The sequence below is a fragment of the Catharus ustulatus genome, chromosome 6, assembly GCF_009819885.2.
Source record: "Catharus ustulatus isolate bCatUst1 chromosome 6, bCatUst1.pri.v2, whole genome shotgun sequence".
Taxonomy (NCBI): domain Eukaryota; kingdom Metazoa; phylum Chordata; class Aves; order Passeriformes; family Turdidae; genus Catharus; species Catharus ustulatus.
In genome coordinates this window covers 31,709,109-31,781,197 of record NC_046226.1, presented here as the reverse complement: position 1 = coordinate 31,781,197, position 72,089 = coordinate 31,709,109, and the positions used below count along the sequence as shown (strand labels likewise).

General features: G+C 37.6%; 2 protein-coding genes across 2 annotated transcripts; one reads left to right on the top strand and one right to left on the bottom strand.

The window, feature by feature from the left end:
• Positions 1–16,926: 16,926 nt before the first annotated feature.
• On the top strand, positions 16,927–53,827 carry RASGRP1 (RAS guanyl releasing protein 1). Its single transcript, XM_033062453.2, has 17 exons — positions 16,927–17,008; positions 19,209–19,378; positions 32,342–32,447; positions 34,530–34,592; positions 35,633–35,764; positions 36,825–36,978; positions 39,741–39,914; positions 40,326–40,442; positions 42,045–42,320; positions 43,519–43,599; positions 44,247–44,351; positions 45,355–45,464; positions 46,095–46,239; positions 46,950–46,986; positions 47,563–47,709; positions 48,909–49,282; positions 50,670–53,827. Exons 1-17 carry the CDS (start codon positions 16,977–16,979, stop codon positions 50,802–50,804), a joined length of 2,358 nt encoding a protein of 785 aa, XP_032918344.1. The 5' UTR covers positions 16,927–16,976; the 3' UTR covers positions 50,805–53,827.
• An 849-nt stretch (positions 53,828–54,676) lies between these two features.
• FAM98B (family with sequence similarity 98 member B) lies at positions 54,677–71,711 on the bottom strand. The gene is made up of 8 exons (XM_033062454.2): positions 71,601–71,711; positions 70,722–70,870; positions 69,808–69,942; positions 68,932–69,110; positions 62,255–62,335; positions 61,757–61,873; positions 59,247–59,414; positions 54,677–57,813 (listed from the first exon to the last, which is right to left on the bottom strand). Exons 1-8 carry the CDS (start codon positions 71,663–71,665, stop codon positions 57,454–57,456), a joined length of 1,254 nt encoding a protein of 417 aa, XP_032918345.1. The 5' UTR covers positions 71,666–71,711; the 3' UTR covers positions 54,677–57,453.
• Between the last annotated feature and the right edge of the window lie 378 nt (positions 71,712–72,089).

Below are 72,089 nucleotides of genomic sequence, written 5' to 3'. Positions count from 1 at the left end.
CTGATGTGATCAACCACTGTGTCCCCACCACAGCTGTTTCCAGTCAGCAAGCTCACAACGTAACAGAAACTCTCAGTATTAGTCCTGAAGAATACTTGTACTTGATGCTAATTAATGTTGTCCCTGGTATATGAATCCAGTTTTTACAGTCGTGCAGGTCTGCCTGGACATTGCAGCCGCCTCCTGTGTCAGCGAGGGACACTGAGAGACTGAGAGAGTCCTGTAACTCCCAACTAAGCTTTTATTGAAATGACAAAACATGTATGGTTTGAAGACTGGGCTCTAAGAGCTCCAGTAATAACAGCACGTAACAGCACTTTCCCTTCCAGTGCCACTTTCCCCCCTCAATATTGTCCTCTCAATAATGAGTGAGCACTGATTATCATGTGCACTGAAGGCACAAGCATCAGGCAGGAGCCCTGCAGAAATAATATATTCTTATTTAGATACACACTGTCTATTGTCAGGTTTAATTTACCTACAGACCAAAATAAGCATTTATATGAGTCTTCATTTAATTAATAAAAAACCCCTTTTTCTACTGTACTAGCACTAGTTGAATATGAAAATGCTAAGAGGCAGAAGAATTAAAATCTCTTTTTTTGCTATTCTTTGGGTAAAATATTTAGTTTCATAAATGGTGAAATATTTTTTGAAGTTTCATTTTGAAAAATCGAGCCTGAACTAAATTTAAAAAAAAATTGAAAAGACCAAATGTTTTCAATACTACATGGAATAAATGAATAAAATCATGGAATAAATGAAGTATTTTTTGTGAATCCATAATAAGAAAAATGTTTGCCTAGAAGGAAAAAGTATTTTGGATTGACATAAAGGAATATACTTTCTGATTGTTTTTATTTTGCAACAGAACTGAAAAATGTAATTCACTTAACCAACCTCTGGTTTTAGAGAAAACCTGAGCTCTGGTGTTCTCGTATAACAACGTCATAACTTTGCAGGTTACTGCTCTTTTACCACAGGTTTTTCGGGACACAAATTAAAATTAAATAGTAGTGTGGCAGAGATAGCTCTGATCCCAAAGCTCAGATGTTGTCACAAGCACAAATTGTGGAGAAGATTGGACTAATGGAGGAGTGGTAGCACCAGGAAATCTCCCCAGTCTCTGCCAGAATCACTTAGTGCAGGGACAACCTCAGTGCCATGTGCATAAACAAGCCTGCATTTCTATGATGAGGACATAGAAGCATATATCAAAACCCATATGCATATTTGAGGTGATTTTTCTTTACAGGTCCTCAGAAAAAGCTCGGAGGAGCTTGAAGCAAAGATAAAATAATGAGTAGAGACAAGTAATAATGTTTGCAGACATGGACAGTGGGTGAAAACAAGCCAAGGAGAATCACCCAGGGAACCACTCTTTCACATGCATATGTCAGAAATAAAAAGTTGTTTACTGAAATGGAAAAAAAAAGTCATATGCGTCTGTTGGACATTGTGCGCAATACAACTAAATATTTATTTAAAGGCATAAGTTGTCATGCTGTTTTGCATAATTACTGGCAGAAATACTTCTTAAATAAACAATTTCTACAAATTTGATCCTTATATACTTAAAAATCCATTTCTAAGAGATACTTCATATGTCAGAGTGATCACATGTAGCCTAGCAACCAGGATGTTATTGAAATTCTACATACGAGTGCATGAGTCATTTTTAGGTATGAAGTAAGTATAATGATGAATGTTTAATCAATGGCAGAATCAGTAAGATACGAGCTAGAATTTATAAATGTGCAAAGCTTAGTAAATTGCATTTTTTCATAAATTTGCTGATAAGAAAGGATAAATATCTGTGCTTTTTTCGCCCACATTAGAATGTTAAATAATATTTTATGTGTTTTCAGGTTATTTCCCATATTTATAGTCTGGAGATTTTTACACATCAACTTCACTTATCTCAGGTGTAAAGATTTGTCCTAAAAACATACATCATATCACTCTTATCCTGCCCAAGATGTGAAAAAGAGTCTTCTCTGCTTCATGTTGAGATTTGTGGGTACAAGTGTCATGCATCTAACTGACAGAAAACATCTGTCTAGAGTATTTTTTATGCTGTTCCTGACACCAGTTTCCTTATACTTCAGCTCTTTGGTGAGGCTTTATCCATTTTCTAAGAACAGACTGTTCTGTAGTTAGTGCACCAAACTTGCTCAATGTGCTGCTTCAAAGATCACATGACACCTGAAAAGAAAAAAAAAAAAAAGTGGAAATAGAATTAATACCCATATTGATTTTTTTTTTTCCATTTAGGGGATCTGAAGAGGTCCTGTTTCATGCAGGACTGTTGCATTCATCACAAGCTTGGTCTCCAGCTCCTTGGGATTCTTTCCTAAGCAGCAGTCTAAGTACAAGGTAGCCTATAACAAAGTGTACAAGTACACATGATGAAAATGCAAGATTCCAGGTTGAACGGAAGGAGCTTTGATGCACTCTAGAATGACAGTTCTCACATTCCTAACACAGACAGCACATTTGCTTCTCATTATTCCAGGCTTTAATCTTCAGTTTAACTGCACCCATTGCTGCTCTGTTCCGTGCTAATTTGAATGCATCATCAATTAATGCCAGCTTAGCAGAATTGTTTAGTAATTGGCTGTTAATTGACATTGTATATTCTAGTCTATCTCGTTGTCAAAGCTTTTTTCTTTAATTCCAATAATGCATCAGCAACAAATTTTGATTAGTTATCAATCAGATAAGAAAAATTACCAGAAGTTTTTGAACATTGGAAATTCCTAAAAATAGTGCATGAAATAGAAATAGGCCTTTGCAAAAACTGTATGGAAGAAAGAGACCTTAAAGTAATTGGAGGGAGAGGGTGACTCTGTCAATATAAAACTTATTGCTGGTTTAACATAAACTGAGAATGATGGAAATCTAATCCAAACTAAGCTAAAGTTTCACTGATTGTCCCTCACAACTTGCACAGGCTTTGTAGGATCACTGCTGTATTAGTCCAAAGCACAGCACACATTTCTTATGCAAAGTGAGACTACAGCAGTTATGGTGAAACCAAGAACAGCTTTTAAACAGTTCAGAGCCCTTATTTATAGATGTTAAACCTGAGGCACAAATCCATAGTTTTGGTTTGTGCTGGAGGAAAAGCAGAGGTAAGGAACATCTCAGAGAAGCAATGTGAATGAAAACCTGTCCCATTTTCTGATATATTTGGTGTAGGGGGAGGTGTGCCTGTACTGCTTTATCATAGAACCCATCCCTTGATCTGTTTGCAGTAAGGTACTGAGTAAACTAGGCTTGTGTAGCTCTTTTGAACTTAAAAAATTTTACTTCAGTTATCAGCACTCGTTGCACCACCAGTAACATCAAAACCAGACAGAATTTTTCAATGAAGTTTCTAATCGTGATTTAGGGAAAAAAAAAAAAAAAAAGAAAAAAACAGTAATCCTTTCTTCCTAGGATCCTGGCATATCCTAAATAGTCAAATAAATGAGTGCTTAGAAAAAAGAATCCTTAGGAAGGTTTGCTTAAGAGCACAAGAAATTACTAAGTTCGATAAATTCTTCATAAGGAGAAGCTTATTTGAATTTTTTTTTTTTTTAATTATCAGAAAAAGTTGTACCAGTTTAAATTTGGCCAGCCAATAAACAAATCCCCTCTAATCTGAAGGAAGATTTCAAAACATTAGCTGTGAACTCTATTTTTTGGTGTTTTGGTGACTGAATGTTGTTTCTGTTTTGGTTAATTATACGATAATGAACAAAAGGAATGTTGCTCTATGAATTAATTTTTGGAGTCTTTCATGGGCATCAGCATGCTAAGCACTGTAAATACATGGACAAAGTGCTTCTTCCTCCTTGACCATACTGTTTCTAAACAGGCAAAAAGGGAAATGAGATGAGGGAGATGGAAATTTGACCAAAATTACACAACTGACTAATAGCAAACAAAGGATTTCCTGCATTTAAGCCTGACAAACAGGGAACAAAGCTGCTTTTTACACATACACTTACAGGGGAAACTAAATACTCTGTTTTTGTTGCTTGCTAGAATGTGGATATTATACTGGATTAGGAGAAAATTTTGAGTTCTCTGGCTTTGTGTCTTGTTTTCAGCCTGGTTTGCTAAGGAAATGAAACTTGTGCAATCACGGTGGGTGGGTATGGGTGGCTGCGCACAGGTCCTGGTAGTAACTTTTGAACCTGTTGGCAAACTGTAGCAAACTGGTCACAAAGTATTGGTCTCACACATAATGTAATTGAAAACTGTTGGCCTCCAAGGTAAGGTTATACAAATGTTGTGAAAACGAGGGGACAGTCGTGTCAGGTGCCAGGCTGTAGCCTGATAGTATGAAAATCCACGTGACAGAAATCATACTACTTTAGTTTGGTTATTCATAGAACCATGCACTTTCTTCAGTTATGTTTTAGAGTTATCCTCTGTATTAAAAAATTAATTCATTAAAAACACAACAACAAAAGTGGAACCTCATAAAACAATGCAACATTATGAACTGAGGCTGAAAGGAAGATGTCAAAATTCAGTATTATTCATAATAAAATACTGAGCTAGAATAACTGCTCATGGATGGATGGTATCAGATTTTCCTTCAGAGGGTAGAACTGGTGTCAGCATAAAGCTTCACTGCTGTACTTAAAGGAAGAAAGAGGAAACGGATGAAAACAGGCATGATGGAGAATATTTATGTTAGTGATCTCAGATGCCATAATGAGGCAAGATCTAATTAAAAATATCAGCATAGACAAGGCCTCACTGGGGCTCAAAGAAGGCCATGATTTAAGTTCTAACATTAGAATGTTTGGTTTCAGCATGTGTCTCATGCTGGAACTTGCTGCTTTGCAAGCTGGTGGATGCCAGGAGGATGTGATGGCTGCTGGAGTGCAGGTACATATGCTTCATTTGAGTATGCTGGAGCAGGTCAGAAATTTTATTTCCCCTTTTAAAACAAGGGTTCCAGGATAATTCAGTTCCCTATGCCTCTGCCTTCAATCAAACCAAAGCGCACAATTTCCATTGTGTCATACACATTCATTCAGCATGAGAATAAAATGCAGCGAGCGACCTTTTTACATGGGATGGACTAGGGAACATTTTTATTCTTGTTGCTATAGTAATGAATACAGCTAATTGTGCAATCACTGTGATTGTGAAAAGGGTGGTACTTTCAAACAGTAGCAATACAACTGCCATGTGAAAAAGTGATGTAATCAAGGAAAGAAGGAAGCATAAGTCAACAGAATGCTTAAGAGGTGTTCATTGGATTATGATGAAATATTTTAAAGAGGAAGTCTGGCTTAGTTATTTGCATCAGCTTCTTACATTAAAATCAGCATTTTGCTCTTCCACAGCTTTCTTTTGTGACCTTAACCATGAAACACAGAGTTGACTAACAGTTGTGAGCAGTAACAAGCCACTTTGGGTGCTTGGCCATGGAACAGAATCCAGAACCTAAAGTTATTTAGATTGACCACAGACTGCATTCTGAGCTGGGAGCAGATGAACACAGTGATCATTCTTTCTGATAGATTATATCCTAAAGCATCATTTGAGGTTCAGAAGAAATTCTTGCTGGAAGAAGGCATTTCTTTTAATTTGAGGTTATGGAATTTGTTCTGAAGACAGATACCCTTCAAAGAGAAAGGAAGTTAATAGTCTGGTTTTGTAATGTATTTAAATTCAAGGGCGCAGATACTGGGAGCCCTAATAGAGATGCTCTCGCAGAGAATGCTCTGACACTCATGATATCATTCCATGAGATGCCTAAGTTCAATTCCTTCCACTACTTGTAAAAATTCAAATCTTATCTTAATGTCTTAAATGCCAGGCTATGGGGTAGGATGCTCTCATTGTCCTATTCAATAACTAAAAAACCTTGTGTGCAGAGGGAATGCACACAACAAACACGAACACTGCCAACTACCACAACACTTCCATGGGAAGGGGAGATCCAAGCAACATATCCAGAAGAACAAATAGCCAATGGATTTTGATTGTTGGGGGCTTCTTAGCCTGACCAGAAAGAGATGCCACCAGGTTGAGGAAGCAGCTATGTCAGGACATTAAGAATTTTAACTTGGGTCTAAAGATTTTGAAAGACAAAATACTCTACGGAATAATATATCAATCCTGCTGAACAGTTCTTCATTAGCAAAATGACCATGTTGGTAGTTCCTTAATTACCCCATGTTCTGAGTGATTGACTATACTTCAATGTAAAAGACTCCTTTAAGCAATTTTTCAAAGTATGAAAAATATTGAAAGAATTAAGCTTGCAAAAAGCATGGTGTTTCATCACTCAAAAGGTAGCACAAGGACTTTGTATACTGGGAATATTTTGCTGTTTTTAAAAACGTATTCCGTAAACCAACTGTAAAGAGCTTTAAATCATTGCTTTTTAAAATAATTTGTCTTTTGAGATCCAAAGACAGAAGAGATATAAAGAAATAAAAAAGGAAAAGGAGATATTTGCACAAAAGATAAACAAAATTTTTAAAAACCCAAAACAACACATTCTGATTCATACATAAATGGCACAAAAATGAGAAACAGAAGGCTCATGATTGAGATAAGCTTGTTAAATAGCTGGAGTGACTTCCTGAATTTCCTCTTATTCCTAATGTTTCCAAAACCACTGAGATTAGAGTTCAAGGAACAGGAAAATAAGGTAAATGAAGAAAGTAGTTGAGGGCTACAAACAATGCCTGCAGAGGTGGCTGCAATGTAATTCATACTGTATATAAGTAAATACAGGTAATTAAAATACAAAAACAAAAGAAAGAAATCAATTAAATAACTCTTCAGTTCCATATGGTATACCTAAGCATGTTCTGCAACCTACACAGCTCCAAAGGAACGACTTCCTATGGAAGCATGTCAAATTTTAAAAATATGTCTCCTTCTCTGAACAACATTGGTACAGCATAATCTTGGGAATTTGCATGAGAATGAGATGGTTTGGCACATCTACGTAGTTGCCTGACTTCTGGTGGTGATGAGCAAAGCTATAAAGTCAGTATGGCATGTGCCTGCTTCACACTGGGTGCCTGAGAAATCATCAAAGCTAGGTTAAAGAGGTATGAGGTTGTGAAAACCAAACAGCAATTACTCCTGAGCTGTGCTGTTATCTATTTTTTGCCACTTATCCTGCAAAAAAAGCCAAGGAGTCTACAGAGCTATTCTGTTAAAAAGTTTGAATTATTTTTTCTTTGTCACAACCACAGATTGAGACAAAAGCACTTAAACAACTTTCCTATCTGAATGCAAATACTTTGCACCATTTAAAACAGTGATTTGAATATTGATAGAATCTGACATGTCCGTCTAAGCACAATTTCTCTATTGTCATTGTTCTACTAGGGAACTATGAATTACATTTTATTTTTGTCTACAGTCTTAAGTAATATTCTGTAACTAATGCTGAGAATAATAATGTGTGACATGCTCTTAAAAGCAACATAAAGCAATCTGTATTATGAACAGAGGTTCGTTGACAGTCATTCACTGACTCATTAGTCACACAGTTTACTGCCAATGTTTTTCCCTCTTCTTTGTTTTCTGAACTTTTAAAGATAATACTAAGTTTAAATACAAATTTTAAAATATGCTTTTATTTGACAAAGAAACAGCACACTTTTTTTAACCTGTGAGTCATCCTGAGCAAACCTTAACAGATCTTTCTTTCAAAATTCCAAGGTGATGAAATAGGACAGGTAGATAGGTAGAGAGAACACACAGAGTCACTCTTCAGACAGAAACAGAAACTCTAAGTTTCACTATTGTATTATTTTCAGGTTGTCAAAAGGCTTCACTGTTCATGTTTATACCACAGGATTTAAGAATCTTTCAGAAGTGTCCTGATTTCAGCTGGGATAGAGAAAGGTACTGTCATGTTTTCCATAGATGATGGAAGAAGCAAAATAAAAAGCTGCAAACTAACAATTTTAAAAGACCTTCTACTTGAGGCTGCAAAAAGCTTTGGATGCTTTGCCTAACCCTGTTGTAGAGTGACAAGCAGAAATATCAGCACCAAAAGTTTTTGGCGTATCTTGATAATCGTGCATTGTTTTCTAAGTTAGATACAGTAATTTCACGATTATAAGCCGCACTGAGTATAAGCCGCACTTCTGGGTTTCAGCAACTTTTTGGTTTTTGTCCATATATAAGCCGCACTTGATTATAAGCCGCATGTTACAATACAGAGTGTGATAAAAGGTATCTGTTCTATCACCATCTGTTGAGGGTGGGGGCAGTGATCCTTATCTCCACGGCAGATATTCTGCTAATGGGCCATCCATTGAAACCAGGTGGGGCATTGTTCTTTATCTTTTCACAACCCATCCTTCCTCCAGAGAGTCATTTTCTGCTAATGGCCATTGAGTCCCACTGTGTGACTGATAAAATTACTGCATCCCATTGAAAGTTGCTCCAGCCAGGGGGAAGAGCCCAACATTTCTTACCACGATAAAAACAGAGGCTTTGGGACACTAAGGTAGCCCCTTTCTCCACTGGACTCCAGAGGAAAACCGGATTTCTCCACATCACCACTGGACCTCCCGAGGGACCTTGTACAGGAGCACTGCTCCAACTGAATCACATCTGTCACTGCAGGAGGATGCAGCCACCATTTAATGGGACTGCTACCAACACCCTGCCTGACGGGGTGTCAGGTTGTACTCTGACTTTGTCAGGGTTTGGAGTTTGTTTCTTTGTAGTACTGTATTTCTATTTTGATTTCCCTAGAAAAGAACTGTTATTCCTAATTCCCATATTTTTGCCTGAGAGCCCCTTGATTTCCAAATGATAATAATTTGGAGGGAGGGGGTTTACATTCTCCATTTCAAAGAGAAGTTCCTGCTTTTCTCAGGTGTCTACCTGTCCTCCAAACTAAACCAGCAACTTTTTGTTCTTTGTCCATATATAAGCCGCACCTGATTATAAGCCACACTTTGGGTTCGGACCAAAATTTTAGTCAAAATGGTGCGGCTTATAATCGTGAAATTACTGTATTCAGAGACACCTATAGTTAGAGACTGAGTTCCTGAACCTAACTATACTTGGGCTAGGGCTTTACAAGGACCCCTTAATATTGCCCCTAGAGGAGATCTTAATAAATAGGAATGTATTTTAAACAATATTAATTTTCTGCATATGGATTTTCAGCTCCCTGTTTGGCATTTTGCAATAAGAGTGCATTTAAATGTGAATGCACTGAAATTGCTGAACTACTGTCTAAATACCTTCGTATGATTCAGTTATTGATATGCTACTGAACACTGATAGTGGTATATATTCACCATTATATGTTGTTCAGTACTGCTACAGTACTCTCCCTGATTAAAACTGAAGCCAACAATAGATACGGCTTCTAATCCAGAAAAGTGACAGTAATACTCAACAATACTGAGTGGTCCTTTTAAACAGGAAACAATACACATTGCTTTAAAGTTGAAAAGGTAAGGAGGTAAAAAACTGGGAAAATAAAAGGATCTGAGGAGTTCAGGAAAATTTGTATCATTTTAGGTCTCAGTAAGTGACATTACCCTCTACTCATTTCACATCTAGTCACAATGGACCACCAATATCCATTTTCTCTCTGCTTGTTTTCTTTATCCCGTTAATTTTCCTGGTCATGTTCCCAACAGCATTTATTTCAAAGTGTCTATTAAATCCAGGAAACTGAGGAGCAGGAGCAGGTTCCTGGAAGTATAACTTCAATGGTGTCAACAAAAGCGTGATAAGTATTTTCCTGTAAAGGGTCTGAAAGCAGTTTTGCTCCCCCACCTCTTCAAGGTATTTTCACCATAACCAAGACTTATAAAGACTGGCCAGTGTATTGCCCTATCCTGATGATATTCTTCAGGGACAGCACAGAAGTTCAACAAAGTACTCTGATGGGTAACAAGTTTTGTAAGCAGCTTTGAAAAAACCCTCAGGAATTTTTCTAAATAGCTCCATATATATATTATGAAATATATATTTTGAAATATCAGCTCTCTTCAACTTAAAAGGCATCAATTAAATTACTCAGTCTACCACCCTTCTTCCTGGGCAGGTGGAACAAAGAGCCCCCAGGTCTAACCATAAGTGTACAGAGAACAGTGGGTGAAAAATGGAGTCTTAGAGAGCTTAATCTTTCTCTTCATGCACACACATGGCTGGAAACTTTGCCATCTGCAGCCCACACTAAGATTACTTTTTAGTTTTAAATAATGGTCAACTGACTGCTAGTTCTTGTGCCAATAACAGCAGAAGAGAGCCAGCCCTTGGCAGCCACTATTCCCTGTAACCACATGTTCTTAGCCCAGTTCTGCTTTCTTCTGATCCTTCAGAACCATGGGCTCAATGAATTGCTGGAATGGGTTTGAAGGAGGATGCTCTTCCTTCTCTATCCTCTCCCTTTCTTCTCCATTTGACTCACATAAGGAGCATACCAGAGAAGCAGAGAGAGAGGCAAGTAAAACCTGGTGAGAAGAGCAAAGAATCTTTCCCTTAAAGTGATGGAGCAGGAGAGTCCCTTAGTAGAGAAGAATGGGGCTTGTCAGTGTGGGATATCATGTCCACTTAGATTTTCAGCATTCAATTCAATGCTCAGCTCAAATCAGCACCACCTTGCACTTCAAGGTGAACTCCCCTTGGAAAAGTTCCTGCCCTGTAGATGAAATCAGAAAGGGCAGAGAAACACCACTTACCACACCCACGTCCTGTGAAACCCCTATGACTACTCCTCATTTCTTCTCACCTCACAGTCAGTAGGAGCTGTCACTCCTACTTGTCCACACAGTCCCTGCCACTGACTTTGTCACTGCAAATAACAAGGGCAAAATTATTATTTCTGACCGTGAGAGCTTTTGAAAAGTTTGCAGCAGCAAAACTAAATTTCATTCCCTCAGTCTGGAAATTTTGAAGCAGTTCTGCCAGAAACAAAGCACATGGAAGCCATGTCTACATTTCTTTCCACCTTGAAGGGCCAGTGTAATTTTAGAAAGAAATAGGTAAACATTACAATAAAAAAACTAAACCCCAACACTTCTCTGAGACCAGCTTTCATCCTGTTATACTTTCAAAGGGACTCTTATGTCCACAACAATTTAACTGTGAAACCAATTTTAAAATGTTTAAACAATACACTTAGTATATTTCTAGAGGGTGATGTCTGGCCTCTTGCTGCTGACCAAGAGATATCCTGTAAAGGAAGTAGCTAATCACTGTCTCCTTGGAAAATGTTTACAAAGGGAGTTTGGGATGATGTTATCTACATCCTGTTTAAGTAGCTATTTTGTTCTCTTAAATCAGATGGTGAACCGAAAAGAAGCGTTCTTAGTAGTATTGTTATGCTTTTCCTTTCTGTATCTTGAGTTTCTGGACAGTTATTTCAAGGGTACCAGGTGTTTTTCACCCTGTCTATCCATACTTTATAAATATGTACATATACCCTTTATTCACATACTATATGTGTTTTGAGAAATAAGGTATTTTGTGCTATTCTTATCAAAATCAGTAGGTAAACTGTATGTATATGTAAGCAACCAAATCAAAACTGACCAAATATGTTCATTGTGAAAGATCATAAAGGAAAGAAAGCTACTTTGCTATATGGACTATTGGAGGGTAATGAAAGTTATGATAACAATGCTGTTGGACTCAGTTATAGTAAATAAAAACTTTTTCTCTGATGCCAAAATGAAATGTGATTTTGTTGATACAGAATACAGATTTCAGTTTGCAATATTGTGACCTTTCAGTGCGTATTGCCCACCATATGCTGCTTCTCAAATTCTTGCAAAGTAGGCAGATTGTCTTTATAGGCAGATTATCAATGTTTACCGTATTTCTGCATTCTCCTAAAAAGCAAGATATGAAAATCTGGAATCAATAGAAAGGCTGGGGAACCGAGCCTAAAAGCTACACAAATCAGTGTAAATCTACTCAGAAGAATGCCATCAGTTAGTAACATTTTCTAACTCACCAGACCTCTTGATGTTTTATATACTTTTAAGATATATGTTCGTTGCTTTTTCTAAATTTTACTAGAATAATTAATTTTAGCTCACTTTTGTTTAAAATTTTCTTAATTAAAAGCAACGACAAAATCAATGTTTCTATTATATATAGCTGACAGTGCAAGGCTGTTGCCAATCAGCAGCTTGCAAATTCTCTGTACATTCACCTAATGATAAACTTAGGTATAGTTCTTAGAGTAAATTTTAGACTCCCTGATGACTTTTAAGTCTGTGAGGGAGTACAGAGTGCACACAGAAGGAATATTTAAGTTATTAAAAATTAAAAATATCTAATTTTACTGTGCTGGCACACTTCATATTGTAAGACTTATCTGAGCGTAAGAAAAAGGGAAGAGGAATTTGGCCATTTTGGAGGGAATTTGTCTCTGCTCAAAATCCCAATCAGGGCACTGATGAAACTGGAATGCTACATGTACTGCCTGATGCATTTATTCATCTATCAGTCTCAAATTTCCAAACGAGAAAAACTCTAATTTGGGTTGCAAAATCATGTGCTCATGTGCGTTCCTGGAATATATTAACATTTTCACAAGAACATATGGAATTCTTTTCAGAGTATATTACTAAGCAATCGGATAAATATTTTCCAACACAACTGCATATGAAAAATCCAAAACTTTATAGCTCATTGTTGTGAAGGACAGTGTGTTTTTTTCTCATTTAATAAGGGGGAGCAGACACTCAAGGGAAGGGCCACAGAAGTTGTAGTACGCAAAATGAGAATATGAAGACTTTTTTTAACAAAAAACTAATTAGTATTACTTAGTCCTTTGCATGCTTGAAAAACATGGTTTGTATTTAATTTTCACTATTGAATGCTCAGATTTCTGCAATTTCTGCATGTAAAAGAATGACCAGTCAGCACCTGAGGAATACAGCAAATAAATGTATAGAAGGGTCATTTTAGCATCATTGTTTAAATGGCAAGGAACTCTCTAGAGCCCATAGAAGATACACAAGCAGTTTTCAATTATTTCAATCATCAGGCAGTAATTTTACTTCTCCAATCCTCATTCCCTGATGACTAAAAACCATCTAACTTCTGTAACCAAAGCAGTTGAAAATGGCAACTCCCATCAGTATGCACCTGTATTTGCCCCCACTACATATCCTTCCTATGATTTAAATTGAAGCAGAGATGCTATGAAATAAATGAGCAAATAAATCAAAACAAGAAAAGACAGTAATTAGATTTAGAGATTTGTTTTAATTTTCCAGATTTTTTCAACCATGAGATTAGTCACATGTTCTAACAGGCTGATCAGAGAAACTGTGCCATCTTCAGACTTGGAAGCTTTCAAGATCCAGCTAAATAAAGCCCAGAGTAACCAGGCTTAGTCCCACAGCTGGCCATGCTTTGAGCAGAAGGCTGGACCTGAGGTCCCTTCCAAAGTCAGACATTGTGTGATTCTGAGGTTCTCTACAGAAATCCTTGTTAAATCTACTCAAAATTTTGTAGCTTTTTAATTGTGCCAGTTGGTCTGATAAAAGTTATTGCCTCTACCCACCCACAAGCTCTGTCTTGCTTATAATTTCCAAGACTAAGATACACAGATATTCCGAAGTGGCAGCATGCTTATACCTACATGGGTCATTACTAGGACTGGAGTAATTCAATCCATCTCACAGACCTTTGGCATTTGAAGTGAGCAAATTTACTCAAAGTAGCTGTAATCACCAGCCTGAGTATTCACTGAGAATGGTGGGGAATCCATAGATCACAAATAACCCAAAGAATGCTCTGGCAAAATTAAAAACCAGCAAGTCCATGCTCTACTCTAGGTTCTGGCAGTTTTTGTAAGCTTTTCCTTTTCTGCTTTCATGAATTCTGGTTGTGTCTCTCTTTCACCTTGTTCAACTAAAGGCTCACTGCTGGATGTTAATGTTTAACTGAAGCAAACTTAACAGAAGAAATGTCAGTATAGAGAAGCGAGAGAATTACCCAAGGTCTGATAACCTCAGTGGGGTTATCAGACCAAAACCTTCACTAACTCTGCAGCTTTCCGATAATGGAAATGTTTGATAAATTGGTGAACATTCCCAACGCCTAGATCATCCTGATCAAAAGGGATAACCCAGGCCTGGAACACACACTAGAACAGCTCTACTAGCTACAAGAGAAATCAACACTCACACCAACAGTTTTAAGAGTTTTAAGATCTACAAACATCTACAATCTACAAACAATCTACAACAAAGATGTTGACTTTTCATACTCTTCTAAGGTTTCTATTTTTTGTCCTTCTTTTAAGTTATGTTAGCAAGCTTTTCTCCCTTTCTGGAATTGCTTCCTACGCTATATTATCTGGCTTGCCTCTAATATTGTCTGCTGACAATCAGATGCTCTGTCAGTGCCAAGGAACCTTCTCATTCATGATCCCACACCACAAGGACACTGAACAGCTTTCAGAATGTGCTTTTACAATGGTAAATGTTCAATAGATCTAAGTAAATGCTACTGGGAAAATGTGTGGTCCTGCTCTCATGCCACTGTTTGTTTGTGGTAGCAGCTGAGCTAATATGAGTGGGTGGTGAAATGAATTAAATAATTAGTACCGCATGGCAGAAGTTTTTGGAAGAAATTTTGGAAGAATTTTGGAAGAAATTAGTACTGTATGTATAATTTTAATTTAGGTTATCTGAGTTTATTTTTCTGCCTGGATTAGTTTTTCTGTTCAACCCACTGTATGGTAGTAGATGCTCCACAGGTTTGACCCAAGAAAAATAGCAAACAGAATAAGCTCAAAATAGGTATGAAAGCACAGCTTTCAGAAAATTACTTTTACTCTGATTCAAGGCCAAGCTATGTTTGTGGACTTGCAGTAATTTGGAGGGAAAAAGACACATCTTGAAGAGCAACTGAACTCCAAATATTCAGATTGATCTGAGGCAGTAAGTTGTTTCTTTCACTTGGTTCTGATGATAAAATTCAATTTAGAAGTTACTATTGTTGCAAAATCTTCCAGGAATCTGTGCACGAGTACAAAAATACCTAGCTGGTCATATTCCCTTGGGAGCAATATGCCCCATCCTAGCCATTAGCATCTTGCAACTCTGAAAGCATGGTGCCTTTGCATTGTAAGTTATACTTTAAAGCAATTAACTGCTGATTGGAGCTCTGATAATAGAAGAAATATCTTGCTTTTCCCTAGAACATATCTCTGATCCTCTGAGAACACAAACCAAGCATGAATCTGCTTTACACTAGGAGACCATTTCATCTGAAGAATGTCAGATTCAAGGATCAGGATGTCAGACTGCTGTCTGGGCATATAAGTTAAAACTGAATATTTGTATGAGATTGTGTACTGTAAGATTTACTTATGGATTTCCTTCAGGCCACAAAGACAGAAAGCACTCTTTCTGTCAATCCTCCATGTGTTTGTGTATGTATGCATGCATGTGAACTTTTCAAGGAAAATCTGTTAAAGAAAAAGCAAAGATGGATGGGATGTACTTCTCTGAAGTACAATTCAGCCAGGAGATTTGCTTAACAACACTACTGACACAGAGCACATGATATGTGACCTTGGAGGTATATTAATGTGTTTGTGCTTCTTAAACCACAGTGACCTTCAAGCTCTACTAGGAATGAGCTTACAACTTACCAAAAAGAATGTCACCTACTGACTGTGATTGCCAGGAGTATGTAGGGTTTTTATTTTTACCTGGAATTCTTCAGCAAGGCAAAAGTCAGGTTGACCCAGTCCCTGTTGTGATAATGGTATTTATCACTGCCTCTAAGAAAAGCCAATGAGCAAAATTGATCATTTTGGAAACCTGAAGAGAAATGTGCCCTGATTGTTGGCAGGTTACTTTGAATATCTGAACCTTGTCAGCTTGTCTTAAAATTAAAGAATCAGTTTATGAAATCTGTCTGAATCTTGGTATGAGGCACCTTGGTGCTATGATGACTAAGTAATGTTTAAAAACATAAACTGAGCTCTATGCAGCATCTCCAGGACCCTGTATTTTGTATTGCTCTGTTGGGTGTATTTCCAAAAAGAGACCATTTGGGTAATCTTCGGTTACAGTGTATAGGGGGACTTTGCACTTTCAGATTTCTTGCCTGGCCGTGTCTTCTCAGAAGCAGAAAAGTTGACAACGTTGAGTTGGAAGAGCTCTCAGAAACGCCTAATCGAGATACGAGAACCATGAAAAACATTGGGGCTCCTTTCCTTGCTTTGCAGTTAAACTGGAGGGACAGCATAAGGTGCCTGACAAGCTTTTAAAATAGCAATCATCGACGTGGGCACCTGAGTTTTGTGCCTCCTCCGCATCGCACAGGAGCTCACTTGCTGACCCAGGCGCGCGTCTCCCGGGGCGAGCTGCGTGAGTCGGGCATCCTTTCCCGGGAGCCGGGCACCTTCTCCGGGAGCCGGGCACCTTCCCCGTGAGCTGGGCACCTGACCCAGGTGCCGGGAGCCGGGCACCTTCTCCGTGAGCCGGGCACTCGCTCCTCGCTCCAGCCGCGCCGGGCGAGCTCCGCTGGGGCGGCTCAGCCACAAGTGAGCTCCGGCGTCTCGGAAGCAGGAGGGATGGGCAGGGCAGGGGAGAGAAGGGGAGGGGAGGTGTGGGCAGGTCCTGCCCTGCCCTGCCTTACCCTGCCCTACCGGGCCGAGGTGGTACCGTGAAAAAAGTTGCGGCGGCTTCAGAGCCGGGAGCGCTGTGGGTACCTGGTAAAGCCGGCGGCTTCAGAGAAGAGCAGCCCCAGCTCAGAACTTCCTCTTACCGATAAGATCTTCGCCAGCGCTCGTCACGGGTGGCGGCCGCCGCCGCCGCTGCCCTACTTGACTGGGTTTCAGACTCCTCCCGAGGCGAGACGGGCGCGGGAGAGCGGCGAGGCGGGAGGGAGGAGGCGATGCGCGGGGCCCGCCGCTCCGCCCGGCCTGCTCCGCGCCGCGCTGCCCCGCTGCCCGCGCCGCCGGCACTGCCTGCCGGCCTGCCGCTGCCATGGGCACCTTGGGCAAGAGGAGAGAAAACCAGTGAGTTTGCCGTGCCGCTCTATGCCCGCGGCGCTCCCGCCACGGAGGGTACCGGCTCGGTGTCGGAGAGCGTGCGGTGTCCGGCGGGGCGGGCGGGGGCTGCCGTGGGGCGCGGGGGTGGCACTGCGGGGCCCTCCGGAGCGGGGCCGCGAGAGGAGAGAGCCACGGGGGAAGCCGAGCGGGGGAGGATTTAGTTTCAGCCTGTGGGATGGATGGCAGTGTGCGCCGGGTCAGTGCAGGGAGAGCCTCGCCGTAGCGGCGGCCGAGCGGGAGGGGCGGCCCGGGCTCGGTACCGCGGCACGGCCCGGAGGGAGCGCGGCTCTCACCGCCCGCCCGGCCGGGAGGGAGCGGCACCTGCTGCGGGGCCGCCTGTTTGCCGTGTCCTCCCACCGCCGAGTGGAGATGCAGCGCGGGCGTTCCCCTCTGCCCCTCAGTCCCGCTTTCTTCTGTTTGCCATGCCGGGCCGCTGCTGCGAGAGCATCTATTCTAACGAGTAACCAGAGGTGACAGCGGCTGAGCTTTGCCTGTCCAGCGTGGCCAAGTTGGCCACGGTATTACTATAAACTTTTTTCAGGTATGGAAACTTCAGGTTTTCTCCCTTGTGTTGCCAAAGCCTGAAATATCTTCTGCCTTAGCTCCTACTTTGTTACTGGTTGCTGGGCTCCTCTGCCCTGTGTTGAGGAGGCACTGGAATAAAGCTAGGAGTGGGGCTTAAGCTTGTGAAAAGAAAACACTGAAAGCTGATCAGGCTCTTGTTCTTTTTATATGAGAACAGGAAGTCAGATCACAAAGCTAGGAGGGAAATTGAGAAAAAGGGGGAAGGGAAGAGAACATTTGTATGTCAGCTACTGTCAGCCTAACTACGGAGGAGCTCAGTGATGGTCACTGCCTCTGAAGGGTCAGGCGTGTATTTTCCTGAATTTCAAACTATGGCGGCCTGGGATCAGTGTTGGGCTGTAACTGACAGCGTGGGCAGTTTCGTGGCTTTCCCAGCACTCAAGTGAGACAGAAAGGTGAGGATAAGGCTGGACTTTCACGGGCATGAGGTAGGCTCCAGTCTGTCTTCATAAGGCATGCATATTTTTAACTTCAAGAGGAGTGCCTGTTCGGGGATGTCTGTGAATTTACTTCTGCTATTTGTATGGAATGCTCACGCTGGAGGAATTTCTATGCCTTTTCTTCCTGGCGCTATCAGCTGATTAATAGAACCTTGCATCGTGTTCCAAGAAAAGTTATGTGAAAGCCTAAGATAGCAGCTGAAAGATGCTGGAGTCACTTGTTTAGGAAGGCTGTGGAGTGTCTGAAATTTCACGAGTCCCTGAAATAAACCCAAGTTTTATTGAAACAGCAGTGTTTGCTGTTCTTTTGTGAGCTGTATGGTTATACTCTGAAGTCAGATTTTGCAGTGGTTCCTGGTATTTGCAGGCAAATATATTTACTCACTTTTCATCCATACAGTATTGATCCAATTAACTATTTCATACAGAAATATGAACTTGTATGCAGGCAAGGAATTGCCTTCAATATTATCCATAAACATACACATTCTTGAAGTAGAAGGTATTATATGGTCAGAACATAAGACTAAAATTAAATGTGTGGTCTCATTTAGATTATTTTGGTCTCATTTATGGTTGTTATCAAATACATATATTTGCTCATGTATACTATTTTAAAACAATAGGAAATAATAGTATAGATGCAAATAGTATAGTATATATAATAATAGTATATATGCAAATTATTACATTTGTTTTTATTGTGAAATACCTCCACTATTAGGTCATGCTGATATTTTGTTTACTTAATAGTGACTTTTTGAGATAAATTAATAAAGCTAGTCTGGTGTTTTCCAATGTGTGTAATAGTTATATTTTTCTTCTCCTTTGCTTTGGTGGGCACACAAACAGCTGGTGGTAGGCTATTGCGTACTCTCCAAGAAAGAGATAAGATTTCTGATAATCCTGAGAGATCATTCAGGGAGCTCTATACCCATGTGCTCTGCATCTGACATTGAGCAGAAAAAAAGTCACTTACTGAGCAGTCCTTTTGGCATACATAATAAGTGGGAGGGTTATGTCTTTCAGCACCCTAACTAGAAGGAGTTAATTGTCCTTTAATTCTCTCCTCCTTTCCCATGCAGTGTAAAATTTGCCAGTCTATCTTCTTGTATTTACTTCACTATTGTGCTTTCTTCTAGGCAACCTGTCCAAGCATGCAGCACTGCCCCTGAATCAGCTCTGGAGCTGCAGCAGAGCAGCCACTGTCCCAGCCTCTCCAATCATACTCAGGTCATGATGGTGCCGCTGGGGCACCTGGCCAAAGGAGCCACTTTGGAAGACCTTCTTGAAACCTGCATTCAGTCTTTTGGTGAGTGCCTGGAGGTGTTTAGAGTCTTATTAATTTGTTTCTGTCTTGGCTATATTTGAATCCCTTAGTAGGGAACTAAATTGATTTATTGGTGGAGTAGAAAGGTGTTAACTGAGAATTGTCTGTGCTACAGGTGGTTGTAGTTTTGGTTGATGGATGTGTTTATGCAGACGTGTGTAATATAGGCTGAGAGATTACAATGCCTACTGCTTTTTCTTGAGGGAACCAGACAAATTCCAATCATCCACACTTCTAACAGTAGTTTTGTTGTTCCTACAAGTACCAATTTTGTAAACTTTAGCAAGTAATCATTGTATTTTTGCATATTGCAATAGCATTCTCATAATGCATGTTAGCAACATTTTTATATTGAACATTTTTAAACAAGAGGGGCTATTTTTATACAGGCGAGATAATGTTGGATTGTTTTTTCCATTATCACCGTAGAATTAAAGTTGTTTCTTTATAAAACAGAAAGAATCCAAACAGAAATCACAATGACTTTTTTGAAACTTTTCATATTGTAAAAGGACAAATGGATAACTGAATCGAAATATGGATAAATGTAACCATTGCCTAAGCTGTGTATCCCTGGTTTCCTTTTCCAACTTTTTAATGAGTTTATATTCAATATTATTTTAATAAATTATTGCTAAAGACATTTAAAGTGATTCTGAATAATTTACTTATAAAGTAGCACATCTGTTTGCTAATACTGAGTCTTTCAGTGCTTTGAGCTACTCCCAAAGAATATAGGGCAAAGTCTTATTTTCAGAAGTAGTCCTAAGAAAATGAATGTACTTGAACACCCACTCAGCTCTAAAATAATTATCTATATAGTTAAATAGTAACACATTGTGCTGATCTACTGGTACAGTGCATAAATACTGTGTAAACAATGACTAATCTTTCACATTTGTTTTAAATGAGTTTGTTGGGTTTTTTTTTAAACTTTAAAGCCTTCTAATCAGCATGTGCAGAGAAATGCATGTCTGACAAAAGCTGGTGAAACATTGAATTGCCAGTAATGTCTTGTTTCTTTTTTGCTTCTTTTCTTCCCCAATTCATTATTGTGAAGACATTGAAGTGCTATACAGCTCTATTCCTAAGATATCTAAAACATAAGACCTTCAGGTAGTTGTAATATTGTGACTACTAGACCAATATTAATGTCTCTACATTTTTATGAAAAAACAGTAATATAAACATAACATTATAAAAATTCAGTATAGTTATTAAAGTGATTGATTTTAGAGTAGGGCAGGTGAAACCCTAGGTAAAAGATTATTTTTGGCTAATACACTGTATAGCAATATAGACATGCTTAGGTGTTCTCAGATTCCTGGGCATCAGTGTATTAAAAAGACTAAGCTAAAGAAGAAAAGCAACTGTACCTGTGCAGTTCATCTACACATGCATGTGAATCTTTCTAAAGGGTTTCACACTTCAGCTAGAAAATTTACTGTAGTTCACTAGATAGGGTTTTCTTGACCTTTGTCAAGCTATACATAAGCGAGGTGAATTGTAGTGTATCAGCAAACATCGTTATGACTCACTAAGGACTGCTAAAATCATCTTGTGTGCTGCAGAGGTTTAGACCCTCAATTGGACAATTCATAGTAGTGTCTACATTTATATATCTTCTATTAAATTATGCATGTTCTTAGCTATGTTGGAACTTCCCATTAAGGTATTTAAATAGAAATACAACTGTTACAATACTAATATAACCTGCATAATGAAGTTCATTAAAGAAGACTCTTGTAGCTATCACCAAAACCAGTGCAAAATTCATTCACATTACTGTAAACAATAAAGGAAGAGATGAAAAATACTTTAATCTGAGATTTTGAAGAGGGTTTGGGGCAGGGAGCAAAATGGTGTGGAAAAAGCATAGCTGCAGAATGATTACAAGAAATTTGAATGATTGGGCAAGCTTCTTTTCATGCATAGTACTGAAATTTTCTAACCTCTATGCTAATAGTTCTGTTTAGGCTGAGATTATATCTTCAGGCTTGGATATGCTGACCTATAATATTTTTTATATTATTCTATAAAGCCATTATTGTGATTTGAGCAAGTTTTACTTAAATGTTTAAAATACAGAATCTCCCCAAGACCTTGTACATTTGAAGTTTTACCTTCTGGAAAAAGCCATTGATTCATTTGCTGTCTAACCTTAAGGAGAGCAAGAGAGGAGATGGAGAGGCTGATGTGTCATGTTTCAGAATGTATACTGCATCTTGTTATCATTATACTGCACTTGCTGATTATGTGTACAAATACAATTCCTCTCTACTGGATGCAGCTGAGTTTATACTCCTGGACTCAATTAGTCAAGTTTGAAAAAAGCAAACAGTATGTAAGAGAGGCTGCTGTCAACAATGGTATGTAAGGAGAAGTTGGCAGGCTTTTGCTGTATATGCAGAGAATATCACAAGAAGGTCTCACTAACAAGGTATTAAGAATCATACACACAGCTGTGAAGAACACAAGCATAAGTAGTTTGTCTTACAACATGGATTGTGAGAAGGAAGGAGGAATGGGATATACTAAATTGAAATTAAAAGTGAGATAACTAAACTTTGCTGTAGTATTATAAATGGATTCCAAGATGTTTTGTAGAAAGACTTTGTCCAGAGAGCCAAGTTAATCCAAAAGTCAGTGCAGTTAACTTAAATTCCCACTTTGGGGTGATTAGTGTGTGTGCTCTTTCACCTCTCATGCTTGATCTCCTTTAGCCTGGACTGATGAATGACAGGAGTGTGGCTTAGCAACAGAAACAGTGAGGGACTTGAGTGGTAGTTTGAAGTCATGTAGGTGATCATTACATCTGAAAGAGTAGCATCATACCAGTGTTTGTTCAACAGCATGATGAGGAGATGCTAAAAGTAGAGGTTCCTTCCAAGTCCCATGAAAATTTGAATCAGGATGACGAAGATGAATCATCCTGTAAATGAGTTGCCAGAAGTAAGAGCAACAAAAAAGCAAGGATGTAAGTGAAGGCAAGAGTTTTGGGGAAAAATAGCATGCTGAGAGATTGAAGGTAGGAAGTGTCTTAGAAAGGAATATTGGTACTTTCTTAGCACATCTGTATAGAGACTTGAAACCACTCTCACCAGTTTTAAGAGATTTGATTGTATAGGACAGTGATTCAAAATATGTTCCAAAACGGGTCTCAGAAGACCTCCCAACATTGTAAGTAGCTACAGCATGGTGTTACTGCTATTATCTAGATTGGCAAGAAGAACTGTAGAGCACAAATAAATGCATCACATGTGATCGCCTTAGAAAAGAAGGGGAGGAAAAGAGAAAGAAAGAAGGGAGGAGAGTGCATAGAGAGGAAGAGCAGGAGGTAGGGTGAAATGATTAAAAAAACTAGAAAAGACAATAACTGCAGAAAGGTTAGATTCAGTGCAACCTCTACATCAGAGGTATTAGTCCTGAACAAAAAGCTCATAAAGAGATAATTAAAAGTAGTTAACTTGGCAACAAAATGGCTGAAGTTGTAAGTTCAGGGAAGCAAAGAAGGTAGTTTATAGGTCTTTACCTGAAATATGACAGCTTCAGGGGGGAGATAATTTATTCTGGAGGAAATCTTCATTAGTGATTGTGATTGTGGAGTGGAATTTTACATGGAACAGAGACTTTAACCCCCTGCATCCATTTTTTCCCCCATTAGGTAGTACATAAAAGGCATGCAAAAAAAACCAGTACTTTTGACTGGCAGACAGTCAATATGGCTTTGTCTTGAAGCCAGCACAGTAGGATCTAGTTTTCTGGCAGGTCAGTAGAACACAGGAAGCATATGCTTAGTGGCCCAGCCAGACTTTTATGTCTAGTTGTTGTAGTAATCTTTGTGAGACTGCATAAATGCATAAAATATATTTAGTTCCGAAAGTGTTACAGATTAGAGAGGAAAACTGTATTAGCAGTGTTCACTTCACTGTTTACCTAAATTGTTAACTTTGTATCTGCTAAATGTTCATGACATTTATCATCCTAGGGTATCCTCATGCTACTGAGAACTTGAAGTTCTGAATATGTGTTGTGAAATTGATTTCTAATCTAGAAAATTTTCTTTTTTTCTGTGACTTCACTATATGTTAGTGCATGGTAATAGGTCTGTGTTTCTTTCCTTCGACTGTGTCTATTTTTATCTGATAAATCTACCCTTTTAAATCTAGTGTAAAGTTTGAGGATGCTTATTCTTTTAAACAAACATACCTTTCAAAGATCCAGTGAGGTATTTTAACATGCATTCAAGCTTATAAACCATGTAGGGTCACAGGGCCTTTTCCATGCCCATGCAAAGCCTCTGTTTAAATTGTTTTTACAAGTGTTTAAAGACTCAATTGCAATCAGGACAACATGTGTCTTCAACATAGTGCCAATTTGATATCTCCTTGTTTTGTCTGTAGTAAAGTCCTGAAATGTTACCTAGAATTACCTAACAAACAATTCCAAGAGTGCACTTGATAGTTTATTCAAACACTTATATCTTCCTAAAAAATCTGAGGATCATTTAAAAGCTGAGAATTCTGTAAGAGCTCAAGGTGTTATTGTTTATCAAGGTGTTTTTGTCCTTAACCTCTGATCCTACTCCTTGCCTCTTACACTTGGATGATAGAAGTATTTTTTACTGTAGCATATGGATGACCTATGCTTATCCTACAATTCAGACACTTCAGTTAGAAAGAAATCAAGAAATATCATCTTCAAATACATGTCACTGTACAGTGCCCCTGTGTTTGGTTTCTTTAAAGAGATGTAAGTAAAAGGCTTTGGGAAAGCAACAAAAAGTATTTCTGAGACCACGTAGAAGAATCCCATGTGAAATCCCATGAACAATAAACTGTTTGCAGTGGAGCTACTTCTTTATACAGATATGTCAATTTTCACCCATGGAGGACTTAAAGGAAGTGGAAAATTACAACTTCAAAGATTAGCAATGTTCTTAATAGAATTTTATGTGAAACTAATGCAATTGACAACTTTAAATGGCCAGAACAGTCACAGACAGCTAGGTATAGGAGTAAGTTGTGATGTTAAGTTGTTCTGCAGTATTTGATCTGTGCTAAACTAGTTTGTTGCCGCAATGTGTGATAATGTGACATGTTTGTAAACAAATTGTAGAAACACTGGAAACTACATTCAATCTAATCTGGATAAAAGATGCCACAGAATTGTCTTGATAGAAATCAAAAATCTCACAAAGGTGCTGAGGCTGGTGGCCTGTTTGGTTTAAGCTACCTGAGACAGTACAAGTTAATAATAATTCATATTCTCTGGAATAAAAAATAACTACATTATTGAATTGTGTAATTACATGAACCAATAATTTTTTTATATTGCTCATATCAATATCAGGTTTAGGAATTCTTTGGGAGTCAGCTTCATATTATATCCATCTTATAAACAACAAAACAGGCAAGTTAAAGTTCATTCCTTAGAACTGTAGGCTTTTTCTCCTCTAAAATACAGAAAAAAATGGAAACTATACAGCTAAAACCATCACAGTTCAACTACTGAGTTTATCCTTTTATTAAATTTACTATGTAACAAATTCTGATACAAAGGCAATAAATTCTTTCAAGGCAAATGCACACCCCAGAATGCAACTATGGCCATTTGCTTTTTTCCTCTCAGGTTTGCCTGAACAATCGTTTGTTTTTGTCTCACGCTGCACAAACTTGCAGGGTTCTATCTCTTGCTCTTGAAGCTTGGCCTGAATGTTGAGGTCTCCAATTCCCCCAAGTAGCTAAATTTTATTCATGCTACTGTTCTATGTGAAAATGCTGTTGATCATTGTGTGTTAAGTAATCTGAGTGCTATTTGGTCAAATACAGTGCAGAAACCTTAGTATTGCCTGGCAACAGAAACTATGTTAATGATCAATTAATGACATTGTGGGAACAGAAGAGTCATTACTGCTCTGTAGAATGCATGACATTGTGGGAACAGAAAAGTAGTTACTGCTCTGGAGAATTCTAAGTGCTGTTTAGCTAACTATTAAAGTTAATTGTGGTTGTACCAAAATGAAAATGATTTCTTTTTTAACCTGATGTCTGTGAAAAAAAATTCCTGAAGAAAAAGAACTTTAGTTATCTATCTATCTATAAAATAAAGTTCTCTATAGCATATTTGACTTCACTTTTCTCAATATAATTTTCCAAAGCCAAGAAGTAAGTAATAAAACAAAATGAAGAAAACTTAGACTTTTTTTCTTTAGAAAACAGTCTTTTATTTACTTATATTGACTACAGGGAAAAATAAGTATAACTTTTATTTAGCAATGCAAGATATTCTAATTGCCCGTCACCAGCCAGCTGATACCCAGACAGTTCCCAAGCAACAGCAGCCCTGACAAACTTGCAGCCTGCTTTTAAATGCTAAGCATTACATGATATGCCATGAAATACCCCATTGGTCAGCTGGGTCAGCTGTCCTGGCTGTGTCCCTCCAGCCTCCTTGCTGCTGGGGCACTGTGAGAAGGCATCCCCAGCTGCTGGGTTAGAGTTAGTTTGCTGTAATCTGTAAACACCAGCTCCAGAAATATACCCAGAAGTTAAAGCAATGGCTAGGAAGCTTAGGGATGTAAGTGAAACAGTAAGTGAGGAATATAGAGCAGAATTAGAGCTGGAGGGTGCAGCAATAATGAAAATCGAGGTCAGGAAGTGAGACCCAAGTGATCTGCAACTTCTTCAAGCCATTCAGAGGCAAGCAGCTTGGTGTCTACTAGTTTGAACCTTTGGCTTCATCATCATGACTGCTTGATCAATCACACAGTCAGAGGGAAGCTTGTTGTAAAACACTGCAGTGCAAGCGTCAGGCACACATCTGGGTTCAGTGGTCAGACAGGGACACTGGCCTCAGAAGTTTCTGGTTCTGTTCTGGGAGTCTGTTTTTTTCCTATCCATCAGTGCATATGCTAGCACTGCTGTGTTGCCAAGCGTTACACTTGAATTATTCAAGAGTTGCCTGCAGCTCAAAAAATTCACATGGCTCCAGTATCATGACTTAAAGCTTTAGGGAAAGTCTTGAATGCTTGAATTATGTTTTGTAGACTTTGGAGAAAAAGACTATTTGATTAAAAAGTTCGCATCTGAATTTGCTAAAATCAATATTTTAAATAGGCTGTTGAACAATGTGTGGTGTGCGTCTGTGCATGCAAACTTTTTATCTTCTGTGTACCTCATCTGAATTTCCAAGGCTAATGGAATGCTTTCCACCCACATTGCATTTGGTTTCTCTCAAAGTACATTTTAATTTCTGAAAATCATCCCATTTCTCTTTGACAAGAGCTTTTTATCTCCTTGTTTTCATTTCAAAGAATTACCCACCTAGAGCTCTTTCTGCAAGATGTAGCTTTCCAAAAGCTGTTTCTGAGAGAAGGTAATGATTTTCTCTAGAGATTTTTCTCCCCTGATGTTCCCTACCCTCACAAAAACCAGTCTTATTATTCTTTTGGATGTATATTATCCTCACTTTTGTCTTGGATATATCTGCATTATTTATGAGTATTTGGAGGAACATGAGTGGGTTCCCCCTCCTCTATTCTGCAAGGAGTTTAAAGAGAGTAGGCTTGAAGAAACACCAAGTTTATGGGGTTTCTTCTAACATGTGTGTTTGCTTGGCTTGTTTAGAGAGTTGCTGGTGCAGGAATTATCACAAAGTAGTGCAGTTCTTTCCTCTCAGGAAAATACTGATTTCTTCTAAGTTTATTTTTGGAGTTTTTCTTCCTAAGATCAGTTACTTATGTAAATACATGTATGTAAAACTAAATAGTTGCAAATATATGTGGAAAACAAGCCAATTTAAAAAGATACAAAAAAACCAAAACTTTGGTGCAATTCCCTGAGTTTTTTGGTGCTGTCTGCTAAACATCATGACACTCTTGTGGCACGAAGGGGAATACCATAATCCTGCAGAGAATTAAGTGTAAGGTGGGGAACTAAATATTCCACCTGCTTTCTGCTGCAGCTAAAACCAAAAAAAACATTCAATTACCTAATTACTGTGTCGTCTTTGTAAGGACATTCTTATTAAGTTGTATTATTTCTGAAAGATATTAAGCACTTAATGATTTGAAATAAAGATTCATTAAGGATGAGTGCAAAGTTCTACTTAGAGGAATCAGTTGTAAAAACAGTATGGTAAAGTCAATCATATACAGTATTTCTTCAGAAAAAGATCTCATTGTGAAGAGGGACTTTAAAACTGAAAATGGTATTAATTATAATTAGTGATACTGTATCACTGCAAAAACTCTAAGTGTGTGCATAGAGGGATGTGTGTACTTTCAAGTTTTCTGTACATACATTATACATGCACATTTACTTACACAAAAATGTAGTTGTATATAAAGGTATTATGTAAAGGATATTAAAAATAATATTGAAAGTCTGGTGCTAAGATCTCCTCTGTAGTACTATACTCAGATTTTTTTCATGATGGTGCAAGCTACAAAGGGTTCAGCAAACAGCATCAAAGTTGATCAGACAGACAGAAAACCTTACCTCTGAGGAATAAAAAAAAGGACAAATTTGGTGTCTTTTAGCTCAGAAAATAGGTAAGGGATACAACCCTGAAACAGAGAAAATATATTGATAAGGTAAAGAAAATTTTCTTCTGTCTGCTGGAGTCTGGGCTTATGCAGCCCAAGTTGCCTAAAATATTTGATTAGATAGAGAGGATAACTCTTATATTATAGAGAAACTCAAGCATTGGAATAAGTTATCTACAAAAGCTGTGAAGTCCTCGTCACTGTAGAATTTTAAGAACAAATTAAACTGTTCTGAAGCACGATTGTGAGAAAGCTGTTTCTATATTGGGGCAGCAGAATCGAATATATTGGCTCCTAGCCCTGATATCTGCCATCAACTGAGTGTTCAGGTGCCATTAAAAAAATTTGTTTAAGTGAAATCTGTTTGCTGACCCTCAATAATGGTGTCACAACTGATAAGGAGAATGATGGCTTCTTATGACTCTGATTCTCACCAAATGTATTCAATTTAATGAAGAGAGTTAAATGACCAGTTCTGTTACAGGGTATCAAATTCCAACACAGAAGTAGTAAGTCTGGAGTAAGAAGGTTGCTATGGGTTGCAAAAGTTTTAAGCTGAAGGGGAACAGACTGTTCCCTGTTCGTAAAGGGCATTTCCAGGGAGTCTCTGTGAAATACTCACAAAATATTTTATTTAGTTTTAGTTGCTTCTAGCCATTTTAAAGTTATTTTGCGGTACATGTGAGGCAGATTCATTGACTCAAGGCTGTCATTTCAGTCACTAAACCCTGCCATGTACTCCCACATGTATCTGCATATTTCATACATGTGTGTGCTTTATCAAGGTCTTTGAAACCTTGAGACCCTAGGAACATAAGTTCCCTCAGTTTTCAGATCACATGTTGACTTAATAATCTGTGCAGACATTTATGGCACCATCCCCACACTATCTTCTTTAAACTGCTAGAAAAAAAATTGCAGAAGTCTTGAAGAATTCTGTGTAGCACATCAGAATAGCAACCCACGACTTTCAGCTTTGCACTTAACTTCTGGCAACTGGTTGATACCTTTGTTTTTGGTGCTACATTTTGATAACCACTGGAAGACTTAAGGGAGTTTACAAGAAGTTATTCGTGTTCTTAGTAGCTTAGTCACTGATCATGTGATGTCAGTGCTATGTGATTCACTTCTGATTCATTTCAAATTGTACTCTAGGTGATACAGTTGGAACCTGCTTATGAAATAAAGATGGTACTTATGAAATAAAGGCCTCTTAGACCTAGAAAAGCTAACTTTTCTTTCCTGCAAAATTCAGTTTGATTAAGACATCCTTGGTGTTCTTATTACTGCCTTGTCATTGTATTCATGCATCAGAGGGAAGGTCTCAGTACACCAATCTTCTCTACTAAACATACTCTTTCTGCTAAGTGTATTTACCACAGGCTTGTGGCCATCAGGACCTGGAGAAAAGCAGGTAGTTTACTCTTAAAGCCTTACTAACTTTTGAGTAATTTGTTTCTCTAAAACTTTGAAGGAACAAGAGATCCTTAAGATATTTCTGAATCACAGATTATGGATTACAAGGAGTCACTCATCAGATCGTGCAATAGGGTGGCTGATGGACCTAGATTAGAAGGTTCTTACCCTTCTGTGTTCTGAGTCTCACATAAGAAATGGAACTTTTGTAATTGTAGATTTTAGTGGCTTTATGCTGCTACATGATCATAAAATACTTATCACTAGCTGTCATTGTGCTTTCACTCATGGAGTTAAATGATGGAAAAGTATATCCAACTTCTGCTTTTGTTTTTTGTTTCAGAGTATATTTATTAAAAATCTTAGTACAATAAGGGAATTTCAGGACAAAAACATGTGAGCAGTTGGTTATTTGTATTTTGCTGCAGTAAGACAAAGCCAAGGTTTGCGCAGTAATTTGCAGCTTTCTTTAATGTAAATCGACTAACTGAAACACACCCATGCCACTCGAGCTCGTGTTCACTCGGTGGTTTTGCTCAGCAGGCTGTGTGGTTAGAGGCAGGTATACAAACGGAAATGAAAAGGAGTTTTAAAACAAACTGCTGGGGGTTCAGGGGAGTGCTGCAGAGGCACTCGGAGGCACGCTTGCAGCACAGCCAGGACAGCCCTCCCACTGGCTCCACCGTCTGCACAAAGATGCTTTACCGTGGTGAATTGTGTGCTGGTTCAGTTCCATGCAGGCTTGCTGTTCACTGCTCAGCTCTACTGGGAACACTTAGATTTCATTCTGCAGAGTGTTTATTTTGTTTTTTAAGCCATCATGAATACAATGAAGGTTTTTTGTGAAGGTGAGCCTTTTAGTTGGATGAGAGAACAGATAGCCCCAAACCTAGTATTGCTTTAATGTGTGCAAAATAATTTCATGTCATTGTAATGAAGTGTATCTCTCTTGCAAGATAATTAGATCTGGATGTGGTGAAGCATAAATACACTTTTATTATGCAGGAAAACACCATAAATGTGTTGACCTAATTACTAATAGTAGGCAGAACACACTGGTTTTCTCTGCACCTTTGTGACATGAAAAAGCTAAATGGAAGAGAGATCATCTAGAAAACAAAAATTCAAATGGGAACCTGCAGCCAAGTGATACCTGTGTTATGTCATAGCAGAGGATTTTGGAATGCACACAATGAAAGTGCTAAGGGAGAGAGAGTGTTATTTTCTGTCTTTATTGTCTGGAAATTATCTATATGGAGCATTATGAGAAGCTGTATATTCTTAATAGTATGTGTGCACATACCCATTTGGCTTCCAAGTTAAGCATATACTGAACTGTTTTCCTGATTAAACAAGAGCTAGTGGATGGAGCTCCTGGCAGAACACCAAGTTTTGTCAAAGGATGAAAATTGATACAGGCCTCTCTGTACAAGGCCTAAGATAATCTTACTCTTAGTGAAGATGCTCAAATAGTACAAAATGCTAAATACTAAAGGCCTGAATAAGTATTGATTCTTGTTGTCTCAGCCTTTCTCTGCAGATTTTCCACTTCTCTAGCTGCATAACTTGCTGGTTTGCCCTCAATGTTCATGCTGTAATATCTAGGCAATTTATATCTCAGAAGGATTCTTTCAGTAAGGAACGAAATTGTGTGAACATAAACAAGGAACTTTGTAAAACTGAGAACTTGTTACTTGTGGTCTATACTGCTCTCATTCGTGGGGCTGCAGGACAGGCAGACTTTCCCCTTGCCCATATCACTGAAGGTGGATGCATTTGGTATCTTCCTGTAGAAGGGCATGGAAATTCTTGTTCAGTAACTAATATGGACTATCTTGTTTTGCAAATGGGCTAAGTTTAATGTTCCATGTTGGTGATGTGCAAGTTAAAGTGCCTTCTTCCTCCCTCCCCCAGCAGTAGATGTTATTTCATATGCTGGAAATCTGCTCTTTCACATCCCACTTCCATTTTGCTGTATTGTGCTTTGCTTCTCTATCTTGTTCCTGCTACTGCTTTTTAAAGAGATAACTACAGTTATTCTCATAGAGGTTAATCTGTTTTAAATTATTCAAAAAGATAAATTTTATTTTGCATTTGAAAGGGCATGAAATTCCAGTTCAAGCTACTTAGGTTCTCTTATGACTTGCTGTGGGAGAGCATTGTCAGTAAATATTTACAAACACTTTCACAACTGTTTGTTGCAGAAATGGAAACTTTTTAAAGTGTTCTGTTACATTTCATGTCCTTGATCTTTTTGGAATATGGGAAAAAAACCCCACAAGACCCAGAAGACAGATGTAATCTAAAGCCCTTCTTCTGCTGAAATCCTTGTAATGCAAAGTTCAAGCTGATGTGCAGCACATTCAGACCCACCACAGGGAGTATGCACAGGTTCACCTCTGGGTTTCTAGCATATGTTGTATCTCATTCCATGTGCATCTATGCACGTCTCCGATCCTATCCTGTGTGTGCACTTTGGTTTTATGTGTGTCATCTGTACAAAAAGGCTCACAGACACTTGAGAATATTGCTGTTCTGTTTGATAAGTGTAGTCATACCAATGACTAGCTGATATGGATCAGTAACTGAACTATTTTGCTCTGCAGTTCAATGGTTTGTTTCCAAGTTTACATTCATATGCCTGAAGCCAAGCATTTAAGTGCATTGGTGGGCTTAGTTCATTATGTATAATTATCTGGGTATTATGAATACTTTTGAGACACAGTTGCTTTTTTGCTTGCCTTTTCTTCTTTTTTTCTAATTTTTTAAGGTTCTTCCAAACAGAATAGTGAAATATAGTAGCTGTTATATGGCTCTCACCAGAAAAATTATGCACTCTCTAAATTAGTAAGTTACTTCTATCTTTGAAATAGCATACATGAGCAGACCTGATTAGAATTAGGATTCTGAAAAAACCTGTTGCAAATTGTTTATGAAGGTATAGCAAGATTTCAATATGAATAATCTTTTTTGTTTTTTAGATTTAGAAGGAAATGCATGTCAAAACAACCAGCTGCTAAAAATAATTCTGGCCATGCATCAGTTTTTCATCTCTTCTGCAGACATGCTTCAGAAACTTGTTGATCTATATCCTTTGTAATCTTCATCTGTTTTTAAGGTAACTTAATAGCCTGGCAGGTTTGAGATGGGTAAGTAGAGGATATTTAATCTATGGGTGTGTTAGTATTCCAGTAATTATATTGTGTACTTGTTCTTTACAGTTTTTGGTAGTATGGTGTGCTTTGGTTTAGGGCTGGTGGGTTTTTTTGTCTGGTTTAGCTTGTTATACATAGAGGAAAAGATGAAACTCCAAGTCAGGTTTTAAGTAGGATAAATCACCCTCTGTTGGTTGTGGAGAGAATATCTAGCAGGTGATGAATAGATGAATATAGGCACCTCAATTAGGTACTTTAAGTTTCAGACCTGTTTCTCTCTCTGTCCACTATGAAGTCAAAGAGCAGATAACAACAATGCGTCATTGGGATATGAAAATTTTCAACAAAAATTTCTCTCACGCACACTCAAAATTGCTGAAATAAATCCTAAACATTTCCTTTCTATTTGTTCCCATTTTGAGTTGACTGCCTCGACTCATATGTGTGTGTTTCTGACTCATTAGATTTTTCACAATCTAGCTATTAGATCATGTTCACAGTACTAGCCTTTCTTTGGAATTTTTAATTGTGGGGTATGTTGCCTGTTTTAGCTTTACCAAACATTTGCTTCTAATTAGATGAGCACAGTACAGGATGGAGACCTGTGATGGTAAGAATCTCCATCCAATTTTGGATTCAATTTAATAATCCTTTCTTTCCTCAAACTCTTCCAGGCATTTACAAGCAGCATCCTTGACAATAGAACTTTACTGAGCACTGACTGTCTGTAGCAGGACTGTCCTGCTGCCTCTCTTGTCACGGATGTTGGGTCAAGTGTGCTAAGCTACAGCTGTGGTGTAGTGCTGCATTTCACTTAGGCTCATGGTCTCTTGGAAAATGGAACTAAGTCAGTGCTTCCATCTTCTTTCTGAGATGGAATGTTTTCTACAACCAGAGAAGCAATTCAAACTGTTATTAGACTTTCATATTTTGCAAGCTTGGTTTTTAACTCTGTGTATAGCGCTCTGTAAAGACATTGAAAGTTAAAAGACAATTTTGAATAGATCAGGTAGTCTGGGCACTTGTATTTTGCAAAACCTTGCAAGTATTCCAGCTGTGCCATTTCACATCCCCTAAATTATGGGAAGGATTTTAGGTGGTTACAAATTCTTTGTAAATCACCTAATTTTAGACATTCAGATAGGGGCCCTTAAAAATATTTGAGAATTTACTGAGGCTTCACCAGTTCTATAGTCAGCGTAATGTAAGCACACTTAAGGGGCAGATGGCATGTCCCCTCAGTTGTGGTGCACTCAGGCTGCAGTAAAATTGCAGTCAGATTGTGAGTGAATCCACAAGGTATTTCCATTAAATTATGTTTTTCAGGCCTGAAAATATGTGTGTCATCTCCATCAGAAGAATCAAGACATGCATAATACATTTTCAAAATGGATTTTCCATTACTTCAGTGGGCATTGGCTACAAAATGAAAACATGTTTTAAAGAGCTAATAGACTAAAAATATGGTTGTTTCTTTTAGTTGTCAGAGCAAGTTAAATGAAAGCTGTTGTGTAGCTAGAAAGGTGAGGTTACTATGGAGAGGCATGTTACATTTTGCTCCGCCACTGTCTACAACTGGTTATTTTAAAAAGAAAATAGCTTTTTTTTCTTTTTCTTTTTTTTTTTCTTTTTTTAATCTCTGGTGTATTAGCTTCATAAATGCATTGATTGATAAATTTGGTATGAATATTTCAAATTTTTATGATGTGTCAGTGCACAAGTTTTATGATAAATTGAGAGGCAAAGAAACATGTAGAAAACAGAATCTCTTCACAGGTTAGCACTACTCAGTACTCTGGCAGCTGTATCAATACAACTCATAGTAGTCATAGTTGCAATAAACTTTGGTAAAAACCTTGTGATATACTTTGTATATACTTACATAAAACTCTAATCTGATATAGTATTTGCCATCAGCAGGATGATTCTTGTTGCTAAAATGTTGGGAAGTATCAAGCATATTACATTTTACATCACATGCGAATGGATGTGGTTTTCCTTAACAGTTTTCTACCTATCTTAATGCTTTAGAGAATAACTCTTCCATGCTGTGTGTAAAGATATGCTATTTTGTGAGGTAAGTGTATTCTTGGTTGGTAGCTATTAGTCGTTAGTCTGCAGTCATCCATGTGACAAATATAAATATGTTTTTGCATCTCTGAAATTGACATTGAATAGAAAAACAGATATTCTGCTTTAGCAGCTTTTCACAAAAAGGTCCAACTGGCTTTTAGCAGATCTGTTTAAATCAGTGCATGAGTTGTCAGGTCACAGTTTTCAGCTGAGTCTATATGAATCTGTATCTTAAACGGCAGTGAAAATTGACAGTGCTCAGGAAATGATAGAAGTGGGTCTAATATTTTTATATGGGTCTATTAAAAATGAAGTGGGATATTGCAGGTGTTTTTATACTAAACAAAGCTCTGTTGCATTTGCTAGGTAATTCTTAGTAATTCTACTTCGTCACTTGCAATGGTCCTGGAACACTTTTTTTACCTATTAAGTATAATAAAGTTTGATTTCTCAGTTTAGAGAAAACAGAAGAGAGGGAAAATACTCAGCTCTAATAGATTGATGATACCTCTTTTTTACACAAAGGGGGAAATTATTAGTAACAGGAAAGTAGAATTTGTTTTAAATTGTGATGTTTTTATTATCTCAGGGCAGATTATTATTGGTTATGTCAGAATGCTTTAGTGTTGTGCAAAATCTGGTAACATTTTTGCTTCCAGGCAAGTTCATACATACATACATACATCTGTAAGAATGTGCATTTCCATGTTTCCAACAAGCACAGGTTTTTACATGTACAATGCCGGGGACTGTGTCTGTCTGGGATAGAGTTAACTTTCCTCACAGCAGCCTCTATAGTGCTGTGCATTGAATCTGCGAGTGAAACTCAGCATTATTTTGCCTATTACTGAACAGTGATTACACAGTATCAATGCCTTCTGTTTCAGACTCTGCCTGAGTGTGGGCTGGGGGTGAGCTTGAGGCTGGGAGGGGACACAGCTGAAACAGCTGACTTGAACTGACCAAAGCAACATTCAAAGACATACAGAGTCATACTAAATTTTGATCAAAACTTCTTTTGTGTGTGTGTTTTAAATTTAATAGGTATTGGATTACAGAATTCTGGATTATGTTCAAAATGGACTCTAAACTATCCACAGCTATGGAGGAATTTCAAGAAGTGGTTCGAGCTAATGGTGAGGAGTTACATTGTCGTCTAATTGACACATCTCAAATGTGAGTGTTGAAGTCTCAGTATACTCAGAAAAAAAATTTCACTCTGAATTTCCTTTATTGAAATACAATGTCTCTCATAAGTCATATGTTAACTATCCTTAGAATAATTAATTACAGATGAAATACACATTATGTAGAGGAACAGAATGCTTTTCAAGAATGGCTTAGGTTTAATTTAGCTGCAGTGTAGACTTTGGGCTAATTCTCTACAACAGCTAAGTTTGGCTCTATCTGGGGAACTTAGAAAATTTGTAGATGCCTAATGGTTTTGAAAGATCACTTGAAATCAGTGAAAAAGGAAAATACAATTTGATTGGGTAACAGATGAGGTAAAAAAACTGTGTTTATATTTTAGCAACAAAGGTAAGTGAGGATATAGTTTATTACATTGTTGGACTCCTGATACTGTTTAGATGATTTTGGTTATAAAATACTTGTGACAAGAATAAATCCTAGAGCTGTACATCACATAATTCTTTCTTGGGAAGAATCTTTCTCTGTTACATGAGATGAGAGAGCTCTGTGGAACAGTACAATTGACAGAACAAGTGTCAATTAATACTTTGGAAATACACAGGCTAAAGCAGAGTGGAATTTGTCACACATTTTGTATCTGGTTATGAAAGAGGATATGTAGCTTCTCAAATTGAAATAAATTTTATTGCTCCATGGGTTAACAACAAAGTAGGACAGTTCATACTCAGAGGTTGCTTAAGGAAACTTAAGAAGATTAAATGGACGAGTGCTGGATGTGTTAAATGAAGACAAAGTTACAGACAGCTATTCTGAAAATGTAGAACTGATTGCAGAAATTATATAAACTCTCATGCTGTTTACTAAGACAGTTGTATTGTACTTAAGATGCTACATCAATACAATAAGGACTAACAATAATATTTTGTCACATAATCTCCAATGCATGAAAGGAGTTTGCTGTTTAGAAATGCAACTAATTCACTTTTTACTGCAGTAAGGCATGAAAATAATGTTACCTCTGACTTAGGGAAAGAGGAAAATTTTGCTTTTCAGTAAATAACTTGAAGTATTCATGTTCTAAAAGAAATTCTAGGGACTGGTCCAGAAAGCTGACACAGCGTGTAAAGGCCAACACCAGTAAGAAACGGAAAGTCTCACTTCTTTTTGATCACCTTGAGCCAGAGGAGCTGTCAGACCACCTGACCTATCTTGAATTTAAGTCTTTCAGAAGAATATCAGTAAGTAAATTTTATTTGTTTTTTTGTTGTTCATTTATTTATATTAAGCAAATATGGGAAAGACATAGAAAATATGTCAGAGAAGTAGTATTAAAAAATGAACTCTGCCATATGACATGCTGGACATGCTGAATGTATTTCCAGACTCTTTAATTTACTAGCATTGAGGGTGGCCATGGATCTTAGATTGTGAGTAAATACCCTTCTGCTACAACCACATGAGAGTCAGAGAATGAATCTCAGCTGTGGAAGAGCTGGGACAAGATGAGTTGGAAGGAAGAGGAGTAAACCCTCTTCCAAATCCAAAATGTTCTTCCAAAGAAACTTGTTAAGTTAGAACAAGGGATGTCATTGGATGTAGGAACAAGCAGCATCTTTTAACTCAAATCAGTAGTCAGGCTGAAATAAGATGAAGGAAACTTGGAATGTTCTCCTAGAATGCTAGCCTTCTGTGGCTGCAGTGAACAGTGCAGCAATCCTGTGCAGTGATTAATGGGCTGCATTGAAGATGGCTCCTGGACCCTGCTTGCCTTTTTGGATTGTGCATAAAAAATGAAGACTAGAGATAAGAAAGCACTTTAGAAAATGCCATTTTTAACGTAAGATGGGGATAAACATATTTTGTTATGCAAGCTTTCATATACACAAACAATTCTTAAGGATTTATCTAATTTATTTTTTCTTTGATTTATTTTCTCAGTAATGTTCGTAGCCAATAACAAGCAAATTTCCCTATGCATCTTGGCTTCACTTGCATCATTGTATGCTACACCATTGCCTCTTCTCAAACCTAATACGGTTTACACATGGAAAAGTGAACGTTAGAGACCAAAATCTAGGAGGGTTGCAAAGTCTGTGCGATAATAAAACTGAAAGCAAAGTTGTTTTTTCACTGTTTTTTTTCTTCTGTTGCTGTTATTTAGTTGGTTTTGCTGGGTTTTTTTTGTAACACTACAATATGAAGCTGAACATATGCAAGAAAAGGGGCTCTCACTAGATGGTGGAAGATTTCAGAGTCGTATTTTAATGTACTTTATTTTGAGCTGACAGTACGTGACTGTTTTGTGTTAAACTCAAAAAGCTGCAGAACCAAAGTCATGCACAGGTTGCTGTCTGTAGGCAGTAAAAATTTGCAAAGCTTATATAACTTACCATTTTCAAAATCTCTGTGCAGATGTAAGGTAATTAATGAGTATAACAAGTATGGTTTTAGTCAGAGTGTCAGATGTGTCATGGAGTTTCAACAGTTACATACACGCATATATTTTATATGCAGGGTACCTGCATATGTCTTTGTATAAATTGAGCTTACCAAGATTTTGGTCTGAAAATAATATATAATTAATAATTATCTATATTAATTAAGTATTTACAGAATATGTTCATGATGCCACAGAATAATTTCATTATTTTATTATGGCATCACATAATGGGAGAAAGACTGAAAATGACCTGCGCTTTTACTAGTCACTGAAATAACTACTTAAAGGCTTGGGCATTTGAAAGTTACAAGGGAATATTTGATCACATACACAGCATACAGCAAAATCTTCCATGAGATACCAACCATCTTGCAGCAAATTAAAATACCAGGGGTGGTGTTCACAGAGTAATGACTGAAGGCATGCTGGTGCTTGGAAAGTATTTTAATCTGTAGTCATAAAGTACAGGGAGGCCACAGTCTTTTGTAAGAATCTGGGTTCTGGATTCCTGTTGAGGCTCTTAAGTTAGTCATCACAATGACAGACTCTTGCATTATTTAAGTACCTAAACTTCTTCACCGTGTCTGCCACTAACAAGCTTGTTACTGTTGACCTCAATAAATTTGCGTACCACAATTAATTCAAAACTTTCAAGTAGCATTTTAGAGATTAATTTCTTCAGCACTTGAAAAAAAAAAACTTTTCCAAAGGAGATGACTGCTGAGAAAAAAATATAAACTGAATCATAATTGTACTGAAACTGCTATGAAGTCCATAATTATTCAGTCAGATATTGAAAAATTATCTATCTGGATAGAGTAATTACTTAAATTTCAAGATCTAGCCAAACCTGGCCAGGGTTCAAAATTCAAAGAGTAATTGTAATGTAAGTACTATGTAATCTCAGAGACAGCTCTACTTATTACCAGTATTTCTTCCATTTTTAACTTAATTAGGGCAGATGTAGAGGTCTGCTGTCATCTACTTTTAAAGTGCTAATAGTTCTTATTAAACAGATGGAAAAAACTTATAAAGTTGCAAGAAGGTGAGAGAGGGAGAGTAAGAAGCAAACAACAGCCTGTCAATTTATGACCTTTGCTTAAAGATCAATGCTATTCCACATTTTCCTCTGGTAAGGAATGTATGTCTCTTACATCTATGAGTGGTTTTGGTAAGATCTTAGTAACAGTGGTCAAATTATTTTGTTAATGGATAAATCAACAGTAGAGATAAAAATTGCATCAACAAAAACAAATGATTTCTTCTCTTTAATCTTAATGTAAGAATGGATTTTTTAAAAAAATTGTTACAGGTATCTGTTGAACAATTTTAGATTGCCTTGATTAAATAAGAGAATCTCACAAGCTGTATTAAAAGACCAAGGAATCTGTAGCCCTCACTCTTAATGGGCTTATCTGAGTTTCATATTAATCATGTTAATATGATAAATATAATCATATTATATTAACAACTGAATTTGCACTTTATATTAGTGTAGCTTAATTCAGAGGCATATGAAACCACATGAATTTTCATTTGCACTTCCTTTGTTTGTTCAAGTTCTCAGATTATCAGAACTACATTGTGAATAGTTGTGTGAAAGAGAACCCAACAATGGAAAGATCAATTTCTCTTTGCAATGGTATCTCTCAGTGGGTGCAGCTAATGGTTCTCAGCAGACCAACACCACAGCTTCGTGCTGAAGTGTTCATCAAGTTCATTCATGTTGCACAGGTCAGTTAAAATCTGGCATGTTTGGTGTTTATTTTGTCTTTCTGTGATACATCTTTGTTTTTTCTGCTCTTCCCATGCTACTACTGCCAAGTGAGCTGAAGTGTTGGCGCTGGCCTGCTTCATCCACACCATGCGTGGATGTGTACTGTCTTACCAAGTGTTCAGGTGTTACAGTCATGGCACCAGGACTTTCTCATGTTCATTCTGAAGACATTATTTTCACTGTAAAACTAGACTTGCTTTTGAATCAGCATGTGAGATTCCCAGCTGTGACTTGTAAGTCTTCAGAGCAAGACAATAGAGGAAACTCAAGTTTGGGTGTGCACATTGAAAAACCTGAACCCATAACTTATACTGATTTTTATATATATATACATATTTTAATTTTTTTTTTGTTTAATGTCAACACAGAAGCTCCACCAGCTGCAGAATTTCAACACATTAATGGCAGTAATAGGAGGTCTGTGTCACAGTTCCATTTCCAGGCTCAAGGAAACAAGCTCATGTGTTCCTCATGATGTAATCAAGGTTAGTATAGCTTCTCTATGTTATACAAATAAGAGAACCTTTAACATTTTGTCACTGCACACACTAAATTGTTGGATAAGATGGAAAGGCAGAACAAAAATTTCTTTGGTTTTGAAGAGTTTTTATTTGTTATTTCATCTCTATATCACCAGTTACTCCTACACTTCTTGCAACCCCACCTTTCTTCAAGACTTGCATAGATTCTCTAAGGTTTCTCTACTCTCAGATGTGATGAGCTGCATTTTCATTTACATGCAGTGGTACAGAATAATATTCAAATATGAAAACAGAGAATTGGATCCTAGAACATTTGAAAACAAAATTACAGTAGTAGTTTGTAGTAACACTGACTCTCCTTAGCACGTAAATGCTAGCACAGAGCTCTGCACTTTCACTGAAAAGAATGGTTTTGTTCATATGATCTTTGACAGGTTTTATTTAATTTAGACTTGAACAAATTTCTCATGCACACTTAGTATGGTGGAATGTTAGGATTCTATTTTAATTTCCAATTAAATTCTTGTGAAATACCAATGAAAACTATTAAAAAGGGAAGGAAAACATATTTTTTTAGCAATGCTTCTTAAGAAGCCTTCATGTGACTTTTAAGAGACTTCTTAAGAGGCTCAGTGCATACCTGGCGTAAAGACCTGAAGTGTTAGCTCTCACTGGAAAATGGCTATGGCTATCAAAATCTATAAAACCAGTTGGAAAGCTTATTTTAGAAACATGTTTCTCAAATTTTGTCATTTTAAGGACTGCATGTGTGCACATGATTTGAATAACTTTGTATCAAGAAACTGTATACAGGTGCTAATAGAAAGCAGGAAAAAAAGTCTGGTAATTAGTGACTTGAAAACACGCTTGGAGGTTTAACTAAGTGAAACAGTTTGTAAAGGTTGCAGATTGAGAACTTTGATAGGAACTTCCCGGAGAAAACATTGGTCCATTGATTTTATTATGTTAATGAGTCAATTTTGTAACTCTATAATTTTAAACAAGGAAATATTTAAACTGCTAGACTGAAGATTAATTTGGCCTTTATAAAAAAAACCAAGATACTGTTTCTAATTAATTTTCATGGAAAAGATTTTCTTAAAAATACAGGTATGCCACCTTGAAGCATAGTTTGACTTCTGATCACACCATGATGGGATCATGGCACAGCATAGGGTTTCTCTGCCAGGATCTCTCCAGCAATCCCAGCTGGTGACCTGAAAGGCAGAGAATGCTTTGCACATTTTAATGTGAAGATGGTTGCTTTTATAAATGTCAGAGAGCTTGTGCTGTGCTTAGACACTGGCTGCATATAGATCCTCCTGATTCGAGAGAATCATGTTTCTTTTCATTTGACTAAATGAGGGGATAAGAAGACCAGCATTATAGATTAGGCTATATATTAACTATACCTAATTGCATATTAGTACCTAATTTAAGGGTATAGGAAATCTAGAATGTCTAGATATCATTTGAAGTTTTAAATTTTTTTTCAAGAGACATTGTGAGTAAATTCCTTACTGGTAACATGGGGAGATCTTATGCTGTGTAACAAAAACAGAAACAGTAACCAGCACTGATTTTTTATTTTCTTTTTATTTTTAGGTGTTTAATGAAATGACAGAATTGCTTTCATCTTACAGAAATTATGATAGCTACCGACGTGCCTATAATGAGTGCAGTAACTTTAAGATCCCAATCCTTGGGGTCCACCTGAAAGACTTGATATCCCTTTATGAGGGCATGCCAGACTACTTGGAGGACAAAAAAATTAATGTATACAAACTATATGCTCTGTATAACCACATAGATGAGCTGATACAACTCCAGGAAATGCCACTTCCCCTGGAGGCTAATATGGACCTTGTTCACTTGCTTACAGTAAGTGTGTTAGCTAAGATGAATACCATCCAATTAAAAATTTCATATACCTAACAAACAACTAAATAGAGAATTCAATTAATTAATTAATTATGGATACATACGTTTGTAAGATTTTTTTTTCACCAAAGGGGGAAATGTATGGTAATAGAAGACAAAAAAAAAGGTGATGATTTATCTGGCAGCAAAGGTAGAGGTGCCAGTTCAGCAACATGCTTCCAATTATTTCTATAAGGGAAGGAAATGTTTATTTCTACTCCATTATAGTAGTATGCACTCTCTGTACTTTCAATAAGGAAGATTCCATGTGTTGAAAACAAAATCACACAAAAGTTCAGTCCCTCAAGATACCACATTTTAGCCAAGCTTCTTCTGGTGCTTAAGAAACTATCTGACATAAGCATTAGTCAAATATAGTTGATATATTTCACTCCCAGACCTATCTAGTCAGTGCCATGATACTAAAATATTAACGCTACCCAGGACGTTTTTAAAACAATAGTTTTGGCTTCTCCTAGTAAATTAAAATACTACCTTCTATTAAAATAGTAAATCTTCCTTTCTTGTTTCTCAGCTTTGTCTGGCACTAACAAGTATCTCATCTTAGAAAAAACAGATAGTCTGCTTCCACTTTCTGGTTACAAGCCCTGTTTCAGGAAAAAGCTAATAGATAAAAGTGCTTATGAGCCTGAGGTTATTTGTTCTCTTGGGGAGCTCTCTTGTGTGAAATGAAGCACACGTGTCCAGGGCCTGAAATACAGCTGTGTGAAGTGGTGAATGTGTTACTTCTTCCTGCTCTTGGTTTTAAATGATTTGTTTGAAACTATTCTAAGTATTTTTTTTCTTCTAAATAATTTTTATAAAAATAGGTATTACAAATACATAGATCTTTGGCCATAATTTCATGCAGCTATATATGACAGGACATAAATGAGAAGAAATACTTCATTTCAGTGCAGGTGCTTCTGAACTCCCAATAGTCCATGTTAGAGATTTCCAGATAACGGCAATAACAGTCTGGAATGTAGAATTGGACACATATCAAATCACTGTGAACACCTGTGCAACTCATGATAATTTCTTTCTAGTTGTAATCAAAATTTTAAAATAATGCACCAAAAATATGAATGCACTCTAGTAACAAGTTTGTAAAGTAGTTGTGACACTTCTGGGATTAAACTAATGTGTTTGTTTTCAGCTGTCTCTTGATCTTTACTACACAGAAGATGAAATTTATGAACTTTCATACGCACGAGAGCCACGAAGTCACCGAGCTGCTGTAAGGGCCTTTACAGATTGTTAACAAAAGGAGGGCTTTTATGAGTGATTTCAATTTAAAACCAGGGATTTAAAAAAAGAAATTGTTATCTCTTGCATTCAGTCTATTATTTTATTTTATTATGTGCTAAATTGAAAATATTTTAGCTTTGTACACTGAGTGAAATCTACTAGAGTACAAATTGTTTGGTCGATGATGAAGCCCAAGATAGAATATATGGCAGAGTTGACACCATATCAGGTTTTATAATTCAAACACAAAGATAAATGAAGCCGCGGTGTGGGGACATGGCATCAGTCTTAATCTTAGTAGTTGATACTGTTTTTTTAAAATGGAAAATTCTTACATGATTCAAGTGATGAAACTCATGAGTGTTATGTGGTAGTTTTGTTCCTGTTTTAGAAATATGGAAAAGATGGTGATTTTACAGGGCTGTCAGTGAACTGTGACTATTTAAGGAATGATTGCTGTTTTCAACAGTTCAAGGAAGAGCTTAAGCACCATGTAATTATCAAAGGAACGATGTCAGGTCCAGCAGGTCATTTCTGCAGTCCTGTGTCACACAGTCCACTGTCACAAATGGAAGAAGTGTGATACTGAAAATCTTTCCATGTGATACTAATTAAGTTACTTTCAATTTATTTTAGCCTATGACACCTTCCAAACCACCAGTAGTTGCAGACTGGGCCTCAGGAGTGGCCCCAAAACCTGATCCAAAAACCATCAGCAAACATGTCCAGAGGATGGTAGATGTAAGTAAGGCTGGCCAGTGCACTTCGTATTATTGTAAATCTTTGTAGTCTTGATCTCAAGGTATGCGAAAATACAGGGATGCAACTTCTGTCCTCACAAAAATACTTTTGCCTACCTGTAAACAGCAGCACCAGCAGCTGTGAGGCACAGAGGGAAATTCCTTCAGTGGGTGAAGAGCCAGCAGGAGGTGTGAATGCTGATTTGTGTACTGAAGAGCCAGTCTTTCAGGGAGCCAGGGAGTCCATTCCTGCCACGGCCTCCAACATCATGTAACTGATGTAGTCTGGCAGGAGGCCTCTCAGTGGCTTTGTTACAAGCAGTCATTGCTTTTTTTCTTTCTTTTGGGTCCCCTACCTTATGGGAAACTACTAAGTAAGGCAATTGATTCCAAAAGTGGTGGAGGTAGAGATGTAAAGAGTTTGTCTTTGCTCACCTGCTTCACCTCTTTTCTTTCTAAGCTCTTCTAGTATTGTGAGGCATCCTTTGATACATGCTGCTTTGGAATACATTTCTAAATTTGTTCTAGGTGTGCTCCTTGCCTTGTGGCCACTGACAAACATTAATACATTACACAAGTGGAAACAGGTGTTTGCCTGACAATTCTGCCATATAACTGAACTTCTCATACCACTGACCTAATAAAATAAGCTAGGCAGCTACACTGATTTGGCTAGAGAAACCACCATTGAGAGCACTAATTGAGAGAATTAGTATACAAGTTGTATATGTGGGCCTGGACAGAATGGTCTTAAAACAGAATTAAAAAACAGCTGTCATTGTGTTGTGAACTTTTAGTCCAGCCTGTGTTGACTTAGCTGTGTTTTGCTGCAAATCAAGAAATCATAATGCTTTTTCAGTCTCAAGCAAAAAAAGCAATTAGATGTTGCAGTGTTTAACAGACACTGGGAAAAGATGGGAGAGGAAACAAATAATGTGGAGGCTTTCTAAAGTGGTAATTCAGAACATCCTCATTATAAATTATTATGCTATTACCTCGTGCAGTCTGTCTTCAAAAATTATGACCATGATCAGGACGGATACATTTCCCAGGAAGAATTTGAAAAGATTGCTGCCAGTTTCCCATTCTCGTTTTGTGTAATGGCCAAGGACTGGTGAGTACCTGCTTATCAACTGTGTAGTATCTGTTTTGGGGGGGGTTTAGGAGGTTTTGTGTTTAAATCATATTTTATCATTAGGGTGGTAAAAGCATACTCTTCAGGCAAGTGAAAACATCACTGACAAAAACATCTTCTAAATGTGTCGTGAATGACATTTTCATTGGGCTTACAGCAGTGGCATCCAAGCAGATTTAGAAGGAAAAACAGACAATAGAAAAATAAACATTTTCAAATTATATTCAGAATATACTACTAAAGAAATTTCCTATGATAAAGCTGTCCCCTAAAAATAGAGAATTGGCAAATGTATATTTTGATAAAATCAGGGACATTTTTATTAACATATTGGAGCATGGAAAAAATACAATAGTGATTATTCAGAGATTTACTATGAAGTAGTTTTGAGGTTGCATCACACGCAGATACTACATTTATCCTGTCAGTCTGCAGTTTAAATGTGTGGATAAGCTTCTGTGTATTTTGGAAACAAGTGGCAAGATCACTTTAGTTTTTCGCACATTAAACTACTGCTATTATAAAATGTGAAGAAAAAGATGTTTAATTCTCCTTATGCATTTAACACAATGTATGTCTCACAAAACAACTTTTCTTGTTTATTTCCAGGGAAGGTCTGATTAGCAGGGATGAAATAACAGCTTACTTTATGAGGGCTAGCTCAATCTATTCCAAATTAGGACTTGGCTTTGCTCACAACTTCCAAGAGACCACTTACTTAAGGCCCACTTTCTGCGACAACTGTGCTGGATTTGTAAGCTTACTTTTTATTAAATTATGCTAATATTCTTTGGAATTATGCCTTTCTTATCTCATAGTGGTCTTGTATTATATATAGAAATGGATCTGTATAAAAATCGGTGAAGTTATATAGAACACCAGGCTTTGCCTCTGTATATATTTAAAGTACCCTTTACTCCTGTTTTTGCAGTGCCAGTATGTTTAAACATGGTTCATACTTTGTGGGTTTTGGTTGTGTCACAAAAATAGTCTCAGACAAGACTTCCAAATGCAGAGTTTTCCACTCCATGGGACTGCTTGAACTCATGTCCTGATACAGACATGACACACCTCTGCTTGTGGCACAGAAGGTTTAATAAAACTGACTGTCCTACCAATCTTCTGTTCAGCTGAGATCAGACAGGGTGCTGAGACAGAAGAATTCTCCATCGACTCCAGCTCCACAGCTTCTCAAGGAACTGCCAGATCTGCTGTTGTATTCAGTACACTAGCTCAAGATATTTTGTTTGTTGTTGATACACACAAAATATTCTATTTACCTTATGCTAAAGGAATAAATAGTTCTATTTTTACCTTATGATTAGAAGTGTAGAAAAACAAGATATTCTGCAAGTGCTCAGGTCTTAGAAAAGAGTGGAGCTTTTAGTGTATTTTTTATCTGGAGGTATCAAACATGCAGAGAAATATATTAATACGTAGGCTTTCTGTCTGTTTGAATTTCAGCTATGGGGAGTCATTAAACAAGGATACAGATGCAAAGGTAAAGTACTTTACACTTTGTTAATTTTAATCCATAGTTGATAGTGAATAATACAAGCCTGTGGTCCTGAGATCCATGATTATATCTATGGACCCATTTAATCTGATCTCTCAGGGAGGAAAAAACTGAGTCACAAATAGTATGACAGACAGAAGAAATGTAGAGATGAAAGAACTTGTAACTGACAGCTCTAATGCTTTGCAAGACATGACTGAATTCAGAGGGTTTGGGAACAGACCCTTGGACACAAACATCACCACTCTGTGAATATTGCACAGCACATTCCCAACATCTGTTTTGCAGTTTTCTTCCTTACAATATCAGCTTTCTCTGCAGCTCCTACAGTCAGGGCACTTTTGTGACTGAATGGCACAATTTTGTACTTTGTACTTAATGAACAGGAATTTTAGACATATATGGCACAGGGATGGTGTTTTACAGATGTATATTGGTACAGGTAATGCGAGTAGAGAACACCAAAGAAGGTTCTTGTTTCCCAGGAAGGCAGCAGTGTGAGAGCTACCTTAGATGCTACAGCAGAGCCACTGAATCACATAAATGTTGTTTTGTTTACAGACTGTGGAATGAACTGTCACAAGCAATGCAAAGACCTGGTTGTGATAGAGTGCAAGAGAAGACCCAAAACTTCAATTGCAGACAGCAGCCCAACATCTGCTCTTGCTTCAAGCCTCTGCCCAGTAGGAGTCAAAGAACAATTCCATGGTGAGAAAAGATTACATTAAAAAGATCAAAATATGTAGATAATCTTTCCTTTGCTCCTTTTTCTTTTAAATCTGAGTTATACAGAATCCTTTTAGGTTTTTTTCCATTAATTGCCGTGTTTTATCTACATGGAAACTAGAACCAGGTATATATTAGCTTGTATCAAGTAACACCATTCCTGCTGTAGACTGAGTAAGGAGGGACTCATTTTCTGGGAGATCTTGTCACCCTACGTATGGTGCACAAAAGCCACCAAAAAATGAGTAAACCTTCTGCCAGACTCTCATGAGAACTAGATGCCATGTGACATGAAGAGCTGACAGGTTTCCTTAGCTCGCTTACCTTGTGACAAGCAAGCCTTGCTTTTTAGCAAGTTGTAACTTTGAATACTGCACTGTTACAATTCTGACTCAAATTTTAAAGTTAGTTTTCCTACATATCTATGTGCTAGGAAAACTAACAGCTAATTGTCTTCATTTTTTCCACTTCCATAGCTAAATCTATAACTTCTATCCACAGAATCAGAAATGAAAAAGCTACACCTCTCTGTTCTTTTCTCCTTATATCAAGCAAGCTGTATAAAATTTTCTTACTGTGTATTACTGTGTAGGCTTTCAAAGAAGGAATGTTGTCTTTGAAAAACACCAGGCTAATTCTGTTTTTATTTGGATTTTGATGTTCCAACTCTCTGCACTTTCTTTGAATTTCTTCCCTGCTCTTTGCCTGTATTTAAAGTTTTCAAATCTGATCCTGCCACTTTGATTATCAATCTTTTGTGTTGTACGTATGACTCACACTGCTGGATTCCACCTTAGGCTTTCTATTAGCACATATGTAGAGCTCAATGCCCCCCTTTTCTCCTGATACTGACTACGTGCATGTCTGTGATTGTTTAAATGGCTGCAGCACTATGTAATAATCACCTCTTACCCATATCAGTTTTTCTCAAGCTGACCTTGATGCCACACCTGTTTTCTCCTTACTGATCCTTATTTGTGTTACTGAGACAGGGGTAAGAGTTGTTTCAAGAGATACAACATTGAAAAACTTCTAATGACACCTATTTTGGAGAGCAATGAATGTAAAAATCAGTAAGGAATAAATGTTTTATTTATTAAAATAATGTTTAATTGCCATGCCTCCTGTTTCTCCTTTTCTGGGAGCAGATCTTGCCTCAATTTACCATATGTATTTTAAAGGACAAGAAGAAGGATCCTTCACCTTTCCTAATGGAGAAGTAGTGGAGCACAGTGAAGACAGCAAGGATCGAACCATTATGCTCATGGGTTCCTCAGCTCAGAAAATCTCAGTGAGACTGAAACCAGCTGTGATCCATAAAAGTACACAGACTGATCCTGTACTTATGGCTGGTGATGTGTCTCGTAAGCGGAGAGAGAAGAAAGAACACAGGATGCCAGAAAATCCTTATCTCCAGGCAGCTCCAGCATCCCCATTTCCAAGCCCAATTCTAGGACGCAGAAAGGCATTTGTTAAATGGGAAAACAAGGACTCCAGCCACAAAATGAAGGAGGAGCATCACAGCTGTAAACCCTCATACCAGGAACTTGAGCAGGTACATACATGATGGAACTAATTCTGTTTTACACAACAGGTCAAGTGGTTAATGTGGGGGGGAGTGGCTGGGTGGGAAGGTGTCAATTAATTGCAAATTTAATTGTAATTAAACAATCCATGAGTGGCATCACAAAGTCTTAGCCACTTTAACTTCCAGCAATGCTTCATTTAAATGATAAATTTTAGTGCTAGTATAGGGCTTTGAAGCCATAGTTATGATCACACTGATGCCTGTCAGCTCCAGAATGTGAATCACTCAGGACACAATGTTACTCCATAAAATGAGGATCATAGTTCTGAATTTCCTCCTGATTTTGGTGGCCTCTGCTCCCCTAAGTGACAGAATATATGGGGCTGGGAGGGTAGGGAGCTCTGTTTTTGTTCAACTGACAAGTCTAAGTACCACCAAGAAATGTTGCTGTGAACAGACATGATGCTTCTTGCTAGATTTCACCTGCATCAGCCCAGTTGTGTCTCAGCTTACTCTAAAGCGTTCTGCCAAAATAGCTATTCTTAAGACTGCGTCACCTCAAACATGGCCCAAATTCAGATTTGTAGAAACATCTTTCCAGGCAGATTAAAGAGACAATTAAAATTCCAACAGTTCAACCAATAGATGGATCCAGCTATAATTATGAGGAACAAAGAACTTTCATATTTTTTACTCAATATTTATCAGTATTCTGTGATGAAGCAAAATGGAAACAGTCCAACAACAGGACCACAGTCTAATCTTTGAATGATGATTATAACTTTCAAAATATCCCTTGCTGCTGATAAAGTGAACTCATGTTTTATCAAAGATGAATGGTTTATTAAGACAAAGATTAAGAGTCTTCCAGTATAAACCGCCTCCCTTTCAATCAACAGTATATTCAATACAAGGATATGAAACTTGGATGTAACTTCTAAAAATGCATTCTTTAAAATGTCCCATTCATGTGAGTCCCGTAATTTACTCTTGCCCTTGCTCCCTCATCAGATTCCGACCTCGATTACTAAACAGCAGATGATGTTATGAATTAATGGCTTCGCTTCTGGTACATCAATTTCTGCAGCAGTAGAGTGGTAAAGTGTGACCTGTGCTGTTGTTTGCTCAGACTGCTGTTGTTATGAGAGGTGCAGTGGAGGGTGGATAAGTGCAGGTTGTGGACATGACTCACATATCAGCTGCTGGAAAGTTCTGGGAGTATACACAAAGGATAGAGCAGGGACAGGGGAAATACTCAGATAAGTTACTGGTTCTGATGAGAGCCACACCAATTTTTGTTTATGGCAGTCTACCTAAGTATACAACCAGACAGTCCTCAAACAATTGTGCTATAAAATGCAATTCTCTTTTTTTTTTGTTTGGTTTTTTTTTGTTTGTTTATTTGCTTGTTTAGGAAAGGAATATTCTAAAGGCAGACAATGAAGGTTTGAAGATCCAGCTGGAACAGGCACATAAAACAATTGAATCTCTTACAATCCAGAAAAGAAACCATGTAGTTGACAGTCTACAACACAGAGACTGCTCCTAGCAGATGAGAGGAAAATCTCCTATGGAATGGAAGAATGTAAGACTGAAAGAGGGGCTGTGATAAAGCTGCTTTCCAAGTGAACTGGAGAGAGAATCTGAAGGATATTAAGCAGAAATGTTCTTTTTACTCAATACATTTCCATTTTAGACATGCACTCCCAAATGTATAAAATCATTCCTTTGACCTTGTAAGGTAATTTAGCATTATCTATTCTATGAAAATAGTATCTTCTGGGTTTGCTTTTAAAAGGAGTGAGAGTGTTGCTGAAGTCTCTGTTCATGTTGAAGACCATATTGATTTACCAGTGACTTACTTGGCTGCCAGCAGCACACCTTACTGTAGAAATGCTCTGACAAAGTAGCTATTCATAAGACTGTGTCACCTCAAATTTGGCCCAAACTCAATTTTGTACAGACAAATGTTTGATAAAGTCGAGTAAGAAAAACTTCTTTATTGGAGCTGAAACCAATTAAAAACATGAAGTGAATGGCCACATTTAATTCCAGAAATTAACAAGAACTTTAAGTAGCTAAGCTAATGATACTTGATTGATCCTTACACTTTAATATAAACTGACAATTTTTTAAACATCTTTCAGAGCTTTACAAGTTCTGCTGCTCAAATGTTTAAAGTAATAGACGTAAGAATATAGAGACTTGACATTTGATTACTGCTTCCATTTTTGTGCTCCATGCCATGACTTGGAACTCTTGATTCCACTTACAGTAATTTCACGATTACAAGCCGCACGGACTATAACTATTTTAGTCAAAATGGTGCGGCTTATAACCATGAAATTACTGTACTTGGTTTAAGGGGCAACTTCTTGTCCCCATACAGTAGATATGGGACAAGGTTGATTATACTTCTGTCATGTCAAAGTAAATACCATTTTGAGCAGAACTTTTAGAGCCCTATTAGGAGGGAAACTGTACAGCAATCTCTGTGCAATAGCTACTGTATTTCAGAGCTCCTGACAAGATTTCTCCATTTTCTCTCTCCTAGATTTCACATGCACTTTACATAAAGAGTCGAGTGTGCTCCTATGTCTGTAAATTTTGTACAGTAAAAGGTGTGAGGGAGGTAACTTAAATACACAAAGTGTACATATTGTTAAGAGAAAATAAGTCTTTCAAGTTACTGATAAATCTACTTGTCTAAATAGCCGATTTGGAAATTGCATTTGCATTCCAAGATAATCTGTACACTTAGAGTTGTATAAAACTTTCTTGTATTTATCAGATATTTGTCATCACAAATACAAACAGAAACAAAGTCCACTTAATGCACAACACTTCTAAGTTACCCAGTCCATTATAGAATGAAATTTAGTCAGTGACAATAGCATCTGTGCTTTGTGTTCAAAGTGGCATAAATATACATTCCATCCACAATTTACAGGTATTATCAAGTATATGAATGTTTTATTCATAAAATTAATTTGAAACTACTTGCCAGTTTAATGATTCAAAATTCTTGTTTTGAAATTGGATTGTGCTTGTAACCCTATGTATAAGTAAATATAAATGGAGGGAAAGAGCAGTAGTAGTAGATTTTCTGTAACATTACTGTAAATAACTGAAATGCTTAGGAAAAAAAACAGCTCAGAAGACTGTGCATCTTTTTAAACTCATACACTAAACCTGAATTATTAACAAGTAACATGGAATTGCACTTTGTTCAGTGAAGCAATCAGAATGACTGTCACGTCACGTCTGCAAACTTGGTTTGCCCACTTTCTGTGAGCTTCTTGAATTTGCCCTCTATTCAGGGAACTACAGCAAGGTATATTTCTAAAAGGCATTTAGCAAATAAAAGTCTGTTTCTACAACTATTAAACAAGATAAAAGTTAACTATATTTCTACTTACTTAAAAAATACCCCAGAGGAGCAGCTAAGACTCATAAATCTTGTTGTACAGCCAAAGTAACTGCCCCCTGGTGGTCTAAAGGCTGGATTTGAATAGAATTTGTGTGTATACATATACTTTGTCTATTATGGAATGTGGAGGTCATGAACAAAACCTCGTAGCTAAAAGGAAAATTCCCTAACATCAGCAGCTGGCTGAAAGGCTACTGTATAACTCGGTACTTAATATTCCAAACTGAGTTATGACTGCAGATTTGTACAGTCCTAAATGCTAACTAAATGTTTCTCTGTGAAGTTTGCTTGTTCAATCTCAAAGATTTAAAAGGGATCTGTTTGCAGGAATGTCTTAGGGAACAAGTGTGCAGTGCTTCATGTGTGCTGAAAACTTCCTGCTTCAAAGAAGTCAGGATACCTGGATAACTTCAGAGCTAAGCACCTTCAGGTTCTCTGTTTGTCCAAAGCCCCTAATGGTTATTTCCTCCCCCGTCCCCCCCTTTTTTTTGGGACTTTCTTTTTCCTGCATGAAAGACAACAATGGAACCTGACTAGAGAGAAATGTTAAAACTGACAATGTTACCCAGAAAGAATCACTTGCCTCTGTGTTAATCTTCAAGCTCCTTTATGTTAGGGAAAAAGATACAACTAAAAGTGCTGTTTAGAAGTCATGTTACCAAGCAGTGATACCAAAATTTATCTTGTCATGGCTAAGTTAAATGGAAACACCTCTTCCTCCTCTAGGTTCAGCTGTACTTGCAAGAACGCAGAAAGAAAAAGCACCATTCCTCATTTATTTTTTAAGCGTGAATTCTGATTGTGTAAAGGTTAAATTAAATAGATTGAGTAGTATCATAATTAACAAGGCAGGGCTACTGTCCATATTCAGGGTAAATACAGTTGCTTTTAGATTAGCTTATATATGTTTTGGAAATATGTTTTTGTTCTAGCATCATCTGTTCTTTTGTTGTAACTGATATCTATGGCAACTTAAAAAAAGTTTAATGCTGAGAAGATTGAAAAAGTGTACAGATTGTAAAGATTTTATATAAATTTTAAGAGTTTGGTTTAATATTTATAATAGAAAAAAATATTAAAGTTGTATTTCATGCCTCTGATTTTGCATCTCAGATAAATCTATACAACCTATATTCATCTTCCTTGACTGTCATGTGAGACTGTTTTGCAGCATTAATCCAGTACCAGTCTCTAAACCAGCTTCACCTTCCCTGAGCCTAGGAATAGTGCCTGGGAGAACTTAGGAAGCTAGGTAGTTGCAGATTATTTGTTTGGTATTTTAGTGGTTGACACAGTACAAACACTGTGGGGCTACTCACTATTCCAAGGATTACATAGCACCAGTCTTTATTATCATAGTCTCTCACTTTTGTTAAGAATGTTAATTTTCAAAAGATTCCACAGCACAGTATCCAAGTTTAAGCAAGGCTTCTGTTGCATCTGCTGATGCTGCCTATTGCACAGGCAGAACTGCAGCACCCTATTGCTATTTACCTTATAGTAAACCTCAAAATACTGTATTGTAAATTGGTTTTTATATGGGGAAATGGACATCAATCAATCACGTAAGGGAATACAACAAGAGGTGGAACTCCTAATTGTATGGCAAATCTGCTCTACAGTCTTTTGCAAAACCAAGTTTGTGTTTTGTGGTTTTTTTCGTAATTATAGAAAGTAATAAAACTTTAGAAGTAATTGGAGGGTATTTCCTTAGTTTATGTAAAGCAAAAGCAGTGATCATATAGATGCTTTAAAATTTTTTTTCACTAAGATAAAATGTAACAGATACCAGTGACATACCTTGCCTGTTAAAATTTTTCTATAAAGTAATCTATTGTCTTCTCCATTTTGGTCAAAATATGTGTTATTTTCATTACTATAAAAAGTAAGTCTCATCACTATTGTAAATCACCAGCAGGAATTCTTTCTTACAAAAAAAGGAGGAACATATGATAGTGGATCCAAATCACAATACACACAGATGATGCAAATACTTTCAAATACAGTACTTTATTCCTCAATGTTTACAGCTGTTGACAAAAGTATCTCTCTCAATTCCTGAAAAAAATCCCCAACCTTTTTTTTCAGTTCTTCAACAAACAAATCAATATTTAGGTATTCACTAAGTGTGAATAAACACAAAAAATGTTCACAAACATATATATGAAAATCTTTTACTTACAACAGAATTTTTGAAAATACTTTTTTTTTCAAAACAAAACTTGAGGTTTAAATCAATAACTTTCATGGTGTTACTGCATTGTTTGAAAAATTAAAAGCATACCTTCTGACAAGAGGACAACAAAGGATGCCTCCATGAAATATGGTGGTGCTTACTTTAGTTTTCAGCTACTGGCTTCACATTCTGCAATTACTTAAGAAAAACTGAAATGGCCAGATTAGAAAAGAAAATCTCCAGGCTATTTTTATTTCCATATTTTACATGGTCTACATACAGAAAGCTGAAATATGATACTGAAATAATTTAACTGTTAGAATTGAAGTGGGCATGTACCTGCTTCACTTGATGATTTACTTCATTCAGAACTGTCCTGCTTACTAGAAACAGGATGGACTGATGAGTGTAAAAACACCAAGGTACATCCACAGCTGCAGTTAAAACAATCCAACTAAACCACTGCAACCTTGCATCCTAAGACTAATGAAACCTTTAAGCATAGGTAAGTTCTTTGTTTTTCCAAGTGTATTTCCTTGATAAAGCCACATGCTTGACTGCTGATGACTTGTAGCAAAAAGGAACATTGTGATGAGCAAACAGAATTTAATCTTAAGGCTTTGGTAGTGAAAAAACTGCTCTCTATTCCTTTGCTGACCAACACTTTGCTCCAAGGCCAGCAGTCTCATTTGGTATGTCATCAGTTTGGGAGCTTTTCCAGAGCATCAGGCAAAAGCTCAGGACAAATACTGCAGAGGCTGCCAAGGGCTTAGGCCAGTAAGCAGCATAGAAAAAATCTGGTAAAGGAACTACAGTGCTAGCAGTTGGGTACCATTAAGCCATTACTGCAAAAGTTCACATCCCAGCTAACATGTTCTAGCAAGCAAAACTTCTGCTTCGTTTTGTCAGGCACCTGCTGCTATCCTAAAGCCTGGGTAAAGCCATATCTATCACATCAGAGGCAGCATTCTCAAGAAAACTGAGGAGAGAGGAAATAACAGGAGAAAAACTTTTGAAAGATAATAATTTCATTTGGAACAGGACTTTACATTCAGGCATGAAGTTGCCAACGAAAGAGGACATGATACATATGTTTATGAAGGTAAAAAATCATCTTTAAAGCATACCAATGGACACCAATAGGAAATGTGTGCAGAAAGAACTTGTAACTGAGGAATATAAATCCAAAACCAAATCCTTAAGTTCAACCTGCAGTTATGCCTACAATTACAAGTGCTTCAAGTCTGCTGTGCTATTTAATCATCAGACACATCAGGTTAATCAGATGACTTCCTGAATCTGTCTGTAGTGACCTGATCCTGATAAATACTAGCATGAAAACATACTCAGGCATCATCCCCGTTCCACCTCTGCTCTCAGGAGTGGCCTCACAACATGGGAGATTTAAAAGATATTGGGCAGCAATAACTGACTTCTTTAAGTGACAATTCTAAATTTAATTCCTGTCTGCATATATTTACAGCCATGATGGTATGACAGCTAACTCCTTTCAGACTAACAGTGTATGTGAGGGAAAAGGCACCCATAACATGTCAAGACAGGGCTTCTTTTAGTTTGGCAGGGAGAGAAAAGGCATGAAGTGCCTTGTTAACTTATTAACCAGGCAGTTGGTGACTCCCAAACACAGAGCAGGCAGGGAGAAGATAATTTAAAAAAATAAGGGGAAAGAAAAAAGGCTAGAAGAAATGTCATATTCTTTCTTACAAAGCTCAGCTTATTCAAACTTTGTGTCTCAAAGCTGATACAAGGATATATACATGAATTCATACCAGACATGATGGCTGCAGGCTTTCTGCCGAATATTAAATTTTTTTTATGAAACATCAACAATGAAAAAAAGGTAAAATGAAAATAAGACACTATCAAAACTCACTATCAGTTTACAGTACATGCTCTGATCATTAAAGAGTGTCTGATACATTATGAACACAAAACACAACCTGATTTGATTAATTTATGTAGAGTATTAATTAACAATGTTACTATAATGTGAAGGTCTGCAAGAATAATTGAATGTAATAAAGTAGTTTTGACCAAAGCCTTAAGGATTTTAACATTTGAAATTAGAATTCATTTACATGTCCCACATGAAAACTATGAATGAAGAACAATGAGATGAAGAGAACAAGCCTGAAAGCAGCATTCTTGAGTTTTTAAAAGTGGTTTCATCCAGTTCTTAGGCCTACTTTGTTTTTTCTACATAATATTTTGGAGAAGGAGTGTAGACATGCAACATGCAATAAATTAGAGAGGTCTGACCATTAACATATTTTTGTTTGTTTAGAAAGGGTTTTATTCAGTTTTCTGAGACTTATTTTAAATAAAATGACATAATAAAAAAACACCATATAAGCAGTATGAAAAACAAGGACTTTAGTCATCAGATTTTAGTATAAAACTTCTGTTCAGGTAACTAAAAGAACTCAGTGAGAACATCAGTGGGTCTAATGAAACGACTCATATGGTCATACTTAATTCTAACCTAAATCCAAGTCAACATATCTAAATTCCTAGTACCAGTAAACACCACCACTATATTCTGCCACTTACTCTGTTAAGATTTACGGTACTTTAGTATCTTCTGTATCCTCCCCCTCCTCTTCCGCCATACGGATCACCATAGCCTCCCCTGCCACCATAACCTCCTCTGCCACCTTGGAAGCCACCTCCACCCTGGAAGCCACCTCCACCCTGGAAGCCACCCCCACCCTGGAAGCCACCCCCACCTCTTCCACCACCTCTGAAACCTCCACCTCCTCCTCCTCCTCTACCCCCTCCACCACCCCAGTTACCCCTTCCACCACCACCACCACCCCCCCAGCCACCTCTTCCACCACCTTCTTGTCTTTTTTGCCATGGAGGCATTTCAGGAGGAGGTGGTTCAATCTCTGTTGGTCTGCCTCCACGGTCAGGGACTCTGCCCATCAGAACCTATATGGAAAAATTGGTCATTTTCAGAGTTAAAAAATAGTAGTAATAACTTGATAAGACACAGGATTTTCTCCTGTGGACAGAGAAATGCTGCCAGCTGCTTTCAGGAAATTTGCCTCCTCAGTGCAGTGCTTGACAGCAGAATAACTATCTCCTGTCCTTGTAACACACAACAGAACTCTGAAAGTTCTCTTTTTTCACCTCTAAGACAGAAATAACTGCAGCTAGCTGGCTCATATTACTTTTGTGAAATTTTTATGAACACTGCACACCTGAAGTATTAGTATTGCAATAAGCAATATATGTAAATACTTCATATACAATATATACAAATACACTTATATATTCATAGGATGTGGCCCTTCTACTTCAATTTCAAAATTCAAGTTCAAACCTAATCAGCCAACAAAAAAACCACTGGTAAACTGTGCAATTCTCAAAGGAACACCAGTTTGCCCAACATTATAAACTACTGACACTCATTAAAGAGCCAGAATGAAAAAAATATGCAATCGGCTGCAAGAAAAGACAAAAAAAAGGCATCTTGACTATGGCAGGTATTACTCAGCATATGAAAAGAGAAACTGTACTGGACAAAGTTAAACAAAACAAACATCTTCGAAGAACAAAGATGTATCCAAGTAGGTCTTTTTGTTGTCACTTTCCTATTTCCTAGACTCTCTGTGATCAATGCTAACATTCCCCCATCAGTCCTGGGCACTCCAACTAAAGTCCTCTCAAGATAAAAAAATCCACCTTTCTCTGAGATCCTAAAGTAAATTAAGAAATTTCAGAGTGGTAGGCTTCAAAACATATTAAAGGCTATCTCAATGAGGAAAAAAAAAAACATTAGAAAAATCCGTAAATAGAGGATCAATAAAAGCAGGTTTAATCAACATTTGAATGGCAAAACTCACATCACTACTCACAAGCTTCAGCTTTTATCACAGACAAGAAAGCAGCAATGTTGATTCATTACTGCAGCCAAACCATGTAATTTTATTTTGCAGCAAAATGACATTTCTGCAGAAACTTTCATGATTTATAACACACTGATGAGTTAGAGATGTGGGTTTACAAACCAAACAATAATATCCTGGCAAGGTAGCCCAGGAACAGATACCACAAATACTTCTATGCATCATTGAGCTGTGCAGGTTCCCTGAACTCAAGAGGTCATTTACACAAACATGTACAGCTCCCCACCTTACTCCCCCTCATCTACACTACTCTGTTTCATCTTGTTGCATGACTGACTGTCTAGGAAGATAAAAAAAGGATTTTCTGCAAAATTTACTGGAATACTGCAAACCTCCCTTTCTTAAATGGAAAAAATGAAATTAAAGTACCAAGCAAAACCAGTGTAATTCTAGAATTAATTCCATAGGTCTGTAAATGCCCATGTCCATTTATCACGTGCCAGAGAAGCATACCTTGTTGATAGCACAGGCGGTCTTCTCCCGTGTTGATCCACTACTTGTTCTTATGATCTTGGACAGGTCCTCACGAGCAGCAAGAAGGTGAGCTAATGTAATGGTGGACTTTGGAGACAACGCATAGCGCTTGGGCTGATAGATCCGTGCTATTTCATCTGTTTTTACCTAAAGGACAACATCAAGCACAACTTACTTGCCAGGTATCAAACACACTGACAGACTAACTATAAACTTTGTGCTGGTCTCGTAAGTTTCACTTTGAACACAAGGTGCAGCTTCTGAAAACACAAACTGTGTTACAAAACATAGTGCCAGTTATCATCAGCTCTCTTCCTGTTGGTGGGGCAATTACACAGAAGGTGCTGCAGATTATGTTTAATTGATGCTGAAACTGAGCACCAGTACAAAATAAACTCCTCTATCCACTGGCATCAAACAGATGCTTTAATGTCTTCCAACATGTCTACAGATTAAAATGTAAGGAGTCCATACGGCTCTCAAGAGCTTTACATAATCGTACTCAACAGATCCCTTCTAAACATGATGAAAAGAGAGCAGCTTCAAACTAAGGTAAATTTGTGGAAAAAAACCTGAAAATATATCAATGCAGCAAAACATTTATGCAAGCCATGAAAAGAGGACAACAAGACTTTTTCCAAGCACGCTTTGATGTTTCATTTATTTAGCAGAAAATAAAAATAAATATACTTTCTGGGAAAATCTAAAATACCTTCAGAGTGAAATAAAACATTTGATATTGGTTAGACCAGACAATACATGCTGAACCTGGACAAGAGGGTTTTACTAGGTAATTACTCCATCATTTGTGAACCCATTTCAGTTTGGAAACTTTCCCCTCCTGGATACTGAAGTTACAAAAACCTGAAAAAAATTCCCAAAATGCCTCACCATCAAAAGCAGAGAAACATACCAATATCTATTTAACGGTGGGGAAAAAAAGGCAAACTAGCAAACTTTTATAAGACAACAATTTGTCTCTTGGCTTAAAAAAAAAAAAAAAATCTCTAAATTACATCAATGCCAGAACATTTTCAAACCCCAAAACCTTCTCAAAGAAGTTATGGACATCTTTCAAGAGAAACAGGGCAAAAAAAAAGAGATTTAAAACACTGTGTAATTTTGAATTAGTATATAACCTGGTTATTTCTGTAACTGCATGTATTTCACACCAACAGTCTATATGACAGGAAAATGAATCATCTGACTACTTTATCACCAAAAATCTCTTTAAACTTTTGTTCTATTTCAGAAGGGCATTGTTTTTCACATTGAATGGAACAATAGCAAGTGACAAAGTCTTAGTCTGCCTAAGTTAGTCATCAGTCACATCAACTACATTTTAGAAGTGTACTTTAAATTTGAAGATACATAGTTGTATTGGTACAGCTGTAAGGAAGTTATACAAGTAGGGACATCTCCTGGCTCCTCTGAGCTAAATGCCCCCCTTTTCCTTTCTTGCAACATAAAAGCATTCACAACCACTTCAGAAATTAAACTGATCTATTCCAATGCAGCACAACAGCACCTAGACTCATCTTCCAGTGGTACTTAGTGAACTTCATGAACTTGATTCTGCATGTGTCAATGACAAGTTGTGATGTCACAAAATCTTCTAACAATCCATACTTTCAGTAAGCTTTCCAAGTTTTAAGATTTATCCATCTTAACCTTTCTAACAAAACCTTTGGAAGAAAAGCTGATCTTGCTACTCATGAACAAAAACATCTGCCTCCAGCTTCTCATGTCTTCATCAAATTACAAACTTCGTGTATCCTATCTCCTTACTCTTTTGGATACAAATGAGATATATTTCCAGCTCGGAAGTATCATGACTATTTTTAATATACAGAGTTCTACGAAATAGTACAAACGAAATTATCACAATTAAAGCAATACCAGCAGAACAAATATAGTGAAGTGCTTTGGAATTTTTAGAGACCTGAAGGATTACAAGCAATTGTGTGATTTTCTCACACAAGCTACTATTCAAATAACCCATTCAGCTGTTCATCTAGTAGTACTGACTCCAAGATAGGGGGCAGTCACTGCAACCTCTCAGACTTTATGAAACAGTCACTTTTTATACCCAATCTATATTAAGGCCCAGTGTTTGTCTTACTTTTGCATCTGAATGAGAAGTGCTTAGACTCCCTCCGAGTTTACTTCATTGGAAGATGTTAGACACAGAAAAGAAAACAGAGAGATGGGATCTTTAATTAAAATGAGAAACCCTAACAAAGGATGCTATAATTTCTAATTGTGAAGCTATAAACAGTCACCAAGGATGGACTGTGCCACCTGGTTAAATACATCTCCTTCCTCAATACCTAGGATCTGGATATTACAACTTGAGATGAGAAACAAGCTGGAAAAAACAGTGATGAAAGTGTATTTGTGTATTTACATGATACGCATATTCTGTAGGAAGACCTGGGGAACAGTAGCAGACTCCCACCTACAGGAAGCAAAAAGTACATCAAGTTTACCTTTGCTCTATCAGACCAGCCAAAAGACTGCACAGTCACATCGAGCCTCTTCATCAACATCCGCCGTCGACACTCGTACTCACTGCAAAGAGCATCATTGATTTTCTCCAATCTTTCCTGCAGTGTTACAACAAGAAATTCAAACAGTCAAATACATAAAGTTATAGAAGTCAATTCAAAGTTAACCCCATCCATCAATTAAGATGTCTATCCTGAGGTGATCACCATAAACTACATAGCATCTGTGTAATGCTACAGTAGTAGGTATATACAAAATGATTTGAAAGTGAACAATGGATGAATCAACACAAGGACTGTTTTATAATGTCAATTCTGATAGTATCTGATTATCATCATTAGTATTTAGCAATTCAATTTTAGTATTAATATTCAGCAACAGAACAGTGACTATAAAAAGACAAAGTTAAATGAAGTCGTATGCATTTATTTTGACCATCCTGTTAAATACTGAAAAGAAATGGAGAAACTTTTCTTTACCACTTGGTCAGAGTTCAGAGGTTTTGTTAGCAGTGATGTCCCCACATGGTTATTTTTAACTTTTGAGAGGATGTCCTTTATCTGAAAAAAACACATACATTTCAGAACACAAATGATATTTAGATTTATTTCAGCAAAATTAGTTGCAATCTCATTTTGCTACTCAGAAGAACAAACACAGTACATTTGTTTTAGCAGACTCGTGAAAACAGATACACATCTTCTGGCTTATGATATACTATAAAAAGATTTCCTGAATACTTTTATAAGATTACCAGCCTCTATACAAAAATATTTTATGGCACATCACTTCTCCATTAACAGAACAATAGTTATATAGCAAATTTATCAAGTGCATACAGAAAGTAAGACTAGCTAAATTACTTGTTTTAGATACTACTAAGCGTTGTAACTACAACAATTGAAAATTTGGCGTTCTGTTGTCAAATGTTACACAGGGCTACAAAAAATCTGGTGATGGATGCTATTAAGAAAGGCAGGAGATATGATAGGTATGCAGTCATTCTTTATGTTTAATATTATTCTACTCCTATAATTGGTTTCAGTAACATTATGTTTAAAACTTTTGCATTCACTCCAAATCAAATTTGTTTATACTTCTTCCACTAGTTCTTGTCCGCAATAATTAGCCCTCTCTTATCTTCCAAACATCACTGCATTCTCCTCTCTAATTACAAGAAACCTCTACCTCCTCTTCTTGAGTGAACTCCCTTTGGCAAAGCTCTTCTAAAATCATTACCATGAACTCCACAACACTTGTACATAACTTGAACATTATCCAACTGATTTTTCAGCTGGAGTTGACTTCATGCATATTATTGCTCCTGCAAGTTTTGTCACAGTCTGATGGAGAAAACTACATCTTCATTTGCTGTAGTAAACAGCCATGGGGAACCAAGCAAAATGAGTAAAACTAATTAATTTTCTTTTACATGTCAAAGGAAGGATTAAGGTAGTGCATAATCTACAGTAAAACCTGTAACTGGGCACAGTCATGAGATACATTTGCAGGATTATAAGATTTCATGTGGGCACACAGGCACTTACACTACATTTGTGATAAAGGCATGGTTCAAAGTTCAGTTTTGAGCTTCACATGTTACAGAAATATCATCTCTATTGATTGCCATGAAAAAAATTCCAGAAGTCAAAAACCAAATTCTAGAGCACCTAGTTAATTGCTAAAAGAAATACTTAGAAAATCAACTCTCAAACATCAGGATTTTTGTAATTATCTCTCTCTTTTTTTATATTTTTTTATTGCTTTTTTTAAAATTTTTTTTTGCATATATGAAGAAAAATATCTGATCTCAAATTTTGTGTGAAAACCGAGGTGTATGTATTTTGTTCTTTCTTTTTACATTACTGCTGGGTAGCACTCTGGTAGGTTAAAAACACAATATCCCAGAAAAAGTATGAGGTAAATATATTGTGTAATGAACAAATTAAGGGAAAACACTGTTTTGACTCTATCAGAAAAGACAGCCTAGTAGTATCTGAAAAGTGTCCATCTAGTTATTGTAATACTCCCTGTTGTTATATTCCATTCATATCAAAAGAGGTCACAATAAGGGGTGATGCTTAGTTCCATGTACCATACTGATCCCAACACTCCTCTTTCTCTAATTATTCTTGCTTCTCTGTAACCTTTCTCTTCACAAAAAACACTCCAAGGCTATCTGTCTTCTGAATGTAGCCAGGTTTTTTTCACTGAACCATGTACATGATGCCATATTCCACTCCAAAATGCAAATGTACCTAAGCACAAACTATGTTATAATTTAAATAAATGTCTAAAGAATCAAAATCTAAAGTTAATAATCAGCAGTAGAAAAAGACCAGTATGACAGCAAGAGATGAAGAGATCAGTAATTAGTATAGAAAAAGGAATGAATAGCAGACAAATTAAAAATTCTGTTGGGCAAGAGGTGTCTGCTCATATACCATTGAGGTCAGAAATACTACCTCAAAGGTTGAAAGGAAGAGAGTCTATCAAAATGAGACCAGCTGCTGAAACAAAAACCAATAAACCAAAATGAAAAATCCTCAATGCAATTTAATTTACAGTTAGAGTGTGAAAGAAGGTCTGAAAACCAGTGATCCTGAATACTATCTAGAGATTAGAATTGTTCTAAGTTTGCAGTTGCAAGGACAGTAAGAGGTAAATGCAACACTGGGCCCCACATACAAAAGCCGCATGTTCTGCCATCACAAGTCAATCACTGCTGATTTCCATGAACTGAAGTGAAAGGAAATTTAGAGAGAACAATTAAGGAAGATAATCAATGAAAACCAGAACTAGAAGAAAGAAGAACAGCTGAATGAAACAATCCTTTACTGACTTCCCCCAAATTTCTACATTTTCTTTCCAACTTAAAGAGAATACCTATGTAATTTTTATCCAGCACAGCTTTACTAATCAGTAACACTTAAGGAGGAATCTCTCCACTAATGAACTGGTCCATGCTCATGAACTGGTCTATGTTTTTGACACACTGTAAAGACATACTCAGATGAGTCAATCTCCACTTACTCCTTACACCCATCAGCAGGGCTCATGGGGAAGTCCTACAGCTATAATGGTGAAATAAGCTGAGCTGCCTTACAGCTGCAGAATACATTGTCCAGCCACGACTGATGACACAGGTATGAGCACAGGAACTCTCACGCACAGCAGTCTGCCAGAGGACAAGAATACAATGGCTGAGAGAATCTACGCTATAACTCATATTCCCAATAGGGATAGCTGTCCTGGGTTGAGAAGGATATCCAGGAGTTTAAAAAACCCACCACAACTCAAACTGGAACACTTTTCCCATGTAAGTGGGAACAAAACCAAATGCAGTGCCCAGATAAAACAGCAGTGAAAACATACTCAAAGAAATATAAAACAAATTGTAATAGGCAAATCATCCTAATGTTTTTACAGATTCACGTGTGAAAAGCAAACCAAATAATTAAAACTAGATGTAGGCAACTATATTTGACTATTTCACATACTGTGTCATCAATGACCTTGGTAACACTAAAAATTTATGTGATTGCTTTGGGAGCCCACACACTCTCTAAATATAAAATGAAAACAAATAAGCTGTTGGATCTGCTTGAGACAAAAATACCAAATTCAAATCTGCTGCATAAAAATAAACAGCTATTCTACTGTTACCAAATAAAGTGTATCTTTATTGAACATGACATTTCTCATTTGTTTTGTAATTTTCTACTACTGAAAAAAAATTAGCTCACTTTTCATTACCACATTCAATGTATTTATTAAATATCCTCATCTTCTGTCAAAACAGAGCATTAATTTTTACATGTAACATATTTTTCACAGAAAAATATCATATATGGATGCACTTCCAGCGTTTTTTGAGATTTTGAAAAAACCTGACCTGCAGAAAGGTGTCATGTTATTATTTTAAAATAGCAACACTTTGATGAAAGAAGGTTCCCCTAATTAGTCATAAGGTGTACTGTACAGTTGCAGAGAGATCACTTAAAATCCTAAGCACAAAATTTCGTATCTCTTTCATATACCTGCAGATAAATTCAGGGTTTATCTAACTTTAAATACATTTTTGTTTGACCCTGATATCTGATGAAAAGGACAACTCTTCGGTCTTGTTCCTTGCAGTTACATCAATATTTACTGTCCAGGCATCATTACATCTGTAAAATTAGTACAGATCAACAGTTATATGAAACACATTAATTTAAATATTGACAAATTTTAGGATGTATACCTAAACACTTTAAAAAATACTCTTCTCACATTTCACTTAAGTGTTATGTTAACTTAATTTTGACTTCGTTTGCTCAGCAGCCCTTCGTAATTTCTTTCAATTCTATTGATATGTGAAAAGTAGCAGAGTACTTTTAATAATGTGGGCAAAAAAGGTTCAGAAGCCTTTTGAATAATATCACATTAAAAGTTTCTTCAAATAAACAGTATTAGAATGTCACTTTGTAGTAAGTTGTGAAATTCACACTATCTTGATTGGAAAATAGCCAGATGTAGCACTAGTTACAAAGCACAATACTGGCACCAACTTTTCGGAATCTTTCATCAATGTTCATTTAGAACTTTTGGAGGTTCAGGCACTGAATTTCAAATTGACTCCTAGATTCCCCCTGTGTAAATATACTTTACAAGGGAACAGCATCTTAAACAATTGAAAAATTACTATTAGTTTTTCAGTACTATGTAATAAAATAAGATATATTTAGTAGTAGAAGGCTGTATTACTGTCTATTTAGCTCATTTTCTCAGGTATATTGATAACCACTACCCTAGGTAATTACAGGAGATATAAAAGATACTTGCTATGACTGTACATTCAAAGTTTGAGCTACTATAAAACTAATTCTGAATGAAGAAAGCAATTCTGATTTTATACTAGTCTCTTATATAAACTGGAAAATAAGTTAGAAACAATAAATGTTCTAATATTCCATACCAAAATACAGTGTGTGATCTGGCCTTTGGTAGGTTGCTGCTGCACAGCCAAACTATTCTCAGAACTACTCCCACAGCTACTGACAATGCTGAAGATGCTAGACAGAGACAAAGAGTAGACATGTTGAAATGCCAGATACATTTGCAGATATACTAAATAAAAACACTAGATCAGTATGTAAGTCTGTATTATGAATGATATAATACTAAACATAATCAATTTTATGCAGAATCTAATTAAATCAAAAGCCAAAAAAATTTGGAAAAATAAAAGGATCATTCCAAGTGAATTTCTGTGAGCATATTAAAAAGAAGTAGCAAAATGGTGCTCTTAAAATAATGTTTACAAAGCCAATGAACTTTAATTGGTGGCACCACCTTTCTAAAGCAGCTATACTTGTAAGTGTAGGTCTCTAACTGTCATCTGTCAAAATAACTCCAAACTTGTCCTATATTAAATTAATGGACAAAGGACAAGTAAACACATAGCAGGAATTCTACAAAAATCTCCTGCAAGGTAGGAAACAATCCTTTGTTTGTAAGGGATGAAACACACAGAGAAGAAATTACACTATTAATTTGGAGTCACAGAAGATGAACAACTAGTTTTGCCACCTTTCTACACTGTGAAGTGAGTACAAGTGGTATAAGCACTGTGGAACTAACAGACCTGAGAACTACTGGAAAACAGTCCAGGCACCATCAAAAAAAACCCAAAAAACAAAAACTCAATCACTTTTAAGACTCTGCTCATTTTAGTATTCCTGAAAGTGTAACAGTTTACACTAGCTGGGATGGCTACACTATGCACAATTCAATCCCACGATGCTGTCTGATAGGAAATGTTGAACTTTGCAAAAGGTGGCAAATACCAGGTGTCTAATAATTCAAAGAAAACGTTCTAGTATCACTATGTGTGTACAAAGGAAATGCTGCTCCAGGTCTGGTCTTGCTGTCCCACAACTGCAGAACTGGAGTTCTCCCCCTATAATGAGATTAAACTAAAACTGTACCTGAGAAATGAAGCAAGGGGATTGAGCAAGGAAGGCCACTGGCCATGGCTGCAGCCTATAAGCACTCCTGGATGTAAACACAGCTGACACTCTCAGAGGGAGACCAGCAGAATCAGACCATTAGTTACCTAATGTAACTCTGACATTTTCATTCCCAGAACAGTGCTAGAATTGTTTCTTCATCCCTTCAAAAACATTTACTAAATGCAAAGATTTCCTTACAAGTAAACAGATCAAGCATAGTTATGATGTAGGAATAGGCAGTTCCATTTGCACCTGGGTGATGCCTTTTTTAAATTAACCCATTAAAGGCTTTATCTTGTCACACTGAAGGCAGATGTAAGAAAATCACCCAAGTAACAGGCCCTCTCCCCAAAATCTCTGAATGTTCAGCTGCCCACTAGTTGATGAGGAAGAAGGTAAAAAACAAGCAGAATCATATAAAATTATTAAATTCAAAGACTGAGAAGCAGAGGGAGTTTTTATGCTACCGTTAAGGGGGGAATCAGTCACTCTCTCCCCAAACACTAGAGAGAGATGAAGAGCAAAACTTTTAGCTGTCTGACAAAGAAGATAAATTCCACCTCAAGAGCCTGTTCACATTCTGCAGTAAGGAAATCAGATCAAGGATCACATCACTGAAATGAGTTAGAACCTGGAGGGACACAATGGAAAGAACTATCTTGCTGACTAAGGTTTAAGTTGGCTTATTCACAGAATACTGGCAATTCAGGCATTTTCATCCTCTTCTGCAACTAAGGCAATACCACCAACAAATCCATACTTTAATTAAGAAATTAATAAACTAAAAAGAACTAATTTAAGCTTTGGATATTAAATTTAAATACATCCCAGAAATTACTACAGGTATATAAATCCACAACCGGTTATTACCCAAAGTTTTCTGCTTGCACATTTGAATGGGCAAAAGGAAAACTTGTATCTTAAACTTGCATGGTAAAGTGTGTCTGATGAGGTACACTGCAGCCTCAGGGAAATGCTGAAATTTCCCCTCATAACTAAAACTGTTTAACTTAAAACACTGAGCTGGCTTTCAGAATTGAAATTCTTTTGCACTTGGCAGACAGGGCTTTTGTAGGTGAGACTGCTGGGCCCTTAACTCCATGATGAATGCTTACAGAGACAGTGCTTACAGTTTAGAGAGAAGATGTAAAAGCCCATACCTTTTGTTCCACACTGGTTAACAAGGGAGGAAGACCAGAAGATGAGGAGTTTGGCAGACCCAGTGCATCGCAAATAGCTTGCACTTCCTGAATAATTTCATTGTGCTTTTCCAAACGAGAGCCTTTAATTTTCTTGCTCTGCAGTATTTTTAAAGCCTGAAGTTCTGTACTTAGAAATACTAGAGAGAAAAGCATCATAACAGCAGATTTAGAGACATGTAAGTATTTCTGCATCCACATTCCCAGTACAGCTACAATATATACATATGTAAGATAACTATGATAAAAGGGAGACTTTCTCCTGAACAAGTCTGTATGTTTCCTATTCTTCACCTCAATTTTCTCTCATCCGAATTCCTACCTTCAGTCTACACATTGCATTTAACTGTTCAACTCCCTTCTGCCACCAGACCCCAAGTTCCTTGGTTAATTTTATATTACCACACTGGTTCCTGCTGCCACTCCTCTGTCCAAGTCCAACTTAAACTTAGATGTTGTTTCTCTCAATTCTGCTTTCAGCACCATTTAAATTGCACAGTATTTTTGTTCAAGCTGCCCTGAAACCTCTCACAAACACAGGAAGCAAGGTCTCAGTTTAGGTGAGCTGAAACAACTCAATCAAGAGAGGGATCAGGACGCCTCACTAAGTTGCACCATACTTTTGAAATAAATTTTAGTTTCTGCTGAAACAGCTTTCTAATGCTGCTCTATTTTTCACTTTGCACAAGTGAGTTGATGCATGCTGAGCTGGTATGGAGTGACTGTACACATCAACTAAAAGCACATAAAGAACACTTCAGTGTAAATTGTACAATTATGATAAAGCATGCACATAAAACACTGTATTAAAAAGGGGAAAAAATGATTGTTACTCACACAGGAGTTTAAGACAATCGTCTTTCTCTCTCAATCTGTCTTTGATGTCTCCAGACACCAGCGAGGAATACGGACAAGACATTTCTCTCAGAAAGCCACTAATTTCAAGCTGGAAGCTCTCTATATCTTTCACACCTATGGAAATTAATGCACAGTTAATGGCTTTTTACAGAAACATCAAACCGCAATCACTATTTTTTTCACATACACTTATACTGCAGATTTCAACAGTCCAAAGATTAACCTACCACCCCAGTAACATTTTTCTTTAAAAAGTCCTACATACAAGCAGACATGCCTTCTAAGAGTATCTTGTACTCATGCTTTGAATGAGGCAATGCTACAGCAGTCTGCAAAGACATGAACACAAATGAACATCAGTAGGAAGTGAACAGTTTATGTCACTAAATAGTGTGTCAATTTGACTAATTTTCTGATTAAGAAGTAAGAGGAGTCAGGAACCCATTATTTTCAGTGATTGGTTTTAGTTCCACTACTTTTTTGGTGAAAACATAAGTAATATAAAATCTCATCCAAAACTGCAGCACTAGACAGAAATAATCAGGCAGTGCTACCGAGCACCACACATATCCACACACAGTGCTGACTGGAACATGTGCTAGACCAACAGCCAGAAAACACCCAGCGCTGCAATTTATGCCATCAAAATACAATTACAGGCATGAATGTACCTTTTACATTTTATGTATATCTAAAACTACCCCAAATCACCTTCTTTCTCCATTTTGAAACAGTCTTCACAACACAAGACCTTAATCTAAAAGCACATAAATATCAGCCTGAGTTTGGCTACCTTTCAACTTTCTTGTAAACTTCAACACTGTAATTTCAGTATTAGCTGAACAATATGGGTCTAAATCCACTGAACAAATACAAAATTAACATTCATATACCATCTGTTGCAGTGATGCTTTCTTCCATATTACAAAGTGACTTTATCTGGGAACCTAACCAAATGCAAAGCTCAAAAAATTCTGGTGAAGACAATCCATTTTCTGCTGCTTTTTTCAGGGCATCCTCCTCCAACAGGGCACCCGTGTACCTGCACAGATAAACATCAGTAGTAAGAAGTAAGCGTAACATAAAATATACATATTTTCAAATTATCTTACTCTAAGCTGGTCAGCAGGTACACTTAAAGAAATTGATCTTTCTACACTACTTTTGTCAAGGAACGATTCAGACTTTTTTCTTTAAACACACCAAAAAATTATTGGTCATTTATAAGCAAAATAGTTTGTCAGAAAATATTAGACAGGCATTTTCACATGTGTATGCGAAAACAGACTTTGATCTCTCAGAACACGCCTAACAGAGGATAACTCAAGTATTAGGTGTTTAGTGAAATTTCCTCCTAAAGTAACAACTGACTCCGCTGGAGTACTGGGAATAACGTAACTGCAAATGAAGTTTCGCACGGATTTTGTACCCTTACCACGGGAAGCCCATCGCGGGAGGTGAGCAGGCACCAAAGAACGAGGCGCTGCCCCGCCAGAGCGCAGGGGCCGCCTCAGCGCCGACCGCGGCTGCTGCACCCCAGGGAGCGCCCGGGCTGCCGTGGGCTCCCCGCACTGCAGCCGGGGAACCCACCGCCCTCGCCGTGAGCCCGCTCCCGGCCCAGGCCCGGCCCCGCCGAGCCCCCGGTACCCGCCGCAACGCGGGGCCCGCTCCTCTGCCGGTCCCGCGCTCCCCTTCCTCCCGCCGCCGGCCCGGCCTCTCGCCCGCGGCCCCCTCGCCCCTCGCAGGGGGAGCCGCCGCTGCTGCCCGGTTACCCCAAGGCCTCCAGCGCGTCCAAGATGTCGCTCTCCATCGCCGGGCCCGGCGGCAGCTCCCTCATGCCGGCGCCGCGCGGTGCGCGCCTCAAACCGGCCCTCCGCAACCCGCGCCCGCCGCCGCGTTCCGCAGCGCCGCACGGCAGCGCCGGCCGGGCCGGCTCCGGCGGTCCCGCCCCTCCCTGGGCGGCCGTGCCCGCTCCGAGGGCCGCGGAGCCCCGAGGGGCCAGCCCCCCGTGTGGCCGGGGTGACCCTCCGTGCCGCCCCGCTCTGCCTTTGGCCCTCGCCCTTCCCGGGCGGGCTCGTCTCCTGGCCCTGCGGCTGTGCTCCGGGTTTGGCCCCAAACACCAGTCGCCCACCCCACTCCAACGAGTACCAGCCGCCCGGAGAAATACAGAAGACATAAATATATATATATGAGACCAAAACATGTGAATCAGTCACTGTTTTAATTCCACAGGGTGTTCTTGAAAAATCGTAACTTTTCTG

Excerpts from the sequence above, each read along its gene's own strand:
- FAM98B (XM_033062454.2), bottom strand. The coding sequence starts at position 71,665 with ATGAGGGAGCTGCCGCCGGGCCCGGCGATGGAGAGCGACATCTTGGAC. Across the intron at positions 69,111-69,807 it reads CGATTGTCTTAAACTCCTGT|TATTTCTAAGTACAGAACTT; the intron begins GTGAGTAACAAT and ends TTTTCTCTCTAG. Across the intron at positions 57,814-59,246 it reads CCGCCTGTGCTATCAACAAG|GTTCTGATGGGCAGAGTCCC; the intron begins GTATGCTTCTCT and ends TTTTCCATATAG.
- RASGRP1 (XM_033062453.2), top strand. The coding sequence starts at position 16,977 with ATGGGCACCTTGGGCAAGAGGAGAGAAAACCA. Across the intron at positions 35,765-36,824 it reads CTAATTGACACATCTCAAAT|AAATTCTAGGGACTGGTCCA; the intron begins GTGAGTGTTGAA and ends ATGTTCTAAAAG. Across the intron at positions 36,979-39,740 it reads AGTCTTTCAGAAGAATATCA|TTCTCAGATTATCAGAACTA; the intron begins GTAAGTAAATTT and ends TGTTTGTTCAAG.